The 68,876-nt window shown below is 40.2% G+C and overlaps 2 protein-coding genes and 1 long non-coding RNA gene across 4 annotated transcripts; 1 reads left to right on the forward strand and 2 right to left on the reverse strand.

The window, feature by feature from the left end:
- Positions 1 to 7,210: 7,210 nt before the first annotated feature.
- LOC120512638 lies at positions 7,211 to 13,932 on the forward strand. 2 transcript variants are annotated; one of them, XR_005630087.1, is made up of 4 exons: positions 7,211 to 7,347; positions 7,950 to 8,096; positions 11,440 to 11,491; positions 12,168 to 13,932. It is a non-coding gene; the product is annotated as an uncharacterized LOC120512638 (long non-coding RNA). The 2 variants fall into 2 exon arrangements; XR_005630086.1 differs by having other exon boundaries at positions 12,171 to 13,932.
- A 132-nt stretch (positions 13,933 to 14,064) lies between these two features.
- On the reverse strand, positions 14,065 to 16,867 carry LSM5 (LSM5 homolog, U6 small nuclear RNA and mRNA degradation associated). Its single transcript, XM_039731167.1, has 5 exons — positions 16,754 to 16,867; positions 16,194 to 16,289; positions 15,940 to 15,967; positions 15,258 to 15,330; positions 14,065 to 14,329 (listed from the first exon to the last, which is right to left on the reverse strand). The coding sequence occupies exons 1-5, from the start codon at positions 16,797 to 16,799 to the stop codon at positions 14,297 to 14,299; spliced, it is 276 nt and encodes a 91-aa protein (XP_039587101.1). The 5' UTR covers positions 16,800 to 16,867; the 3' UTR covers positions 14,065 to 14,296.
- A 7,732-nt stretch (positions 16,868 to 24,599) lies between these two features.
- On the reverse strand, positions 24,600 to 32,147 carry TMED7 (transmembrane p24 trafficking protein 7). The gene is made up of 3 exons (XM_039730943.1): positions 31,838 to 32,147; positions 29,301 to 29,546; positions 24,600 to 27,422 (listed from the first exon to the last, which is right to left on the reverse strand). Exons 1-3 carry the CDS (start codon positions 32,003 to 32,005, stop codon positions 27,186 to 27,188), a joined length of 651 nt encoding a protein of 216 aa, XP_039586877.1. The 5' UTR covers positions 32,006 to 32,147; the 3' UTR covers positions 24,600 to 27,185.
- Positions 32,148 to 68,876: the final 36,729 nt, after the last annotated feature.

Genomic DNA, 68,876 nt, shown 5'->3' on the forward strand with positions numbered 1-68,876 from the left:
GGGATACTTTATTTCAGCTGGAGTGACAACAAAACTCTAAACTATCCGGAGTGTTGTAAGACTCCCTTCCTTGCCATGCAGGTCTGTCTCTTTCAGAGGCCAAAAAACCTGCTGATTTTCAGCTGGCCATAAGTGCTGAAAATCCATGGGAATTTTTGTGGCTTCCAAGGAATGTACGCCTGGTGATGTGGTCATATTCAGGACATATTTAAGGGGCCAATGTGCAGTACTTCCTAGGCCTCATATCCTGAAGATGTCCCATTGATCAGCACGAATCACCTTTTTATTCCCACCCTCCTCTCTGGTTGTTACTAGTGGGATGTAATGACATTCTCATAGTGGCATCCTGCCTTTCCTCCTGCTTCTCATTTTCACAACCCCCTTTTCACACCAGCCCTGCCCTGTTGGAACCTAGAACATCTGTCTGGGTGCCCTTGGTGGCTCAGAGATCCTGGCAGCTCCCCAGAGACCGTGGCATGAGGCCAAAGACACTTGGGATTTTGATTTTAACCCATGAAGCAAATTACCAACCTTGTATGAAGAATTACAAGTCACAAAATTTTAAGTAGCATAACAGTAGTTATCACTGGGTGGAAAAGTCAAATTTTGAAGATTTTTTAATATTGAGGTCTCGGAGGCATGATGGAGGGATTTGGACATTGTGCTCCTCCTTCTTTCTAGCCTCCATCTTCTGGGTGATGTTAGCATTTTTGGACTGGTTTAGAGTAGAAGTACACAGTCTAATACAGATAATATTTTCCAATACCTATAGATGATAGGTATTGGAAAATAACTGTAAATAAAGTACACATAGTTTTTAGTATAAAGAGATAGCATCGCCTCAGGGCAGGGCAGTGTGCCTCAGACAGACCTGCTAGACAGTACTCTGAGAGAAAATATTTTAGATAATAGATAATAAACAACTTTGTGAACACAAGCCAAAGAATCCCGACTCTTTCTTTAGCTGGTGGGCTGGGAAAAAAGGACTCCTGGGTCATCCCAAAAACAGAAAACCCAAGACCACCCCAGGGACCAAATGCGCCCCCTCATCTCCCATGGATGTCTGGAGCCAGCAGGGCCTCCTGCAGAGCACTATTTGCACTATGCTGCCTCCTTGGCCTTTTCCCATGTCTGGACCAGGCTGCTGTTGCCATGTGTTGGACATGCATCCAGCATGTCACACCTATTACTGATCAGGTTGATGGAGGAGTGCCTGCTACCCACAGCTCACTGCCCCAACACTTTTCCCGCCCATCCGTGGCTGCATTTCGACTCCATCTGCTGGGATACTACAATGACTGGATGCTCCTGTGGTTCTCACAGGCCCAATTTCCATGCCTCCCTGCTCTTCCTAGCCCTAAGGCTGCCTCAGCTTTCTAACAGAATTTTTCTTAGTCTAATGGCTTCTTGTGCTTTACTTAATGTAAGCAGGAGTACACAATTTGATTGTCTTTATACTAGAATTAATAAAAATAAGTTGGAAGTGCTCCTAGATTTTGCCATTTAAAACTTGAAGCAGCTGCAAAAAGTAGAGAACCTTTCTGTGCAGCTTTTAAGTTAATTTGCATGTCTCCTTCCTCTTCACTCAATTTTAGCATATCTATTGATTTTCCTCAGCTGTCATCTTTTAAGCTTCATCACTTGTCTATAGATCTGTAAAAAAAATCCTGTAAACCCAATGCAAATTCACTGTACTTTGTATTTTTCCTCTTCTGGAAAGGCTGAGGCTCATGTGACCTTCTTCTGTGACTAGACAGAAGACAGACATACTTCCCATCCTAGCTCTGGCTTAGAGCAGAACAAATGTAATTTATTAACTGCTAGTAAGATCTGCTAGCAAAGGTCACAATTAGAGCTAAGCATGATGCTTCTCTCCCTGTCTTGAATACACATCTTTGTACCTAGGCCTGGTGATTTCCAGGAGCACCTGGAAGCATCTGCCAAGGAGAAAAGTCTCACTATTGCTGGCTATAACTTTGATTTTTTTGTAAGATTTTGATCTATATCTACAGTGATCTACAGGAACCAGATCTTTGACACAAAGTGCTTTCAAGCAACATTTCTAAGCATAGTGGGCAATGAAGTCCAGATACTAATGAGCTGTGGTTGTTTTAACTCTATGTAACATATGGTACAATATCACAAAATATGTTATTTTTTAGTATTTCAGACATTTAAAACTTAGGCTTATTCTTGTGAACACTGTTATTTCTTCCCTTCAGAAAGCTGCATGTCCAAGTACTAATTTCTTTCTCAGTTTGTTGAAACTTTACTTGTCAGACAATACTTTTTTCTTGACCCAGAGATGGGGCAATGGAGAGGCATTTTAAAAACTTCTATTCTATTTTTAGTCTCATGAGAAGGGTGAGACAATGCAGATGTTATAGCTCATGCTATCACAATCAGAAGCTGACTATTTCTTAACTACACTACACTATAAGCTTTTCTTGGCCTGTTCAGTAATTGCTATACTATGCTGTAGATGCTTAAAGCAAATCATCTAAAACTACTCCTCCTGGGTCCCAATACAATGCATCTTTCATAGTTCTATTCCTCTAAAGTACCTAGTCTTATATGCAAGACCAACTTTTGAAACTTTTTTCTAGCTCCATTTCTGTCTCAATAATATTTTTCCTATTCCATGGCATTTCTAAGTCGACGTTTCTTGTCTCAAGGTTTGCATACGGACGCATACTGCATAGGCCTTCTGTCAGGCCCCGAGAACACTCTACAAATCCATTTCCCCCATTTACCAATATACAAGTTTTTTTTACTTTAGTCAACTACTGAAATAAAATGGAACACATATTATGAAATTTCAAGTTCTGAAGGGTAGTGTTTGTTGTGGTGGGAAGAGGGGGAAGAAGGGAAATTATTTAAAAATAAATTAAATTTTAAAATGGAGCCCTCATCTAATATTCCAGTATTTGGATATGAAAATAACTCTTGTAATTTCTTTGATCACAGCCAAAAGGAAAAAAAAAGAAAAGATTCTTTCATGTTATGAGCTACACAGAGGAATCCTGGAACTTTTCAGTGAATTTGCCAAGGCTTGCTACTTCCTTGAAGTCCCTTGTCTTCCTGAGAATGTTATACCTTTGGGAGTATAAATCTAGCAGCTGGAAAAATTCTCTTTCTTCTTTGTTTTCCCTCTAGGAATTCTGTGGAGGATGTACACGTTAATCTTTGAGAATGTACCTCTTTGGTTTTGGATTGAACAGGCCCAACCTCAGATCATAAGATGCCTATTGTTAATATCTTGATATTAGGGAATAGGGTTTGCTTTGTATCATTCTGACCTAAAATGGAAGCCTTGAACTGAAAAAGAATGTGAAAGTTTTAGTGCAAAGTCAGTGACTTGAAAGTTAGTGACTCCAAGTGGGTTAGCAACTCCAAATACCCACTTTGCAGACACTCAGGCTCAGAAGTCATTTTTATTACCTGGTCACATTTTGTCTAGTTGTAAGAAATTATCTTATTGTTAAATTTTTAAGGCATATATATGAAGTAAACCTAACACAGATCCACACTGAATTTTCATTTGGGTGGTGTGTTTTACCTGTGACTCTACTGTTCAGTGCTGACTGGAAAAAACACACCTTTTCCTCTTACCTGCCAGTGTAATAAAGCCTTCATCCTCTGTGTCCCAATACATAGAGAATTGAACCTTAGCTGAAACTTAGCAGATTGAAAAGTACACTGTTGGGAACCTCCCATGTGTGGAGACACGAGGCTTGACTTAATTTTCAGAATGCTGGTTTATTATCTTATGATATATATTATATTAAAATACTACATAAAAACAATACTCTTTTTACAGAGAGAAAAGAATGATCAGAAGGCTACAAAGAACAAGAACAGAATAGAATGCATAACAAAATATTGTGACTGCTCACTGCCTCAACTCAAGTGGCTGTGATTGGTCATCAAGTGAAAACAATCCATATGGACCAATGGAAGATGCACCTGTTGCATTCCACAGCAGCAGATAGTTATTGTTTATATTTCTTTCCTGAGGTCCTCAGCTCCTCAGGAGGGAAAATCCTGGCAAAAGGATTTTTCAGAAAATATCATGGCTACGGTACACAAATGACTGCTCTATTCAAATCTGAATTCCATTTTATATGGCTCCTTATTTCCTTTTTTTCCCTACTAATTTCTCTTACAAATGTCTTAATTTGCTGCTAAAAAACATAACCATATACAATTTAGTTTTGTGTTTATGTATAATGAATGATAAAGGCAGACCAAAGGAAAGTACCAAAAATTGGAATAAAAGAAAATAGTTTCACTCCCTTTTTTGCCCTAGTTACTCCCAAATTTGGCTTGATACGTTCTTAAGTACACCCCATTCTGCTTCCTTTTGATTGGCATATAAATACATGACAGGAAAAGTGGCTTCCCAGCCTTTTAGGAATGAAAATTTTTCCCATAAAGATTTTGGGATTTTCACCTTCCCTTCCCTTCCCTTCCCTGCCCTTCCCTTCCCTTCCCTTCCCTTTAATAAAGTTATGCATGACTTAATAGAAAACAAATTAGAAGAATACATTTCAGCGTTGGAAGCCAGCTCGATGGGGTGAAATTTGGGAGCTCCTGCTGATTCTTGAGAGCAAGCAGAACTCCTGTGTATCCATACCATTTTATTTCAGAGCATTTTCTTCAATTTTTTTAAACTGATATTTAGGTATAGGTCAGGTTCCTCAGGCAGTGGGCTACAAGGAAGAATTTCCTTCTGCCACAGGAGTCAGTGCTCCTGCTGGGTCACCTTCTCCCTCTCCTTTCCCTGCAGTGTGGTGGAACCTCTGGAACCCCTGTGCCAAGGAACAGCCCAACTGCCCAACGGCCACAAACTGCCCAACTGCCCAACGGCTGCCGTGCTGTGCCTGTGGCCCCTCTGCTTCTACAGCACGGGCTGTGTTTGCTTTCACATCTCTCTGGGTGTTGACATAGCTCCTGTCTTCAATAGAAAGGTCTCAGCATGGACCGTAGGAAGGTACTTGTAGTCTTTTAAATGAAGAGGAGAGCTTTCCTCTACACATCGAATGTTTAACAAATTGTAAGCACTGCATGATTTTAAGATGGAAGTCTTGTAATTGCTCAAATGGGAAGGGTTTTTCATCTGTTCTTTCACCTAGAATAAAACTGACGGAGAGAAGGAAGAGGAGTATTTAGTGCAAAATAGTTCTCCAACCGTTGAGTCACCTTCCACTGTAGCTGTAGCAGAGTACAGTAACCATCAATCCACTCTCACTGTCTCTGGGAGTCTGCCACCAAACCAAGAAGGGATACAAAGCATCACAAGTGAAACACATAGCATGGCAGAGGCAAAGAATACTGCAGGACAGATGCAAGATCTCCAGTCTCACCGAAATATTTCTTCAAAAGGTTTTGATGCCAGTGTCAGCTCCAGTAGTGGTAATCAATCAGAGCCAGAGCATGCTGAAAATGGTAAAGGAAAGGGTAAAAAGAGCTGTCTTCAACCTAAGCAACTCTCATTTTACCATTGCGCATGTGTCTTCATTCTGTTATAGTTTTGCTGCTGGGAAGTGAATTTTTGAAGGAAATAGTAGCCTACTGTCTACTTCAAATGTGTGGAAATAGTGTAATCATCTAGTGAAAAAATACAACCGCCAGGAAGTTTCTTGGCCTTTTGTTAGGAATTGTGATGGTTTCAATGAGGAAAAAAGTATGTAAGAGTGATATTTTATACTGGACCTAAAAAGAAAGGCCCAGAATAATCTGTAATACATTGTGTAAGGAATATTTATTGTAGCAAGATGAAAGCATTTTGAGTGCCCTGCTTACAAGTAGAAGATACTGCTTCTTGCATAAAACTTGATTCTCTGTAAGCTATTTCATTTGTGGGAGAAAGTACCAGTTATGGCATGTTTAGGCAACCATTGACCCTTGTGAAGTTAATGTTCTGAAAAATGGAAGTCAAACTGATATAAAACATTGACCTTCTTAGCTGGGTTTCACATTCATGCAATTTTGAGATTCATCCAGATGAGACCATCAGAGAGAAGAGGATAATAAACACAGCCAACACTTGTGCACATGATGTCAGTGTACTGCTGCCTGCATTTTAACTGTTGGCAAGGCTGGATCCAAAAGATAGTTTGTGAAAGTGACAGGCTGTTTTGCAGTTCATCAAAAATACAGGTGCTTTCACTGTTCTGTAGTACCTGAAACATTTTTAACACTGAGGAAGAAAATGCTTGTCTGACTATACTCCTTGTTTTTTCATTGCAACAGATTTCAGTTAACAATTAACTGAATTTCCTCAAAACACCCTTAAGGTGTGTTACTATAATTCATCTGGAAATGTTCTAAAAGAACGCAATAAAATGTGTTTCATTCAACAAAGGTGAGAGTTTGGATGAGATTAATAGGCAGCCCTCAATAAAGATATCTCTATTGCTTTGTTAATCACAGATGTACATACTTTAAGAAAAAATGCAGAGAAATTCAGGCTTTTTTAAAATTGTTGTTATTTCCATTTCCTTCTACTTTTTGGGGTCTTTTTCCTCCTTTATAGTGTTTAGAGGCCAAAAAAACCTTCAAAAAGCTCAGGGAAGAGACAGGTCCTCCAAAAAGCAGAAAACAAGCCTCAAAACATCAGTGAACATCAAAAAGAAGAATAAAAGTAGTAAGTACAGCAGCTCAGTGTGAAATAAAATGTGTGAAAGTACCATGTTATTTGTTTGAAATAAATATTAAAAAAGGTGAATAGGAGCTAGGATGTAATAACTAGTCTTGCAAAGTCTTTTAAAGACTACATAGCTCCATAAGTAAAAACATGTGGATAATTTTGGCACCTACATGAACACATTACAGTGCCTCTTTGCCTTATTTTCTGATGCAGGCAATTTATTTATGGCTGTGATTCTAAAGCAATAAGTGCACTGCTGTCGTGATCCAGTTGGAGAGTAGAGTGGACTATGGCTATACGAACCTTGAGCAGCTGGATCGTATTCAAGAATCTCCTTCCAGGAAGTGTGTCCCTACCCTACCTCCTTATGTTCACGCACACACACAATCAGTTAAATACCTGCCAGTTTTTGTGATGGATTGTGGAGCCACAGTCTCCTACTTTTATCAACCTTCTAGGTCTGTAGGACTTTAGTTCCCATAAATCCACAGAACAGATCTGAGTCTACGTGCACAACAACAAACTGGCCGGTGTTTCCAGTGCAAGGTTTCCCTTTCCCAGCATGCCAGAATTAGAGGGGCCCCATTACAGACCTGTTTTGCGGTCCTGCACCTGGGCACCCGTGGTGCAGAGAGCTGTGTGCCAAGCTGCTACACCAGGATGGATTATGTCATGTTAGAGTGAGACAGCTCCTGGTAAGCTTTGGGTTGGGTGGGAAAGTTGCTTTGTTTTGTAACAATCTACCTTCCCACAGGAAAATGTGGGCAAAGTGGAGAGAGAGAGTCTGATCTAAAAGAACATGATAATCATTTGCCCAAAGGTTGCAAATGGAGTTTTCAAGTGTGTAAGTATCTTCTTTGAGACATGCTTCTTGTGGTCTTGCAATATACTATAAGAAGACTTTTGGAATTTTCTGGTTTGAGGAGTTTTTGCCTCTAAAATCACTCCATCCCCAGTTTGCTTAGTTTTGTCATATATCCTGATAGTTTACCTTTCTTGCTGTTTACTCCTTGTTCTCTGCTTCTTGTTCAGCCTCTAAGATTATTATTTTTTAAATCTTCCCCTTCCATTTTGCCATAATGAACCAGGACTTATTTAGTATTTCTCATAAGAAGTTTCAGTGCATTTGTGGCAGTCAAGATAGGATAATAAACAGCAGTTGTTGTTTCTCAGCCGTGCTGCCTGCTACCTCAAAGTACATCACGAAGATTTGAGTACCTCCCCCTTCATCGGAGCCTCAGAAGGCTTCAGTGCACTGCTGCAATGTAATAATTAACAGAAATTGTTTAACTTGCAGCTGACTTGCAAAATTTGAGTAGCACCGAGCGCATAACAGTTCTCCAAGCAAAAATGCAGGAAATCCGGAAACGCTACCGGTTGCTGAAAGCTGAGTTGGCTGCCATTGACCGGAAAAAGCGTTTAAAGAAAAAAAAAGAGCTGGAAAGTAAGTGCTGGGAACTAAAAGCTACTTTTAGAGAGATAACTTGCATGTCACGTTATTAAGGTTCTAACAAGAGTTGGGTAATCTTTAGGGAGATTACTGCTGTTAGAAGTGTGTTTATGCTTACTGTTTTGCTGAAAATACTGAATACAGTTATTTTATGACTTTTAGAAGGCCCAGATCAGATACCCAATGACGATGCAAGGGGAGAAATATTAACAAGGCAGCAAATCTAGATTTCTAGGGAGGTTGTTCAGAGATCTGCTCTGAGGTGGGATAGTAATGAGTGGCATGGAACATAGGAGGACACAAGCAAGTGTTGGACTTCACCAATAGTTTAGCAATTCACCTGTGAACAACTACATCACTTTTAACAACCTGTTAAAGTGATGAAATATGTCAAAGAAAAATGCTGTAGTAGCTCCAGAGAGGCACAAACTTATGCAATGTGTTCTATCCTGGCTACTGTTTACTGGACACTGCTCACCAGTAGACATCATTCCCAGGGGTGGAGAAAGGAAGCAGACCAACAGGCACCATGGCCACTCAAACTGCTGCTGAACCAGAGGAACAACCCCTGCCAGTAGCAGTCAACCCTATACAGAAAAGAAATCAAATTGTAAATCAAAAAAGTAATCAGTTGACTGCGTGAAGGATGAAGAGGAAGCAGAGCCCTCAAAACAGGAGGAAAAGGTAGGGCCAGAGATAATCACCTGATCCTAATCCTCAGGTGAGCTGTGAGATATACAAATAGATTTCAACCACTAGTGAGGAGAGCCGCTGGTGACCTGGCTGCTCTAATTCTTGATTGTTGCGGCCCGTGATATGAAACTGGATGGCAGTGAAGCCAAGCAGCTGGGATCTCTGTCCTGGAATATGGGCATTGACAAGACGATTGGGAAGAGCACAGAAACTCTCAGCCCCTGGAGGCTGTGTCAAGTGTGAGGGAAAGGTATTTTCTCAAGGATGATCTTGCCTGGTCTCTCAGAGGACCCTTTGCTGTGGGACTGCTGAGGGCTGAAGAACAACAGGTACTGATGGCTACCACAACAGTGCAGTGTTGGCAGTATCACACCAACCAGGACTTCATGACCCCCTTCCAGGGGATGATTTGAGAGCTGGAGAGCCAGGGAGTGGTCAGCAAGATTTGCTGACCCCTTAGTAGTCCTATATGGCCAACGTGTAAGTCCAGTGGAGAGTGGAGACTAAAAGACTGTTGCCCTGGGGGTGGAAACGCAGCCCCACTATTTGCCATGGGCTGATCCAGGCTGCACTAGAAAAGGGTGAGGCTCCAGAACACTTGAAGTACATCAATGATATTGTATGGGGCAAGACAGCAAAGGAAGTTCTTTGAGAAAGGGGAGAAGAAAATCCAGATCCTCCTAAAGGCCGTTTTTGCCATAAAGCAAAGCAAACTCAAGGGATCTGTCCAGGAAATTAAACTTTTAGAAGTAAAATGGCAAGAAGGATGTAATCAGATTCCAATGAATGTGGTAAACAAATAGCTATGTCCCACCAACCAGGAGAAAGCAAGCACAGGTTTTCCTAGCCACTGCAGGTTTCTGGAGGATGCATGTTACAGATTACGGTCAGATTGTAAGCCCTATCAATATTATGTGACATGGAATAAGAATAATTTAAAGTGGGGTCCTGAACAATAACAGGCTTTTGAATGATCTAAACAGGAAATTCTTCATGCAGTAACCTTTGTGCCAGTCAGGACAGGAGCACATGTGGGAAATTTGCTCTACACTGCAGAGAGGGAGAATGGTCTTTCCTGGAGTCTCTGGCAAGACGTACCCAGGGAGACTTCAGGATGACCAGTGAGATTTCAGACTCAGAGATAAAAGAGATCTAAGGCGTGTTATACCCTACCTGACAAAGAGATCCTTATGAAGGGTTTTGAGCTGCTTTGGAAGTGACTGGCACCAAAGCACAGCTCCTCCTGGCACCCTGACTGCCAGTGCTGGGCTGGGTGTTCAGAGGGAAAGTCCCTGCCACACATCATGGCACTGACAACACGTGGAGTAAGTGAGTTGTGATGATCACCCAGCAAGCTCAAATAGGAAATGCCAATCACCAGGGATCTTAGAACTCAAGGAAGCCAAGCATTTTGGATTATCATCAGAGGAGGATGATGAAAAGGCGATGTGTTGAGGAGGCAATCACATATAACCAGCTACCAGAAACAGGAAAATGCCTTCATCATGCCCTCATCATTGGAAAATACTGTCATTGGTTCCTGCTATATCTTGGGGATAAAAATAGGAAGCTGCTACATGGACTACTCCATGGCAAATTGCAGAAGCTACTGCAGGACAAGGTGGATCAAGTCAATTTGCAGACCTGAAATCTGCATGTTGTTTAGATATCACTAAACAAGAGAAATGGCCAGCGTCCTACCTCTACACTGACCACTGAACAGTAGCAAATGCTCTGTAGGGGTGGCTGGAACAATGGAAAAACAAATTAGTAGAATAGAGGTTAACCTGTCTGGGCTGCTGAAGATTGACAAGACATCACTGCTTGGAGAGAAAAGCTGGCTGTAAAAGCACATCATGTAGATTCACAAGCACCTGTGAGTTGGGCTACTGAAGAACATCACAACAATGGACACATGGATTGGGTTGCCAAGATTAAAGCGTCTCAGGTGGATCTGAACTGGCAACATAAAGGTGAATTATTTCTGGCTTACTGCGCCCATGGTGCTTCAGGTCATCAGAGAAGAGATGCAACAAAACAGATGGGCTCAACAAAACAGATGACTGAGGGGTGGACTTAACCACGGGCACTACTTCCCAGATTATCCTTAGCTGTGAAACATGCACTGCAATCAAGCAGGCCAAGTAAAGCCTCTGTGGTATGGGGAACAATGCTCAAAATACAAATATGGATAGGCCTGGCTAGTTAGACTGCACTCCCACAAACCTGTGAAGGCAAGCAGTATGTGCTGACAGAGGTGGAATCCACCACGGGATGGCTGGAGATGCACCCTGTGCCCAAACACCATCCTGGGTCTTGAAAAGCAAGGCCTGTGGTGACATGGAACACCAGAAAGAGCTGAGTAAGACAATGGGATTAATTTCAAAAGTAGTCTCATAGACCCCTGGGCTAGAGAGCACAGTATTGAGTAGATATCATGTTCCTTACCATGCATCAGCCTCTGGCATGGTCAAAAACTGCACACAGTTTGGGAGAGCCTCAGAGGGGCACTGAACTGAGGTGTAACATTCCTAAATCGCAGTAATATACCAGTGCTTACTGGTATATTGGATGGAAAATGGAAAAACTTTTTAACTGCTTATTTATAAATCCTTATAATCTGTGTTTTCCTCTTCCTGTGCAGGGGCTGCTGCCACATCAAGTTCTTCACCAAATGGAATGCCAGGGGAATGCAGGTGACAACAGGATTGCCAAACCACTTTGCACTTAATGGCTGCTGAAGGCCACAATTTTAAACAGTACTGAAAACAAAATATGAGGATCCATTAAAAGAATCACACAAAACCAAATACTGACTAATGTTTACAGGTTTGAATTATATTTAAAAAAGTTACTCTGGAATCCATTAATTGGAATAAAACTACAGTACTTTGCCATATTTAAATATATGTTTAAATTTTTATTAAATACATTATATAAAAAAAGAAAACTATTAACCAATTGTATTAAGTACTGATATATGAAGATCATATTCCATCTGCTTGAAGTATTTGTTCATAATGGATTAAACAGGTATATTTTTGTGTTTTCTTGTAACTGTTTTCCTGTGAAAACAACAAATACTTCATTTGTAACGCTTATTTTGAGCTTCTAGAAGGCTTCAAGAGAATGTGAGCTTATAGAAGTTTTTAGAAAAAAGCCATGAAATATATTAGGCTTTGCAGAAAATTGAGTTATGCAATATGTTGTACAAATATAAGCAAGGACCTCTGAAATAAAATGGCATTGTTTTTGAATCCCTGATTTTGTTTCTAACAGTTTAATTAATCAGCCATAGTGTCTTCATGAAAATTACATCAAGCTGCAGAATCTGTTGATAAATTATTAATTCAAATCCATTTTCTCTTTTAGCAGAAAGCAAAAGTGTGGCCCAGCATTAATGCACCAGTCAAAACAAAGCTGAATTTTGATTCCTGTTCATTATGGTAGCTCAAAAATGTCAAAGCAAGCTCCTGAAAATATTTGCTGGCTCCTTTTAACAACTGCCTCAAGGTCAGATTCATAGGAATTGAAACTGGAATAAATATTCTAGTGTTCTCTGCTTACATTGTGTCTGACTCTAGTTCAATTGACCAAAATATTGTAACACCTGCAAAATAACGTTACTGATACGACTGCTAAATTACAATGATAAGTTTTGGAAGCAGTGACTGTGTTAAAAATTACCAGTGACCTAGGACTGACAAGAGTCATTGTAATAATTTCAGTGAGGATATAATACCCAAACCAGAATGAGCAAGTATACTAAAATAGTAGGCAGAAGGGAACTTTCTCCATACTAAGACAGATAGCCAGGTAGTAGAACTAAAGATCACTGCAACCAGTGCTATCTTAAAGAAAAACAGAAAGCAACACAAACATAATTCTGAATAGAATCACCACTGTGCATGTCATAACCCCAAAGTTATTTAACATGACAATTATCTTGCCCTAAACTTAAAGCCTCACTCAGTTTTCTATCTTTTTAAATTCTAAGGCTATTATTTTAAATTACCTACATGTGGTGGCACCCTGAATAGTATTCTGGAGAAGATCAGCATCCACAAGAAGACAGTGTAGTATAGTTAAGCACTTGGATTTCTAGGGGAGGAAGAAGAAAAACCACCACTACTTACTGACTGGACAGGCTTATTAGCTGCACTTCCAAACAACAGGCTACAGGAATAATGAATGCAAAGCAAACCAGAAAACCAGACCCACCTGGAACACATTGTGTTCTCAGCTGCCAGTGAAAAAATGTTTCATCTTACAAAGGACTAACAGTGCACAAACCATCTTTAGAGGGAGCTCTGCAGACATGAGTCAGGTGTTAAAACACCTTCTGGAAAGTCTAAGCACTCCTTCTGGAGTGAATAGAACAAAACACAGCCAATCAAGCAAAAACTGAGGCAGTATAAAGTTTCTTCTGGTGATGGGAAGCACATCCTGTCCACGTGAGCCCATGCTGCACCCACCTTGTCCACAGTGACAGCAGGCACCTGATTCCTCTCCAAAGACACTTACATATAGAAGCCAGCTGAGAGGTGTACTACAGAAGCATAAGCTGCGCTGGGTGCACAGCGTCATAACAAAACAGCAATTACTTCCAGAAATTATCCTAGAAGAGCAGCTCGCAATATCTGTCACACTTTTATTTCACAGAGCAGTTGGAGACGCAAAACTGCTGTTTACTCTAAAATGAGTGTTCCAAGCTTTGCAAGCAGCCACAGACACCTCCCAATTTGAGTATACATAGCATCAAGTGGTGAAAGCAGAGTCACCACTGACACCAGTGAGAAATTTTAACACCATCCTTAGGGATTTTTAGCCCTAGAACATCAAACAGGTCAGGTCTGTCTGTTCTCATTTGCCAAATGCCATTGCACGGTCTCTGCTGTAAGGAAGGATATCCACCAACAAAATATCTGCCACAAGAGTTGCCGCTCAAGGCCAGCAGAACCAAAGGTTGCTGAGCATCAAACAGATGCACCCAGTCTGAAGGGCTTTCAGAACTCTACAGAACTCTGCCACATGGTTTCCAGTGACACAGACTTTGAACAAAACATCCAGCACAGTATCTGCATGTATGCCAAAGCACAGCAATGTCCTGGCTCATGACTTGTGTATTATATAGACTTGGGCCAGAAACAAATGCAACAGATGTAGAAAAAATGAAGACTGATGGCAACCAAAACACAACCATCATTTTTCTACTCCATCAAGTAGTTATAAAATTATCAAACTTGTGCACTCACATAACAGAACACAGTAACCAACAAAGAAGTCTTTTATTCAGAAGAGGTTCAAGTGTCTTTACAAGTCATGATTTCAACTTACAAAATCAACATTACCGCCAGCACTTTTCCTAAAGAATTGTCTTTTGTACAATGTCAAGTATGTACGCAAAGCAAATGAATGATCCATACCCTAACATTTCTACCCCAAAATCCCTATTTAGATTTTGCATATATATATATAAAGCACATATGAATATCATGTCTTCATACTTCAGGTCCTTCTCCTCCAGGAACCAGCTACAAAAAGTAAGACATTTTTGCATTAGTGCCATAGAGTTAAGCTTTACAAACAGGACAGCTCTTACTTTACAACAAACATTTTAGGACTTGGAGACTTCATGCTAGACCACAAGTGGCTTTCAGACTCTCCCAACAGAGGAAATCAGTTATTGCCAGAGATGTACAAACCTGCAGGGAATGTACAAACCCAGCAGGGAATAAATCAGCATAGCACCTCCTTGTGAAGAAAGCAAGGAATTGAAGAATATAAAAAGACATACAAAAGGAAAAACACGAGCGGGAAAAAAAAGGATTAAGCACTACTTTTATGGATATCTTTATCAGCTGAGCACTTCTAAAGAGAAAGAGCTTCACTGGTTTTGGGATCAAAATAAGAGTAAGTCTAAAGCATGGACTTCCTGATATGGGAAGATACATGTCCAAAAGACACATGAGGTCTAATGCAGAAACGTATCTGCCTTGCTGAAAATTCACCAAGTTCTTCTTCAAGGGCAACACACCCCCAGCTTAACTGGATGGTAGGAATTTCACTCCACACAAGGAGTCAGAATGTATGCTGTCCTTTCAACATGCAGAACAATAACCAAAGCAAAAAAAAAGGCTTAGAAATTAACACAGGATGGCACCTGCTCCAACACACAATGCAGAGGAGCAAGAGAGGTAAAACAACACAAGAGAGACAATGTCTCATTCATAGAGAGCCAACTTAGACTCAGATCTTTCCACTTAAGCCTTCCTCTTCCCACAAAATTAGAAATGCCCTTGTATTGAAGTCCAGGCTTCATGGCCAGCTGTGCAGACAAGCGACCTGAAACTTCCTGATATAGCAGAACTGTCCGGAAAGCTTGGCTTAAAGGAGTCGAATATAATCACCGACTGATTTACAGGCATAGAAAGTCAACACATGCAGCCTCCGATGACTCACCATAGTTATGTTATTTCCATTGAGCAGAATCTGGTCCAGCTTTGTGATTCTTCTCCCCTCAGGTGTGATCTCACTGAAGGAGCATTAGAAAGAGTAAGTAAGAACACAGAACCAGGGACAAGGGCTCCAGATTTGATGACAGAACGGACAGAAATCCCTGCATTAAGGTGACCATTACCTGAACTAACACATAAATCAGCTACACGGCAGCATGATCTTGACAAATGGAGCACCTATTCGTGCAGAATGCAAACTGAAAAGGTCTATTTACTCAGTACATGGAGATGTGTGTTCACCCCCTAAAGCTTGACAGTTTCTTGAATATGATATATCAACACATAATGACAAAGTAAAAATATGTAAGTTTGCCACCTTGTTAAATCTTTGCCTAGGTCTTAAAGAAGTGTAAAAACAAATTAAATACTGGAAAGTTTCCCACACAACCCATGCAAAATTAAGACTGCAAATAGAATCCCCATACAAGTATAAACCATGCAATAGCTACTCTATGACATGGCTGTCCTGAACAAATTACTTTCTATAGTTTTAGGTCCAATGTTAAAATACTCAGCTGGTAAGTATTCCATAAATGTAAAAAACATTTTTCTAGCAAACCTTACACAGTACTTTGTCTCAGTGAACCAAACATTAAATAGCAACAAGAGGCAAAAAACATACTTACAATTCCGTAACATCTTCCAGCACCATGTCTGAAAATCCAGTTTCAAGGAAAATAAGGCCCAGATTTTAAAATTAGGCTATTTAATGCTATTTTCATTTTATGCGAAAATGTAATTTAACCTGAAAGTTGAAAATATCAGACTACAACGATCCATATAAAAAGGCTCTATTCAGTGAACCCAAAACTCTCAAGAGCTATAAATTACTTAGGTCAGAGCATAAAGCAGATAGCCTTAAACGTCCATCAAAGGATACTGACAAAGTCATCAAATCCTAGAAGTGTCCCAACAATTTCTTTGTCGCTCTTCATCACGATATGAATACGTGAACCAATGCACTTGTCCACAAGTTCTGTAGGTACACATAAAAGCATACGTTCTACAAAGCAAGTCTTTTGTGCCTTATGGGGTTTTTGGGGTTTGCTTACACAAACAGAAACACATTCCACACAACCTTACACATTCCCCCTCCACTCTCCCACACAAACCAGCCCCGCCGCCCCCCATCCTAACACCCATCCCCACTCCCAGCGGCCTCCCTCAGACACTCCCACAGCCCCAAGCTCACCTCACCCGCCAGACCCCAACACCCCCACACCTATCCCCTACTCCCACCCTCCTTTTCCGCTGGCCCCGGACCCCGCTATCCTCCCGGGCCGCGCACGGGCCCCCGCCTGACGCCATGCGCTCCCGCGCTCCCGCCTCCCGCCAGGCGCCGGCGCAGCTCGGCCTCCGGAGGGGCCCGCAGCCGCCGCGACCCTTGGAGAGGGACCCGGGCCGGGCCCCGACGGCGGCCCCGGGAATGCCCATGGTTACCGAGCGGCAGCAGCTGGGACGGGTTGGACACTGCGCTGGCCGCCATGTCGGAACGGGCCCTGGCCAATGGCCGCCGCCCACAGCGGGGAGGGCCGGGCCGCGCCGCTCCGCCCGCTGCCGCTGCCTCCGCCTGGGGACGGCTCTCGAGGGAGGCCTCCCGTTCCCCCCCTCGCTGCTCGTCCTGCCGGCCCAGCCGAGCAGCGCCGGCGGGGTGCCGCCGGTACCGATGTGGCCCCGCGGGCTGTGTAGTGTGCGCCGTGATTGTCAGCTGCTACAGCGCCACGGCAGAAGGCATGTTGGAAAATATCTCAGATCCCCGATGCTGACCCCACGAATCCCACCATGTCAGCCGAAACTGGATGTGCTACATCCCGTCTTTCCTTAAACAACTCCCGTGATACTGACTTTACCACCCCCTTGGGCAGCTTTTCTGTGAAGAAATTATTTCTAATGTCCAACCAAAACCTCCCCGGCATATAGGGATTATTCTGCTGGCACTGGGGAAGGTAGGAGTGCATTGGCCAGAGCTTTGCAGAGGGGAGGGAGGGCACTGACTCCTTCCTTGCCATGAAACTGTCAGCAAGGTAACACTGAATCCCATTGATCTTCCATACCCCAGCTCTTGAGATGGCCATTGTTCATTGAAGGTAACCATTTCAGCATCCCTAAATCCTTTCTCCAGGCTCTATGCAAGGATGTGCCAGTTTTGCCCTGACACCAACATTTTATTTTGCATGTGAAAATGAACTGGCATTAACAGTCTAACTTGCTGTCCTTACTTATTGCAATTTTTATTTTCATTTTCTTTCTGGTATTTCCCAAGTGGCATTGAACCCTAAATGTATTCACTTTTTAACATCACATCAGTCTACATACACTACATGCTCTTCTGTGCCTGTTTGCTTTCCCCCAGATTCTACTTTAAATATTACTCTGGGAACCTTAGAAATTTTAGGGCCAAAACCCTCACTTCATTAAGATCAGAGTGAAGCCTTTTCCTCTTGTTCAGACTCCTCTTGTCCCAGAAGGCTTCCTAGTGCTCCATGGACCTGAGTCCTTGCTCTCTGTATCTAATTTGGGCACTAAGACTCTTTTTTAGAGTTAGGATTTCTGTGTATTCCTGTCTTCATGCATGCAATAGACAGTGTTGCATAGAGTGCAACATCCTCATCCTCAGCTCCCTGTCTGGCAGCTGAAACTTGGCCCCTTCCATTGACCTGCATCAATGGAACAAAGATGGACCAAAATACTAATTTGTGACGCTGGCGCCTCACATTGTGATCTTGCACAAAGCCTGCTGCCTTTGTGCCCAGCAGTTGGTTCTCATTAAATTTCCTACGCACAGGTACCCAAGTCCAGTAACAGAATTTTCTGACAGCATCAAGTTGCTCCTTGCTGTTCTTTTATGCTCTTTGCTCCTCCAAGGTGCACTGCAATCCTTGCTTTCTTGCTTAGGAAACTCGGACAGCCTGAGGAGAGTATAAGTTTTAGAGGACTGCTACTGTCCTGAAGGTGTCTGCATTTCTCTCAGCTGCTGCCATTTGGAGAGCTCTCCAGCTGAGAAAACAAATATCCTGTCCGCACAAGCAGCAGAATCTTGTCCCATAGCCACTGATAGGAAACTGCCCCTCGGGAAGTAATCCCACCTCCTGCAATGCTGACCTTTGGGGGATCTCTGCCTTCTTGGATGCCTGAGTGTGCCATCTGGGGAAATCGTGTGTTGGCTGAACTTCTGTACTTCTGCCAATACAGCTAATTTGTTGTCCTATCCCTTCAGCTCCACACCTTACCTGGTGCAAATGGCCACAGCACTTTCCCTGTTTGTGGTTCCTAGTGCTGCTCGGTTACAGTCCTTTACTTCTGCCTGGGTCTGGGAAAGATCTGGTCTTGCAGCCTCTACACTGCCTATACTTACCTGTGTTCTCCGTCTGCCCAGCCACTCTACACAAAACTGCCAGACTGACCTCTTCACTCTCCTTCTCCTTTTTCTAGAATGACACTGAAGTCTTTCTCTTTAGGCTACTGACATGGAAACACATCATCTTTCATTTGAGTCCCAAATGCAGTGCAATAATCTCACAGCAGAGGTCTTGCAGCCCAGCTACAGGGCAGGCTAAACTACAGCAAGGGCATTGTAGTTTTGAAGCACCCAAGCCAATTTCAATGCCTGGGTGAACACTTATTCTGAGGGGAAAGGGCAAGGGAGCACATGTGGAACTCAAATTCAGAGCTACATGAAAACTGTGGAATCCTGTCTTTACTCAGAGTGCCTGGTAGAGCACAGGAAGTGTTACTTATTGGTCTCGAAAGTGTCAAGGTATACTCAGAGTACCCAGCTACTCAGCTTCAGAAGTTTGCTGTCACATTGTGTTATCTCACAGACCTTGTTGCATAAGCCATCTAGCAACAGTTTTTGCCCTTAAAAGTTTCTCAGTGTTGACAGAAAAATTAGTAACTCACTCTTTGCATCCACTTGCTGTCCTGCAGTACTAATGTTAGAGACCAAAGATTGGGGTGCTTCTTCCACACCTGAAAGCAGTTTTTGGAAATGAAGATGTGAAGGAAAATCCTGACAGCCAATCAGCCAAATCAGCCAAACTGGAAGAACAACATACTAAAAATAAACCTTCCAAATAAATGGGTTTTTTTGAGGAGTTGGAATTAATGAGCAGCCATCTGCTCTGCCTTAAGGCATCCCTGGGGTGCAGCACCACCCTCAGACAGGTTGTCCAGTGTGTCTTCTGTCCATTAGATTGTGTGTCAACCTCTACAACTACTGCTCAAGGCTAGAACTAGACACTGCAACAGTTTTGAACTGTCATCAATCACCACAGACTCAAAGATACTCCACATTCCCGCAGGCACAGCAAAGTGCTGGGAAGTAAACTGCTGCACTTCCCTTCTCCCTCTCCCTCTTCCCTGGCCGCCATGTGCCTTCACTTCCACTTCCCAGTGATTTAACCCATGACACCAGCCATGCAGGCCTGGCTGGGCTGAAAGCATTAACAAGAGCAGGACTACGGATTATTACGTTTCACAAGGTGGGCAGGAAGGTTTCTGTGCTGTCCTGGAGTCTGGAAGTTGACATGAGTTGCGACAGCCTTGCTCCATAGCCCGACAAAAGTATTGCCTTGGAGTTATTTCCACAAGCTCAATGAGGAACTTGAGACAGAAGGATTTGCCCTCCTCACTGCCTAGTCTGCAGAGTGGGGAAAAAAGAATCTATTGCTCCAAATCCACAATTGAAGGAGCTAGTGTTTATCACGTGGCGAGGAAATACCCATTCAAATGCGCCTGTTTGTTCTGCCCATCTGGTACCACCATCCGGGTGTCCACATCTGGTTGATTCAAAGATTGTGAAGAGCACTGAAGGATAGCCACAAAAATATGAAAGCATGGAGCTGTGAATCTGTGTGCAGAGCTGTGTGGGAGTGCTATTTCCAGCACAGTGTCTAAAACTCATTAAATTGACCTAAGTGAGCAGGTGCAATGGAACTGGGTCTTTCTGAATTTCATTCTTTCAACTTTATTTTCCACCAGTGACCTTCGTTTCAGATCTGCTAAAGGTTTTGCAGTGGACTACTGTCTAGGGAATCTTCATTGAGACTCATGAGCTTATATTTTAATGACATGCCATTTGCTTGCTCTTGAGTGCTGAAGGCTGTAGTATGTTCTTTGAGCCCTTCCTGCATAAATGCTCATTTCATGGCTGATGCATCTGAAAGAGGTATGATTTAGTGATCCAAATCATACCTCCCTGTTTTTGTCTTGCTATATTTCCTAGGAGTTCAGGGGAACTGGATGGTTCTGTGTGCCATGAAATGCACAGATGTCCTGAGGAAGGAGTGGGACCTCAAGAGGAGAAGGCAAATCCAGTTGGCTGAAATGGCAGACTAGCCCCACTCTCCCAGGGCTTTTGCTATGACTTCAGAACTACTTTTGGCCTAAGTGAATTTAGGCTGTATCAGTATGCACCACAGGTATGACAAAGATGAAGGGATTTATAATGATCACTGTTTGAATATGGTAAAAGCCCATCAGAGCTTTTACCCTAGCCAAATATCCAAAGGCAGTAAGAGTGTCAAGTGACTGTATTCACCAAGCAGGGGTCTTCTGACTGAATGCAGTATTTGGTCTGCCAGTAAATGGAAAGGCAGAAGTATAGTTTCTGCAGTGATTTCAGATGTTGAAATTCTCACATTACAGCAAGACACACCAATATTGTAATTTCTGAATACTTTTCTGTGGGGGTCAGGGGGGAGAAAGGTATCTCAGGAATGCAGAACCTGGTTCACATCACTCACAGACACTGGTTTTCTGTATGCATTAGTAGAGAAGATGAGTTACCAATGCACCTGTTAGCACTCTCTGCCCTAAATCAGTCATCCTTCCCCGTATGGAATTTTACCTGTATGACTGCTGGAAGTTCAATATTTCTATTTAATTTTTGTACTTAATTGGATTTTTTTACCATGCACTATTGTCAGGATTTATGGTAAAAAAGTTCAGTCCTACAGAGATGAGCTGAAGGTAGGCAGCAATGTTTTTGTCTTGGCATTCATCAAATGTATTGATTTACACTTGCAGATGTGCCATTCATCCTATTTCTTTATTGCTATGCATTCCATGTACTTCCAAAAAAGTGTTTCAGTAAAATTACTGCTTCCAGTCTAGTGCTCAGAAGCAATCCTGCTTTATAGCAGTCCTGCTTCCACTCAAGGTCATGAGAAAATATTATGGAGAAGAAACAGATATCCCAAGCCCAACCCTACAGAGTGATGCCGATTCCCAGGACCCGAAAGTGTTTTCCTCTGCTGTTGACTGCACTGCATGCAGAACTCTTGGCTGCCAGCACCTCAGCTTTCAACTTTTGGGGTTTTGGAATAAATAAAAAAAAAAGGAAGTTTTTGGTTTTGAGTATTCTTGCAGGAAAGTAATGTAACCTGGAGGAAAGAAATGTTTTAAACATCCTGTCATGTGCTGTGTTCCAAGATATTGTAAACAGTAAGAGTCTATAATTGAAATTAAACTGCAATATTCAGACCAAAAATGCCACATACTTTGCCTAAAAGCATTATTTTCCAATGTTTTTAAGATGTTAATTGCATTTTGAAATATAAGCAATTTCTTTCTAAGGTGAGACTTGCAGGAGGACAAAAATTCCATTTGCTACACAATTCGACTTAATGAAGTATAACTCTCTAGGGGCTTGACCTAAGGATTTGTGCAAGTCATGAAATATGGACTCATTTTCTGCTCTGTGAATTTTTACATTCTGATGGCCTTTGTTCCAGAGAAGGGTAAGTGTGGTGTGGTGGTAAGCGAGGTCTTTAATGTCTTAGGCATCTCTGTGAGTGAAAGGGATGTGCAGAATGGATGGGCAGCTGACTGCTTTGACTCAGTAATTCAGGACAATCACTGGCACAGAAATGCAGTCACTGTGGGTTTGTATCAGTACACCAAAGGCCACCAGCATACCTGGAGAGGGAGCACCTCCTGACCATAGGGAGCAAGCTAGGCACTCTTAAGCCTCACGAACCCAGCACATGGGTCCCATCTGTCCTCTCCCTTTTTAAAAATCCTTTTATTACTCCCTAACTCCTTCTTATTTCCCCTCTCTTACCCCCTCTTTCTGTCCCTGCCGAGTTACTTTCTTGACATCTAGTGGTATTGTGTTCTCCAAACACCAGAGTAAAATCCAGTGCTGTGCCAAAAAACCTCCTGTCTCTTATCAATGTTATGCTTCCCAACCCCTTTTTCCTCCTGTTTGATTTTTTCCAGGAAGAAAATGCTATGCTTCTCTTTGGTCTTTCATAACCTGCGTATCAAATATATCAATGTACTTTCTTTTCTTGGTGATTTATAAAGAATACTCATTTACAGTAAAGTCTGAATAAATCTACTGTCCTGGTGCCAGGAAAATCCCTGTACATTAATTTAGGAAAGAATGTCCAAGATATGCATAGAAACCATCCCTAACAAAAAGCCAGGAATACTGGCTTTTGCTAAAGCCAGGAATACTCCATCAAGCAGAGGCCTCTTAAATATGCAGCTGATAAGGGACTATGCACTATCACACGTCTGCAGGAGGTCACTGCATCCTTCTTGTAGAAACACACCGAAAAATACATTCAGCTATGGAATGTGCACCTGAACAATGCAGGCAGTTGAAGGGATGGCATCCTGCTGTACTGTCTCTCATGTGCTGTATTCCAAACTGGACAGTCTCACAATGAGATTCAGATCACGAAAAGAAGAAAGTTCTGTTCAACGGCCTCTACAACGATCAACAGTGAAATTAAGGAACCTGGTGTTCCTGTCAGGAATTGTTTCTGCACTCTGGTAAAACTACAGTTCAGATGACTCATTTAAGGACCTTCTATCCTGAAACCAGAGGCTGGCAACAAAACTACAGCATAACCCATGCCATTCCCTTTCCTGTTAATTCACCAGCAAAACAGCCTGTAATAAAAAACATAAAACGTGGACACACAAGGCAGTGCATTTGCTTAAAAATGTGTTGCACACAATAAATGCTGACCAGGCCACTCGCACGTGTATGCTGGCTCCTGTCAGTAGGTGGGGAGAAGGCATGACTCAAATCAATCTGCTTAGCAGTGTTGAAAAGTAAAACCACCGTACGTTTACATAACAATTTTTATGCCCTGTGGAGTGCAACAGGGGCTTTTTAATACAAATAATGAACTTTTTGAGAGCTGTTACTGTCAGGAGTTTTTACTAAGCTAAGCTGAGTCACCACTTTCCTTCATGTCTCACAGCACTTAAATTGACAGAAATCAGTAGCACCCTCAGTGTGCACACAGCATAACCTTGCTTTTCTGGAACTTGATTCTGCAAGTCAAGGGAAGAATGTGAAAGACTTTTCATCCATGTCATTTAGGGCCTGTGTTAAACTCTTGGTTTCATCTCACCCGTGAAGGAGGTGGTTGTGGTATCGCTGCTACACTTGGGCCCTCTGGTAGCCTGGTAGTTCAGGAATTGTTTAAATCTGTGGGGGTCCAGAGCACATTTCTCCTCCCTCCTTGATAAAAGCCTTCATCATCATCATGCATGTCATTTGATCCACTGACTCATCTTTTCAATTTGCGTAATTTTTTTTTTTTTGTATGATTATCATCTTTCAGCAAAAAAGCACTTTAAACCACAACTAAAGTTACTTCAAAATCCTCGGTGCCGTGCACCTTAAAAAGCCCCAGACAAGTACTTGGCCATAACAGTAACACATCACTGAAAGAGAACTTACCCATACTTCTAGACAAAAGCTTTTCTTAATCCAACTGTTGTATAAATTGCCTTGACATTTTTTGAATATCTAGCAACTGACTTAGCAAGAAGAGTAATTCTGGAAGGTGTCCACACAAAACAATGATGCCTACCATATCTGTTTTTTAACCTAGGCAATGCAATAGAAAGTACCTCAAATCACACATTAAGTGACTATTTATTTGAAGTTCATATTTTGTAATTGGACAACACTAACTGAAGGCACCTTTCCAGCTATCTCCATAACTTTGTATTTACAGAATTAATGTGAAAACATGCAGTAGGTCCCAAATAATTCCTGGCATCTGCAATTAAATACCTTGAATTCTACTCCAACATGAAGAGATTTATGACTGTGACTGCCTGCATTACAGATGTCCTGAGCAAAGAGCCAGTAACCACCCTGCCTTGCTAAGCACGGCTGAAGTAATGATCAAGTGTCAGGGGTAGATTAACAGGTAGTATATTAAAACACAAGCTGACTATTCAAATTATGATTCAAAGATTTTTTTGAAGAATAATGTTCCCCAATCCCATATGCAAACAAAACAATCAGACCACATTCATATATTAATTTTTTATTTTCCCATACAATATTCACAGGATCTACTTTTTGTCTTATTCAAACTAAATTTTTCCCCCCCATGCCCTCAAACTAAAGAACCGACATTTCAGGACACAAAAAGAAGTCTTGTAAACATAAAACATCCAACGCATAGCTAAAACCCAGAGCATTTAGCAATTAAAAACACAGTTATATCCCCTTTAACGCAGGGTGTTTTCTTGCGTATCACACCATTAACCAAACTGCCCATTTATTAAAAAGGTGCAGTTTTAACCAAAGGTCACAATGCACTTCTTCACCTGCTGCGTGTTAGCATGTGTGTTTTATTATATCCTATTCAGTCAGTTAAAAACTATATACAGCTACGTTTAAACGTGTGTTTGTGCCATGTTTTTAACAACACAAAAATAAAGGCATTTTTAAGCTGTTGCTGCGTATCATGCAGCAGGATGCCAGAGCACTGGTTCAGACACCTAACTTTAATGGAAAAGTCAAGTCCACAAAACCTCTGCTGTGGGAGTAACATTGAATGGAACAGTCCACACATTCAAACAATCATGAAATAAAGAGACATGTATGCAATAGCTGATCATCAGTTTTATAGCACTATTTACCACTTTTGCCAGCACACAGAAAAACTCAGTAGAAAAAAACCCCAACACAATTCAAGCCTTCAACCAAATGCCTTTGTTGTGATTAAAGCCACATAACTAATATTCAAACTCCAGAAATAATGAACACTAGCAAAAGTAAATAATGTTTTCATTTGACACTTGCACCTGAAGTGTACCACTTGCTTTACTACTGTGTGCAATGCAGCACAAAAAGACATCAGTTGCTGAAGCACAAGAAGAAAGCATAGAGGTACAATCAAGAATGTTCTGTGCAGGCACAGATTTGTATTGCAAGACAAAAGCAGAATTTTGTTTTCTTGTATTAGTGGGTCTGTTTCTGGAGAACCTGCATCCCAAAATGTGAATGCAGAATTCAAAATTCAGTACAGGACAACAGAACTTTACATCCTGAATTTTACTTAAGGAAATTTAATACCTCCATGACCTTCTAAATAGTCTTTGAGCTGTCTGATGTTTTCATTCACTTTCCAAAAGAGCAGTCAATCAGTTCACAACAGAGTAGGGACACTTTTATTTTTTTTCAATCATGATTTTAAAATCAAGAAATCTTAGATCAATTTCTCAGACTGTTCAAGTGTCATGAACAAGTAATTTCAAATTTTTGCTAGAAATACTATAGGCAATTAATAAGGGTGTAGTACTCTTTCTCTGCTTGTCGAGAACTTGAGTAAGAAGCATCTTTTGATTCAGCTAGTAATACATGACAAATTTTTCACTTTAGTTTATTTTATATGCATTAAAGAATTGGTCAGCCTATTTTTTTTTCTTTTCCAGAGCCATTTGAAGTTTAGCCTTACTATGACCAGCTCAATTCGACCTATGGGCATGTACATACATTTACTACCTTCCACAACCAAATAAAAGAGAATTTTACAGTACATAAGCTACTGGAGACATAAGCAGTGAAAACAATGTAACTCTAATAACTCTACCAAAAAGATAACCTGAAATATTTAAAACATTTCCTCACCACTAACAAAATAAGAGTGGCAATTAAGATGCACAAGGCTGTCATGTCTCAGTGCACCACACAGAGGAATATTTACAGCACTTGTGCAATGCAGTATCAATATCAAATTGCCCTCTTACTAGGAAAACAATTTAGTAAAAAGCTTTGTACGTGCCTAACACATAATATAACCTCATCCAGTGCTGGTACTGTGCTGCACAGGTTCAATGACAAAGTTAGAAGACTCCCTATTCTACTGCATGTTTTTTACATAAACTTGGAAATTTGGAATTTTTTTTTTGTATGCAGAAGTGGATTTCCTGAGTAGTCTCAGCTTACAATTTCTTCAGTAAAACAAACATTGCAAAAGAGAAAATGTATTCATTTTAATACAGAAGAATGTATGTTTAAGCAATCATAATGAAGTATAAAACTCAGCAAATTGTGAAAACTTTCCAGGCTGATAAAGAATGTGTACCACAATGTAGTGCCAAGCTTTCAACGACTTTACAAAAAACCAAGGGGTATGATTCCATTTTCTTAAAATAGCAAATCAAAACAGTGCACTACACTTAATCATGTTTTCTTTTTTATAATGCAAGATATTCAGCCTGAAAATTAAAATGAGATTTTCATATATATAATCTCTTGTATCAGACACTAGACTTTGTGTTACTTTAAGGTGTTACACTGCAGATGACTAATTGTACTAGTAGAAATCAAACTTGGTTTGGATTAGTATCAATCAGTAGAAATAAAGAGAGACTAGACACTGCCAGATATTTTAATATGGGAATTAAAACACTTAAGTTCCAAAGGATCCTTAAAAATACTTCAGATTATGTGTCACTTTCGTAACTTTTTGGGTCTGTTTTGTGATTTTTAAGAGATGAGGAATACACACATTTGAATGTTGCATATAGTCAGACCTCTGTACCTACAATTAAATTGGAGAACTGCTAATCTTAACGAGTAACACACCTGAAGCACTGCCACTGGTTACGATCCAACACGTGTTGTCGTGGTTCTTTTATCAGAGAAGAAGCTTTTAAGGAGAAATACCTGCCCAATACTAACAACAAGAAGGATGATTGCTTCCCCTATTGACCAGTAGGCCACCCTTGTGTTTAAATCCTCTGCTCTGCTGCGGCCCTGCGCTTCCCTCAGGCGGAAATGAGTCTGGTAGTCGATGACAGACTTCAAAGCTTCGTGAATTGAAACGCACGCAGACTCCATCTGGAGAAACAAACACACAATATGGAATAAAGAACCCTTCTAGTGATTTTGTGCTTTGATATTTAAAATGAGGAGTCATGTAATTTTGAAAGCTAAGAATTAACTCAGATCAATGTCAGACAGAAATAGTGTAAATACACTATTATATTATACTGATGAAACACAAAAATGTGATGCTGTTAAATACAAAAGCAGATAAAACCACAGAACTAATAAAAAGCAATGAGCTCTGAGAATTAATTAACAAATTCCAAAATCATACTTGGATTCAAAATGACCCTCATAAATATTTTTGAAATGTCACTGATCCTGCAGCTGTTAATTCCACAGGAAATAAACAAGCAGCTGTTTATAATATTAAGATACACACAGCATATATTACATGTTTCAGTTTTCACAAATATGACATTCTTCATTGATTAATTCTCACTCAAGTTGTACAATGTCTATTCTGCTGTCAAGGGACCATTCTCTTAGTCATGTATACAAAAACTGGTTAGAGAAGGGACAATTGTTATCCTTCATTGCTCCTGAACACTCAATACCTTACTCATACAAAAATACGTACCAACTTGGCCAATTTAATGATTTTTGATTTTAAAAAAATCAAAAAGAATTATTGGTTTTTCAAGTCCTAAATAATTTTTTATAAAAACTTATTGCAGTTTCAGTTTATCTGCTGTGAATAATGTGTTTTGATCACTAAGAGATAGTCATTAGATCTTCAAAAGATTTATTTTCTACGTACAATTTAGGTTTATCTTTAATGGCTTAAAATTAATATTTTCTGAAGATCAAACAGCACAAATTATTATAAAGGAATTGTTTAATGCCCTTGTAGGACTGCTCTCAGTCCCTTATATCTGTGTCTAACCACATTTTGATGACTTTCAAGACATGTGTCTGAACAAGTCTAAGATAATCTTCTTAACAAAATTCAGAATGAGTTTTCCAAACCAAGTTTTGCTGTTGGTAAATTGTAGAAACGTCCTGATCTGCACAAGGGATTCAAACACAAGGTCACTCTGGTTTTATGGATTTACCTTTAACTGTTCCCATGAAAGGCTGCCCATATTTGGTCATGCCACAAGCCTGACCAGAACTGCAAAAAGAACCTCCTTCCACAGAAGCAAAAAAAAGAAACTAGGAAATACAGTATCAAGAATTTGAACACAAAATAAAAAGCACTGCAGCAATTAATGAAATGTTCCAAAGGAAGTTTTGAGGTATTTAGATTGTGTACAGGTAGCACAAAACTATAAAATCCTGAAAATACAATAACAATAATGCTCTGACACTTTGTAGACTTATAAAGCCCAAATATCTAGAAGCCAGATAAATACAGCTGACTTTACTGATTTATTTCGCTAGAATTTCCTTCCCCAGTTTAAAAATAGTAGTTACATGAGTCTTCCTCCTAAAAAAGACTCTACTGTTTTAAATATAGAAATAAGTCTGAGAGTTTCTCCAGAACTTGGAAATTTTTTAAACCCTATTCCACCAATATCTATTTAGTGAAAGCTACATGTCAAGAGACACAATACTGTGTCATTAGAAACTTTAGAGAGATCCCACTAACCAAATGGAAAACAATAAAAAAAACCCCAGAATCCACCAGAACAACAAAACCCCAAACAACTTAAGTGGCCTTAAGTTTCTGTCCTAATTTCCTCTTAAACATTTGGTGATTCCTTCGCAGCTCTCTTTTGTGTTCTACAAATCTTATCTTTACAAAGAAAGCCCATTTATTGCAATTCAGAGTATTTTAAAAGCTTCCATTCACTCATTTTTGAAAGTGATGTAGATAACTAAAGCAGCTGAACTTGAAGAAAAATTGCCTTCACCTAACAACTTTTGTCAAACACAACAGCGTTTTACCTGGGTAAGTGCAGTTACTCTGTTCTCACTAGGAAACAGTGGTGGATCTTCTCCAACCTGGAAATCGAAGTACACAGTTTTGTGTGTGAAAGTAGAGAACTCATTACTGAAGCAGAACTTGTATGTTCCATTCCTGGATGCAGTAAATGTAAAGCTATCATATTGTTTCTTCATCTCTTTGTACAGTACAATGCCATCGGGATCTTCCAACCGACAATCAACGTCATAATGACCTCCAGTGATCACCTGGAAACAAAAAACAATAAATTGGTTTTTTTTTGAATGGACACTTAAATATTTCTTCTGAGAAGTATGGTCTGGCAGGTGGAACTGCAAAGCTTTTTGCCTTGACAGGAATGTTAAAATATAATGCATTCATGTGAGAATCTTTCAAAGCAAGTCTGCAAAATTATTTTCCTATGAATGACACACAGAAAATAATTTAAAATGCTTTCTGTTCAGCATTTGCAAAGTCAACTGTATTTTCAAACCCTTAGGAGAACAATTTTAGTTACTTTTTTGTTACTAACTGTACAACAGCAAAGGCTACAGTAGATGACACAGCATGGGACAGCAAAGACATGACAGTAATGAGACTGACATTTGCTGCACACTCAAGTCCTCCGTGGAATTGATTCATCCAGCTGAGACTGCTAACATGCAGCAAGACACTTCCTTCCTGTGTGGCCAGGAAAGTGTAACTGCCCTGCTATATATCAGATGCATTAGGCTGCAGGAATGGTGTTTGACCAGTAGAACAGGAATTTCAATCTGTCTGGCTTCAATCTGTCCATTTTCCTGTCTGGCTGCTGTCAACAGAGCAAGCTCTGGGGAACCTGCCGCCTCAGGAGCTCTACCAAAAACCAGCACATCCCGATAATGCTTGCAACTGACCCAAAACTTCACAACTGTTCCAAGGTGGTTTTAAGGCTTTGATTACTGTTGGTCTACAGTGTATTACTACCTGGATTCTCTAGAAAGACTGATCAGGAGTTTAGGTATTCAAACTTGGTAATCTGATCACTCTTACCACAGCAGTTTTAAATTTTAACCTGGCTGCAAACTTTTTACTTTTAAGTTAAAGCATGCTGAAGGAGGAAGAGACTAGTTTTATATGTGTGCAGAAATCACTGAAATATTTTAGTATCTCTGTATCTGTACTTCAGTCCACATGGCACTGTTTACATGCTCATCAGTTTACAGAAGTACCAGGTTATTAAAATGATTACATTAGTGGTACAACTGAAATAACAACAGACTGGAGCAGCAGCTCCTCCACAAAGGCAAAGTTTTAAAAGTATCCAGATGGCAAGCAATAACACAGCTCTTAATTTTTGAAATACAATCTACAATTTGACAGGGGTGTGCTTTTTACCAATTACATGGAAGTCACTTGCATTGAGTTGCGTAGGCACCCTGAAAATGCCGGTTTACATAGAGGTAGTAAAGATTGGCTAGAACTTTAAAAAGTTCCCGCAGGATTCCTTGCCATGGAACTTGCTTGTGCCTTGCTTGTGTCAACCCTTGAGACATACTGCCAAAGGACGTTCACACAGCACTTCAAGCTGCCAGTGGCTGGTCAAATCCAGACTGTTCTTTTAGCAGTGCTAATCCTGTCCTGGCCACCAATAAAAGTGGCAACTGTATGCTTATCTGTCCAGCGACACCCACATCAAAACCGCAGGGTAAAGTACTGCACAGAAAAGACTGTATGGAAGAAACAGTCAGGGACAAGAAATATTTGGATAGAGAAAAAGATATCCAGGACCTAGACCACACAGGACAGAGTAACAAGGACTGATATGTGGCAGCAACATTCCCCAAATATACTTGAGATGGGACAGCAACTGAGAAACTAGAAAGCACAGAACTTCAGCAAAAAAAGCCAGCTCATAAAAATTACACAATCCTTTCAAAAGGCCCCAAAGATTAACTGTGATTTTTGTCACTGGGCATGAGTTTTCTCTCATCCTGCTGCTGTACTATCAGTGGGTTCGTCTACTGAAGTAACAGACTGAAAAGTTCCAGCCCTGCTGATACACTCAGAGGCACCAAAACAGTGATGCTGTACCACATCCTTCTCCTATCACCCTTTCACTGTTTAGTATGTAAGCCAAACCTCAACTGTACTCTGAAATACGAAATATTAGCTCTTAAGACGTACTGTGCCCATCCTGTGCTTCACAAAGCACAGTGAAATTACGTCTGCGGCACACGGACCTGCTGGTCAGTGTACTTTAGGTATTCTCTGCGCCGTTCCGGGGGGCACTACACAGCAGCTACCAGCTCACGGACACTGCCAGTTCCCAGGGCCCGCTCGGTGTCCCACTCAGCCCTGCACTACACGGAAACCTCCCAGCCGCTCCCGCAGTTTTCCTCAGTCAAGCTGGAAACCTCTCACTGGATCCAGCCGCTGCTCCCAAATACTCCCTACAGGAAGGAAGCCGATGGACAGCCCCCGGCAGGGCCTGGCCTTAGGGCTCGGGGCCGCGGCCCAGCGCGGCTCCACGGCCGGGGCGACTCCTCCCGCCGGGTACCTGGAACTCGAGGGTGCACTTGGTGCCCTGGGCAATCTCCTCGTAGAAGCACTGCTTGGCGTTGTCGGGCAGCTCGAACGTGATCTCGGAGGCCCGCGCCGCGCAGGCCGCCAGCGCCCACACCAGCAGCAAGGGCGGCAGCGGCCCCCGGGAGCCCCGCGGCGGCATCGCCCGGAGCGGAGAGAGGTGAGGAGGGGCGGAGGAGCTCGGGGCGGCCGCGGCGGCGGGGCTGCGGGGCGGCGGGCGGGACGCGGCGTGGCCGAGGGGACGAGCGGCGGCACCCGGAAACGCCCGCGCCTTCCCGGAGCGCTTCCGGGCCGAGTGCCGGCGGGAAGAGGCGGGGAGCGCCGGCCCTGCCCTTTCCCCGCTCCCCTTTCCCCGCGGCTGCCCCGGCCGGCGGCGCGGTGTGCGCTCGGCGGCGTTGCCCGCAGGTTAAGCTTTTGAGAGGTCGCCTAAGCCCTACAGGTGGAAATGGCGGGCTCCTGTGGCCCAGCGCTCGGAAGGAGCGACCTCGATGGCCTCCGAGGAGATTGGAGAGTTCTGCTCTGCAGATCCTTGAACGTACATTGCAGAGAGTGAATAAGAGGTGAATGAATAAACAGAGGTATAAAACGTCGATTAAAGTGCTCACGCTGGTTGCAAGAGTGTCGACTTTCGAGTTCCACTCCAGTCACTCATGGAGTCGTAGAATGTCAAAAGCTGGAAATCTCAGTGAGTCCTAACCCACCTGCCGCAGGCAGGGACACTTCCCACTAGATCAGGTTGTTCAGAGTCCCACCCGACCTTGAACACTGCCAGGTTTGGAGTATTCCCAACCTCCTCGGTAGTGTTTCAGTGCCTCACTACCCTCACTGTAAAGAATTTTTTCCTTATGTCTGAGCTAGGTTTCCCTTCTTTCAGTTAGTACCCATTATTTCTTGTCCTGACAGTACAGATCCTGATGAAGAGTTCCTCTCCAGCTTCCCTGTAAGCCCCCTTCGTATACTGCTGTGTTGCTATGAGGTCTGCACACAACTTTCCCTTCTCTAGCCCCAACACTCTTAGCCTTACTCAGTTATTTTTACAAATCAACGCAAAAGAAATCAAATACATATTCCATTCTTATTATATTAAGTTCTGTGGCAAATGAGGCAGAGTAGGAAAAGGAAAACTCAGGTCAAACTTCCCAGGCAGGAGCATGAGCCTGTAATGCAGTGGGTCTGGTCACCCATTTTGCTCCTCTGGAAGAGGGGCTGAACCTGCATGAAAAACCTGTTGCCAAGAGAGGCGCCACATTGGGGTGCTGCTGTATAATCTTCTAGTCTTGGAGAGAAGTCTTGTGCTAGCTTGTGAAAGGTATGATTTTCATCCTCACCACTACGTAAGAAACGGGCATCAGTTTGAGGACTGTGGATTTCATAGGGTAGAGGTACCCAAAATTCGTGTAGAAGGCTCTGATGGATATGCAGGTGTGGATTACAGTGACAGGCAAATGCTTTACCAAGTACCCACCTTACAGCTAAGGCAGACATTATCCATTTCTAATTAATCCTCAGATGTTTGCTGTTTTCATTTAAACACACTTTTATTTTAGGTGGCACTTATGTGTTGGCTGATAGCTGAGGTGGCTCAAAAGCAGGTTATATATCTGGGCCATATGATGCAGCTCCAGTCATTTACTTAAATCAGTGACCAAAGACTTGCAGGAGCTAAAGAAACTAATCACCTTCTCCTTCATGTGACAAGAAATACATTTCAGGAAGACTTCCTCTGTGATTTTTCACAGCAACTGAAGTGATCATGTCCAGGTTACAGTTTCCTAGTTCATTCTTTTCAGCCATTTTCTGAATGGGCAAAATGAAGCTTACCTAAGAAATGATGATTGGAAGCCTAACACCAAATAATCAACCACACAGAAGGGGAGAGATACAGAGCAGCAAAGAAAGGAGTCTGGTGACACCTGCAGAATCAGCAAAAAACCAGAAGATGTTCCAATCCACGCAATAAATCAGCAAGAGCAGATGAGATTACATGAACTTCTTTTTGGGTTGGGGTCAGAGATTATAAAACATCAGCAGAGCGAAGAAAGCAAACTGCATCCAAGAAGCTCTCCAGCCTGGTCCCCTTAATCCTGGTTACTCCCCTTAACTCCTCATTACGCCACCACCAGGCAGAGCTGTCATAGCATCAGCTTCACTGTGGGGTGTGCTTGCAGTTCATCTGGTGTAGATTTGTAAAGGACTAATTGTTTTATATGTGTAGCAATCATGATAGTAATTGAGAACTAGTTACTAGCATTATGAACTGCTTATGAATTTCAGTAATTCTTTTGCAGCTTGAAACTAAGTTCAATAAATATAAGTTCAAAAAGTGTATTTTAGAGGGAGTAATATGAAGAGTTTTCCTTTCCTACTGGACAATCGTTTAAGCAGGGTGAGAATCAGTTTCAGGTGCTCTCAGCATAGTTCATCCCTGAGAAAAACCTTTATAGTTTTTTTTCCTCTATTATGACAGAATGTTTTCAAGAAGAAGTCTGTATTACAATTTCCCCCATACATGCATGCATAGATATATTACTTTATTAATAGTCCTTTTTGCCTTACGTGCAAAGTCAAAGACTAGGAAAAAACCCCAAGGATTCATTTCATTTTTACATCCATTTGATTTGTAAGTGTATGTTTCTGCTTTCTGTATGTGGAAAAGGAACATTGACAAATGGCATGTGTTTCTTGTGCAGACAGTTAAAACATGCCCTCCTGAAGACTGCTAATGAACCATAGTTGTACAAGCAGTTCTCATTCCTTCAAAAACACGTGGAAACCACTGCAGGAAGACCAGAGAAATCTTCAAAATACTGGATATTCAGGTCTTAATGTTTCTTCTTGGCTTAGTACCTGAATCAAGCTACTCTCCTGTGGTTAGAGATCTTTTACTTGTGTTAGAGGTTGTAGATATGGATGAAATCACAGACTTATAAAATAAGATCTTATGACTGAAATAACAGTTCCTGTTATTTAAATAGTGAGACAAAAAAAAAAAAAAACCTGTTCTTCACCTTTACAGTCCTTTAATATCTTTCCAGAAATCTGTGTGTAACAGTTTAAAAAACTCCATTGTTTTAATTTCTCATTTAAAGCATATTCCACAGTACGCTTTATCTTGCTACTCAAACTACCTAAAATGGTAAACTTCCCCCATTTTAAGTATCGCTACTTAAAAAGCCTTTGCGTTGGGCTTGCTTTGGCAGATTTTATATAAATAATAGACCTTGATGTCAAGATATTTAATTCCTCTTTACTTCCCAGTATAGTTCTTAATTTTGGATAGGCTGAAATTACTAAAATAAACCAGACAGGCTAAATACAAATTAATCTTTCTTTTCTCTGGCCTTTGTACTTTAAAAAGTGGCATTGAATAACTCTGGCATTTGCAAAAAACATTTGAAGTGCAGTCAAGTATACTAGCACATTTTCATCACACCGTCTCAGTGTGGTTTGTGCAAAGTCATGCTGTGGAGGAAAAAGTCACCGGACCTTAAAACTTCTTGAATTTATCCTTTTTTTCAAGGTTCAGTGCATTTTCCAACCTCTGTTCTCATGTTTCCAAAACTGCAGTGAACAAGAAATTAACTTCTTTGAGTCTAAAAAGTCAGTGCACTACTGGCTGTGCTTGTGTTAGTTGATTACATAAAAGCCCAAACACCTTCATACAGAATACACCAAGGAAATAACAAATTAAAATAAACGTTTTAGATGAAAACCAAATTTAGGTGCACCCAAAGTTAAGCATTTACTATCTTTCTATGTGTACAGCTTCACAGAGAAACAAGCTGAGAGCTGCTGCTGTGCACGGAGTTGGAAGAAGGGAGAATATTTGTAAAGCTGTGACCCCTCTTATGATCTGAAATACTTCACATGCACTCTTGCAGAGTCCTGAGTTATTGACAACAGCAATTTGTGAACCTGTATTCGTATAAACACACAGTGCTTTGATTTTCAATGTCTTTAAAAATATGTTTGTATGTAATAAGTATAATGGATTAGAATTTGTTTTAAAATGTCCATTTTATGGTAGCTTATTATTTGCTTGTTTCTTTATTTATTTTCAGGTAAGGTAGGGAACTCAACATGATTGCAAATGTCTGAGGAAAAAGTTTTTACTTATGGGTCCAAGGCAGCCCTGTGGAGACACGGACCTGCTGCTCTTTCTGTGACACACAAGAGGGAGCTCTTGGTCACCACAATTTACATGGAACCATCGCGTCATGGAATGGTTGGGTTTGGAAAGCACATTTAAAGGTCTTCTGGTCCCTGCCCCTGCGATGATCAGGGACATCTTCAATTAAATCAGGTTGCTCAGAGCACTCTCCGACCTGACTTTGAGTGTTTCCCGGGGTGAGGCATTTACCACCTCTCTTGGCAAGCTGTGTCAGTGTTTGACCACCCTCATGCTAAAAATATTGTTCCTTAAATAGTCTAAACACTCTTTCAGTTTAAAATCATTACCCCTTTAGTTCCCTCTTCTCAGTTTTTGTTCAAATTATATTCAGTACCTAAGGTTTTCTTCCTTTCAAACTAACTCTTTCAATTCAGTGATAAATGGATATAAGAAAGCTAAAAATATTTAAGTAAATAGTGGCAATCATGACCAAACATAGGTATAGCTCAACATCCAAAGCCTACACCTTGTTTAGGCTCACAGTTCAGCAGTGAAAGCCACACATCTATTTATGTACCAGCAGTCCATGTGTATAACCTACAGACATCTCCAGGAATGAGGCTTACAAGCACCCCTCTTCTGAGCAGGTACGGAGCTGCAAAAGTTGCTCCATGGAAAATGAAGAAATGTTACCCCCGTGGGAACTGTCTGTCATTTCTCTGTTCTGGCATCAGTGGCAGATGTGACCTGCTCTTAGCAATCTCTGGCTGACATTAACAGTTCCCATTCTTCTCCAGGGACAGGTGCCCTTCCTCAGTGCTGTTACACATCATGTACTGCTAGGGTATGACAGTAGGACCATCCCCAATTATTTTAGTTTCATTAGTACATGGAGTGCTTAGGATGATGTGAAAGATCAATTCCTGTTAGTCCAAACCTGGACTTCAATGTGAAGGGGAGGGATCTGGGGAAGGGCTGAAAAACCCAGGAAGAGAGAGGCAATGAAAGGCTGGCTGCAGTGAATTAGATAGGAATCCCAAAGGATGCCCTGACTAGATTTTAAATTAAGCATTTCCCAAAGCACTCCTCTCAGTGCCTCACCTTTTGTTTTGGTTTGTTTTTTTTCTCTCAGTCATGGCTGAATTTTTGTAATCCTGTTGCACTTTACCTAATGAAAGAAAGACTTGTGTTTCCATATGTGCACTTGTATTCACTCAGATTTATATTCACTTAGATTTGTAACACGTTATGAAACATTCATGCTGATTTTATCTGGGATGGAGTAAATTTTCTTCACAGTAGTTAGTATGGAGCTGGATTTTGTATATGTCCTGAAAACTGTGTTGATAACTCATTGTGTTCTCCTTGCTGAGCAGTGTTTATGCAGAACCAAGGCCTTTTCTGCTCCTCACCCCCCCCCAGCAGCAAGTGGGTTGGGATTCACAAGGAGCTGAGAAGGGGATGCAGCTGGGACAGCTTACCCCCACTGACCAAAGGCACATTCTGTACCTTATAACATCATGCTCAGCATATAAAGTTGAGAGAGGACAAAGAAAGGGGAAAAGAGGAAGGTTCAGAGAGATGGCATTTGTATTCTCCAGTCACTTTTATGCATGATAACCGGGACATCAAGGGCAGCAAGAAGAGCTTCCATAGGTACACTGGTGATAAAGGAAGACTAGGAAAAATGTGAGCTCTTTCTGGATGGGGTATAGGAGACTTGGTTGCTGGGGACTGTAACCCTGGGATAAAAGGCTGACATACTCAATTACTTTTTCGCCTCTTTCTTCACTAGTACGTTCTCCAGTGACACCATCCAAATTGCAGAAGGTGAAGGCACTGATTGAGAGAATGAAGAGGCACCTGCTGTAGGTCAAGTTCAAGAATATCTGAGAAACCTGAAGGTGCACAAATCAATGGGACCCAACAAGATTCTTGTGTGGGTCCTGAGTGAACTGGTGAAGAAAGTAGCTAAGTCACTATCCATCATACTTTAGAAGTCATGGCAGTCTAGTGAAGTTCCCGCTGGCTGGAAAAGGGGGAACATAATCCGTACTTTTAAAAAGAGAAAAAGGAAGAAAGATCCAGGGAACTACAAAACCGTCAGTCACCTCAGAGCTTGGCAAAACCATGGAGCCAAACCTTCTGGTAACTAACCAAGGAATGTGGAAAATACAAAGGTGATTGGTCACAAACTTCACTAAAGGAAAATCATGCCTGACAAATTTGGTGGCCTTCTATGACAGGTGGCCTTCTACTACAGAGGTAATGGATAAGGGAAGAGTGACTGGCCTCATCTGCCTGGATTTCTGGGAGGTATTTGACACTGCCCCATACAACATCCTTGTCTCTAAACTGGAGAGACATAGATTTGGTGTCTAGACCACTTGAAGGATAAGGAGATGACTGGATGGTTACACTCAGACAGTTCCAGTCAACAGTTCAATGTCCAGGTGAGACCATTGACAAATTATGTTCATCAGGGAACCCTTGGACCAGCACTATTTAGTATTTTTGTTGGTGACAAGGGACAGTGGGATTGAGAGCACCCTCAGCAAGTTTGCTGACTATGCTAGGCTGAGTAGAGCAGCTGACACAGTGGAGGAAAGGATTGCCATGCAGGGGGACCTAGATAGGCTGGAGAAGTTGGAAACATCATGAAGTTCAGCAAGGCCAAATGTGGTATCCTGTATCTGTGTTAGGGCAATCCCAAGCGCAAATACTGTCTGGTAGGGAACAAATTGAAAGCAGCTCTGGGGTGAAGGTCTTGGGGGGCTGTTGGTGGACAAGAAGCTGGACATGACCCAGCAAGGTGCACTTGCAGCCCAGAAAACCAACCCTAACCCTCAGCCTGGAGAAGAGAAGGCTCCAAAACAATTTCTAATGGCCTTCCAGTGTCTGAGGAGGTCTGCAAGAGAGCTGAAGAGGGAGTTTTATAAAGGGTATATAGTGATGGGACAAGAAGAAATGCCTTTAAACTAAAATCAATGTGCTGAGATTGGATATTGGGAAGAAATTCTTTACTGTGAGGGTGGTGAGACACTGAAACAGATTTCCTAGGGAAACTGTGGATTCCTGATCTCTTGAAGCCCTTGAGGCCAGTTTGGACGGGGCTTGAGGAAAGTTTTGAGATGGTGCTTAGCAGAAGGATCTTCTTCCCATGGCAGGGAGGCTAGTACAAGATGATCTTTAATAGCCCTTCCAGCTGAAACCATTCTATAATTCAGTTTTTCTTTTCTGTAATATAGCTGAATGGTTCTTCCCCATTCATAGTGATTCCAGCAAAATAATCAGGTCCACTGTGAATCAGCTGGAGTTTTGTTTTGTGGCTTTTTTCACTTATTCCCTGTGTTTTGCTGCTTTTAAGGTATTTGAGATACTGGTACATTCATGTATTCTTACAAAAAATACAAGTATTTGGAGAAGCAATATATTGTCATAATGTTTAAAAAGTTCAAGCCTGGATGTGGCAATTTGTAACATATTAAATCCAAGGAAAGGCCATCCATTAAATGATTTCAGGATGAAAACCCCATGTAGCAGTATGGAGAGGAAGAGGAAGAACCAGAGAAGAGGGATTTCTTGAGGTGGAATGAGAATGGGGAAAATAGGATTAAGGGGGAAAAGCAAGCCTCTTGGGTGGGATTAAAAATAACAAAAACAAAGCTGTTACCCAGGAACTTGTAGCTGTTCTAAATTTGTCTTGTGCAGAAAAAGATAGAGAGAGGTGAATGTGAATTCTGGGACTTGGAGTTAGATGAAGAAACATGGGAACTACTTATAGTTTTCAATCCTCTCTTTTTAGCTGGAAAATAAGTAAGTAAAGGATCTGTAAAGTGTGTATTGCAGCAAAAGGCACATACAGTTTTTGTATGATTCACCAAAGCATTCAACAAAAATAGCTGTCAGGTAAATCCTGGCTAGAAATGCTTTGAGCTTGGGTGAGAGGTGATGACATCTTCTAACAGACAGACAAGTGTGGTTGTCTACCATTGTCACTAATAAAATGAAAGAGGGATATTCCTTCAACAACTAAACAAAATGCTCTATGAGCATAGTGCTGATATAAGTGCACCCAAAAATTATATTCCTAAAGAGTGTCTCAGTTTGTAGACTTGTGCAAAGACATTGCAGATACTGAATTCTGGAAGTCATACCAAGAGAAGTGGAAAAGGTTAGTAAAACCCATAAAACTATTTGGCCTCTTGCATGTCCACGAAAAGATGAGGAACATGCTGACTATTTTAGAACACAGAGCAACCTTGGATTTCACATGATGAAATTATGGCTGTGACACAAAATGAGCTGTTGAATCATTTGTTCATTTTTCAGAAAGAAAAATTTAATGTATAGACACCATTTTTTTCACCCATTTGTACAGGGGAAAAAGGAATTAATTAATTAATAGACAAGAAGTAAAATAATGCAGTATGCCTCCCCAGTTTGTTCCGCAATTCACTCACATAAAGAAATAGAGGTATAGAAACCTAAGAATAATTTCAATTGCATGTAAATTTAAAGCCTAATTTCATGTAAATTTCAAACAATATGCTAGCACAAGGCTGATAATAAAGATCCTCTGCACAGAACACAGTCTTTCAGAAAATGGTTCTCTGAACCACAGATTGAATCTGTCTGGAAGCCTCTAGAAAAGAACAACAACAACAACAACAAAAACTAACCAACCAACCAAAAAACTCAAATGAACATTAAACCGTAAAAAAAACCCAACACAAATCTTGTACACAGACAGAGAGAGCTTTCTCAGCACAGATTGCTTAAGAGTTTGAGCTGGAAGCCTGAGTCAAAACCGAACAAAAGCCAGTCTGCTTAAGAAGAATTCACTTCCAGCAGCCTCTGTTCCACAATTACAAAGCTCTGCCAGCCACATGGGGCACAGCAGGAAGGAGAAGAGAAGCCAGGAGGAAACTTGGCTTCATACCTATTTTAGCTTTAATCATCCTTTTTGAACTGGCTTCAGCTGTCAGTGGTGTGGAAGACAAACACCTGTGAAGAAGGACAAAACCAGCTCATATTAGAGGTGATATTACAATCAGCATCTGCTGCTCATCTGCCACTCTGTTAGGAGAAAACAGTAACCCAAGTCCTGTCATAAAATCTGATGAATAGGATGAATGAGGACATCCACCAGGCAACGGGATTTCCTATTTTTTGAGGGAGGCATATTTTTCAAAAGAAAGAACAAGCCTGATGCCAGGCTTTTATGGATTGATTGTTATTGCCACTGTTCTTTACTGGATCCTGGGCACAGGAAAACAGTAACATTGTGGGCAATTAAACCTGCTCCCTCTATCTCTCTTCAGGTTGTTATTCCAATCTCATATTTTCTGTTTCCACTTCCTGTAATTTCTTAGATTATCTTTTCATCTGGCTATTCTAAAGATATTTTCAAATTATTTGCATAAGTAATCCGTCCAAATTTGTAATGTTTATTATTTGTCTCTGTAAGGGATACCATCTAGTCCACAGGACCTATCACATTCATGTAAGACAGGTAGCTATCGCTAGGTTAATAGATAACCAGGTTTTATATCACTATGGACTATGAAACCAGAGATACTTCTATGCTGTGTTTTGATTTACATATTGAAATCTTCAATGATGGCTGGTAGTTCATCACAGACGTAGAAAGATGGTGTCCTTATGCCAGTCTGTAAAATTACACATATATCCACAGCTGCCTTCAAAAGATGCTTTTAGTGACTTGATAATTTTGCAATATGCTTTTTGTCCCAGATGCTCACAGGCTCTTTCAGTGAAAAAGGTTAATTTGTTTTGTTAGCAAAAGTGGTAAACATAATCTGACAAATCTAGTCTTGTGTGGTAGAGGCATTTTAAAGCAGAGAAGGGAGTGTTCTAAAGTGATTGTGGTAGGGAAGCAAGACCAAGAATACAAGGGTTCACTTAACAGTTAAATTTGCTTATAGGTGGAACAAGAAAGGTTAGAATACTATTGAAGATGAGTGAGAGGCAGTAAAAAGTCAGTTTCCTAGGACATGTATTTATTCTAAAATTATAAGTGTTTGCAGATCATCTTGGTGCCAGGAACTCGCAGTTGTTTATTTTTCAGCATCTTTGCACTATTGGGATACTGTGGCACATTTTCAATACAAAAGTAAGATAGACTGAAAGCTCTCTATGTTGCAACAAGTATGTAATAATTAAAGTTGTATACAGAAATAAAAATGAAGATCTGGTTTAACCATAGTCATAGTATGGTTTTAATTACTTAATAACTTACCATGGTACAGGCAGTGTTTTGACAACAGTTTTTTTTACATTAGATGAAACGGAAAGCTGACATCAGGAAACACTGCAGAGAAAATAAAGTACTTCAAGAAATTCAGGGCCTTCATTTAGAATACTACTTCCATTTTTGAAAGTTATGTGTGGCAGCAATTTAATTCCAGAGGAGTTTAAAAATTACACCTATAGTTACATTGCAAAATAATGGTATGATAATAATGATGATATTAAAGAACTTTGTAGAAAAAGCTGTAAGGAGGTTGCAATGAAGCTATGCACTTTTTTCCCCTGGAATTTAGATGCTTATAGTATATAATCTGCTAATTTTTCTGGGTTAGAATTTATGTCTCTAGGTTGATATTATTACAAATTGGTGAGGAGTTTAAATTGTAGGGCTGTACCTGCAAAAATTATAGTAATCATCATTACTGCAGTTTGCAGGTCTGGACACAAATATGTGTGGTTCTTATGATAAACAGAACTGCTGGAATCTTTCATTCATGGACATCCTTTGAATTTGTACATTTTTAATATACTAGATGCTGAAAAAAGTGAGAGAACATGAAAACAAAAAAACCTATGTTTCCTTCTTGGAATAAGCATGTTAAATATGCATATATTACATTCTTGAAGCCACTTTGGGCTTGGACAAGCAATGAAATAGCTCCTGAAACTGTGAGTAATACTTTTTATAATATTAAGTTTAAAAATTAGAGAGGGAACTTTATAAAATTACTCCCCACCACATATATATATATATTTTTCCCCCTTTTCAAAAATGTTGATATCTCTCTGTAGATTGTCACTAGTTGTTGATAATTTTTAACTTTCTGTGTATGTCAAAGGACACGCATGCCTTTCCTCCTTGTACTGACATTCAGACTATTAGCCATAACTTGAGGGGAAGAGTTATCCAGGATGGCAGTCCTCAACAAGGCTTTTGTGTTTTATTAGTGTTACATAGAGAATGGAGAAAAATCTGTTGTCTTGAGATCATCTTTCCAAGAAAATAAAGAAAAACAAGCAGGAAAAACAACCCTTTTTCTTTCTCTAGAAATAGCTAATTCTTTCACTGTGAGGTCAGATCTTTTAGACTGCCAGACTAAAAGGATCTTGTGTGGAGATAGCTAAATTTTACCATGGATCAATACATGATACCTTTAATGCAGCAAACTGATCATCTCTGCACCTGCAGAGGTCACCCAAATGAAGGCATCACATTCTGTCCTCTCTTGCTTCCTCAAAAGGGCACAAAAGTTACAACTCAGCACATTTCTTAGAGCATAAACACATGAACTAGGTAGGGTATTACTACAGACAAGAACTATAGAACTGAACATGATATATTCAGCTGGAGAGTAGCAGCATCTCAAAAGTGAAGGTTTCTTTATCATGCTTTTATATCAGTAGGTTTTTTAATTGCACAGTTATTCAATTGCAAAGTTGTCTCACTGATTAAAATAGAAAGCAAACATAGTTGTATAATGGGACATTTGTGCTTGCAATTGCTAAGTCATTTTCATCTGTGCCAAACTGAGCAGGTTTATGCTTGCTTTGCAAAATGGAAATATTATTGAAAGATGGAGAAATGAAAGTTAGCAGAAATTGTGAGTTTGGGCAAAGAAGGATCCTGCACTGCTCATTTCTAATAAAACTAAGTGACCCATTTCAGGATTTTCTCTGGTTGAGATGATCCTGAGGTGTGTTAAAAGTCTCTTTTCCCCAACCCAGCTGTCAAAGAAGAGATAAGGAGTCTTCAGCTCGCATTCTCAATGTTGTTTATTATCTTTTATCTAAAACATTTTCTGTCTGGCCTGCCGTGGTCTGTTCTGCAGGTCAGTCTGAGGCACACTGCCCGCCCACGGGGCTGGTGTTGTCTTTTGTACTAAAAACTACATATTTGATATTTACAGTTATATTCCAATACCTATCACCTATGTTAGACAGTGACTTTCTAATTTACACCAATCCCAAAGTGCCACCATCACCAAATAGATGGAGGCTAGGAAGAAGAACAGGACAATGCCCAGATTCCTCCATCTTGTCTTCTAGAGCCCCATAGTAAAATTCTTCAAAATTCCACTTTTCACCCAGTGACAACTACTGTTATGCTACTTAAACTTTTGTGACTTGTAATTCTTCATATAAAGTTAGTAATTTGCTCCATGGGTTAAGATCAAATTCCCAAGTGTCTTTGGCTTCCTGCCAGGGTCTTTGAGTCCCTGCCAGGATTTTGAGCCAGCCAGGGCATCCAGAGGGATGTCCTGGGTTCCAACAACCCGGAGCCGTGATTTATGTACTGGCATGGTTCAAGATCTGTCTCTTAAGTTGTGTTATGATATACCAACACACGTACTTCTAATCTGAAGAAAATATCCCCCCTGCTTTGCCAACAAAAAGAAAGAAAGAACCACTGTCCCACTGGACAAAAGAAATCTTTCGTAGAGCTAGAAAAAAGGATGATATTCCCGCTTTAATGGGAAAACACCAAAGGTCATTTATTCCAAGGCTCACTCACACAAATCAGTTTTTCCTAAAAGAGTCACATTTCCAAGGAAGGCAGATAGATTTGAATATGTTAGGTTAATATTTATGTTCCTGAACATAAATAATAATAATAATAATAATAATAATAATAATAATAATAATAATCAGATACTCTCCCAACATATCAAGAGCAAGGTCTCCAGGGGTTAGTTGCTCATTTTCCTGGTATGATGCTTTTCTGTCCTGCTGATATGGCTTTAGCAACTGTTGTTGCATACCTAGAAACAGCAGGTTTCTTTCTTGTTCTGCTTTCCTCTTTTTTTGGGGGGGCTTTTTTTAGGTCCATTTAGGCAGATTAACAAGAAATGTTTCTTCTCAAAAAGCAGCAATATTGAAAACAGAAAATGAAGGTTTTCTCATATCACACAGTTTGAAAATCTCAGGTATAAACCATCAGTTATCAATGGAGTCTTCAGAAATATTAATGTCATTTATAGCATCTAATCGCATCTTGCCCCCTGTTTAAAAAAATCAAACCAACCAAACCAAACACTGATTCAACAAGCTGCAAGTGAACTCCAGGCTGCCAAGAAAGTAGCAAATTTCCCATTGATGCCTTTAGACCAGATTTTATGCCTAAATACCCAGTGGGTGCAATATCTGTAGGTATATACTGCAGTAATGAAGCAGTAGTTACAGCACTGATGGGATGGACTGGAGCACAACACTGAGATTCAGGTTAGTTAAGAATCTTAACTCAAACTGCCAGCCAATTAAAGTCAAAGAAAACAATTTTGATGCTTTAGATTATATTGTTTGCCATCTATTTAAGGAAATACACAAGTAATACATAAGTAAAATTAAAGAGAGATTTCTCTTTCTTCTTCTTGCTTCTCAATCCTGAAAGTGAAGAGCACTAGATCTTTGCGTCCTAGAGCAGCTGGCTTGAGGGAAGCTGCAAGTTTGTTTCTAAATTAGCCTTAAGTCTGTGTTATTTCACTTCAGAAATTAAGAATCTCTTTACTTTTTGAGTCCTGAGCATGAAGAACAAAGGAAATAGTGACTCCAAAATAGAGAAGAGCAAAAATTTATTTTGGAAGAGAAAAATAACCTTTGCTAGGTTATTTAAAATGTTGGGAGTGGAGGGTTTTTTTGTTTGTGTAACTGTTAATTGTCTTCAATAACAAATTGTGAAGAAAAAAATTGGAGGGGACACAAACACTTGTATGAGTATGTAGATACATTTTGTCTCTACGCAGGAAGCCACAGTGATATACCCTTTTACTTCTGAATAATTGCAGCTCCCCTGTTTGTACATTACACTTTTCAGGGTGATATAACAAGTTTCCTTCCATTCCCCCTTAAAACTTCTCTAACAATTAATTTTATGACCCTTTCTGCGACCATAGGGCTCCAATGTCATCCAGCAGCCATTGCGTTATAGGCCTCTATGTATACCTAATTTGTCCACACAGAAACAACCTTACAAATCACTGATGATCTGGACAACAGCCATTTTCCCCAGCTGAAATGCTGCAGTCTGTTTCCTGTGAAATTCCGGGCTCTTGTGCACAAGGCATGCATTTATGCTGATTAAGCAACTTTTTAAAATCAGCAGAGTGTGCACTGTCAAGTGTATTTGGCTCAAATATAGAAGCATATATTGGTTTACTCAGTTAAAAGCTTTGATCTGGCAGTAACAGATAATAGGTGGAGCTGCAGGAATCCACAGTGCTTATGGATCCCAATTTACTTTTGGCCTCTAAAGCAAAATGCTAAAAGTGGGTAGGAATTTCTTCACTTGCACTTAACAGAGCACTGAGTACTTGAAAGTGAGATGCACTGTTTCTCCTAAAAACATTGCTTCTTTCATTTGATTTCCCTTGCTAGCCTGACACAAATAGACTTCTAAATTATCATTATGCCATATGTTACTGCAAAATAGAAATCATACATTCCTGCCGTAAGACAAAAGTCGAGCTACAAGCTGTAGGAATTTCAGTGAGATGTGCTCAGAAAAGGAGCCCTGCTCTTGTTCAAGAACATAAAATTTAGTTCCAGACTTTGTTCATTTTAGTGTGTGGATAAAGCCAAAAGAGGTAGTGATTAAAAAGAGTATGTATATATTTTGCATATTCTTTTATGACATGCCTGCCATCCTAAGGGTTGGAAATAGTCAAAATACTGTGTTCTGTCCAATGAACTGCTGCAAAGATAACAGATTTTTTAATGACCATTAACTTGGAACCAGATCAATGATGTAGTTATAATCCTCAAAATTACTGATCAACCCTTTTCACCTAGTCAGCTGTTTGCTGTAACATGAAATGAGGAAACAGTTTCTTGGATGAGATAAACAAACAATTTGTTATCATTGCAAAATTAAAGTGTGCCACACAAGCAAAATAGCTTTTTACATTTTGTTTTTAGCAGTTATTGCTTGCCTTATTGTTTGACACCATCTGACTGTTCCTGTATTCCTGCTTTGTTTTACCTTAAAGAATTAAACCAGTTATCCTTCCAGCCCGACTTTTTTTAAACATTTGCCTTATTCACAGCTGTTACAAGAAATTTAAGTGTAGAGATTGGTTTACTTAGGTGTTTTGGCTAACAAAGGTCAAGAGTTATAAATGTGTGAATCATTAATTGTAGTGTGTGCTCCTTTTGCTGTGTTGCTGAGAATTGCACAGGAGAACAGAGATTAAACACCTCCCCACAGGCTGCAGTGTTTTTCCCCCCACTGCCAGAGTTAACTCCGCCCTGGTACAAGGAGACATCTGCTCAGTTGTATAGGCTGCTTCTGGTGGGCACTTGGACATGGACATCCACCAAGAAATGATGTTACATCGAGTTTTCTGTGATTGAGCCCTTGCTTTTCCCAGAGAGTGGAGCCTCATATTAAAGTGCCATTATATCACATATTGACTGGGTGTCAATCTGCCATTTTTTCAGGTGCTTTGATACATGTATATGTTTATAAAAGAAAAAGGCTTTAGACAGATAAGGGAGCTCATGGCATCACTCAGGTGACAGGTCCCAAAGTATTTAACACTGTTCAGTGGGAACATTTCTGACTTTAAAGTGAAGTTTGTGAATTATTAGTTGCTAACTGGTGTCCCAAAAGTATGCTTGTGAGTTATGGGTCAAACATCTTCCTGTTCCAGTATGGTATCTTCTCAGGGTAGAAATTACCTGTGACAAGGGATCAGAGACAGATCCCAGCTCGTGTGGCCTGTGGCTTTTTTAATTGCGGTGTCAGTCACTGAGTGTATTCATACAGTGTTACTGAGGGCCAGTGCTGTGCCCTGACAGAACAGTGTTGCCCTTAATGTGCTCCATTTCTGAGTGGAAGTCTGGGTGTGTTTGGGAGCTGTAAGAAAGAGCAGTCTGTCTCCATCACACACATCTGTGGAGCTTAGACTGAGGCAGCTTCTCAGTGGGGCTTTGGGGGTTGGCTCAGTGTGGCTGAATTGTGAATGTGGACCAAAGAGCAGGCTTGAATAGCACTGAGCCAGTACTGCTGAGATATACAGGGTGTGCAACACTTGAAGTATGTGCCTCCCATTACAGAGGAGGGACATACATCAACAACTGCTGCTGAAAAGGAATATTTTAGTATGCAAGATGCTTTCCTACCAGCAGCAAGATTAACACTCAAGGAAAACTTGGAAAAGCAAGCAGTGAAAGCTTGAAGAAGAGGCAAAGATTGCAAAGTATCTAGCTTTGTAAAAGGACATGTAAAAGCCAGTACTGAGAGCAGTGCTCTGTTTTGGCATTCAATTGCAACTAGCAACCTTTGACTATGCCAGTTCAGCAATGGGTGTGAAACTTTTGGCAGTTTGCCTTGACTTCACAGCATTTTGAGGTCTGGAGACAGGGAGTGCAAAGAGAGAGGGAGTGCAGAGACCTGAGTATTGAGATGATTTCATAAGTCTTGTTTGTTTCTCTTTTCTATTTACAAGAAATTGTTGATGCCTTTAGGGACTATGGAGGATCTAGCTCACAAAGCTTAGGTTGACAAAACAAACTATATCCCCCATTTCTTTAGCAATGGTACCTAGAAGTGTTAAACTGTATTTTGTCCTCCCTTTAAACGAACAAACAAAATATTTCTGGCCAAGGAAAGCTTTTATCTGATGTGATTTTCAGTATGTGAAAATCACATCAGCTTAAAATGCCACATTTCCTTGTCAAGAGCCAATATGCTTTTTAACAACTCCCCCTTTCCCAGAATTATCAGAAATGCATAGAGTATCTGGAAACAAATGGCCACAGCTTCTGAAACAAAAATTTAAATGATAAGAATGTTTCTGGTATAGTTTGTGCTTGCTCAACAAATACACTACATTTAACCTGAGTCTTTAAATAAACTGATTGTAGATAAAAGGGGTGCTTTTCTGATACAGTGAAATTATTTTCTTTTTGCTTTTTGGTGTGAATTTCCCCAAGTCAGAATAAATTTTATGTTTGTATTTTTACAATGAAAGGTATAAATTCAGAAGTCCTCTCACTAATCTTTCTAAGAGTTTCAATTAACAGGTGCATAAGGATCATTGAGATTCTGATAACTAAGGATTTTTTCTCAGAGTTCTTTTCTCATCTGCTGTTTAAAGCAGCACTCCTCCTCTGTGTGGGAGGGGAGGGAAGGTGGGTTGTACTTCCCAGCATTGCTGCCACAGACCTTGGCAGCAGAAAGCCCTGTCAGGCAAAGGGAGTGATCTAGAAGCAGCAGGGTTAGCAGATGCAAAGCCTGCCAACCTTTCACCACAGGAAAGGGTTCCACCAGCCCTTTACTTCTTTGCTGGTATTACCATACAGTTGTGTACATTGTGACTTCTGTGCCTATAGTACGCTTTATTGCCATCACCTTCCCCCATGGACAGCACAACTCACAGATTTGTTATTTTGGTTATTCCAGCATCCCTTTGGGAACTCTGATGCCAAGCATATTATGATAGTTCAAAGCAGAGATCCGGGAGGAAGATATTGTGTAAGCTCTTACAGGCATTGCTGGGAGCAGCAGTGTGTCCCACTTGCCTGTTTATTCCCATGCTGGCTTGCAGAAGAAGGCAGAGCAGCAGATTTCTCTACATTCGCAAATCCTATATAGCCTCTTTTGTACCAGTCACACTTTTTTGTTCCCCTGCATGTCTTGAATAGGATTAACAAATGGACTTTTTCTTTAAGCTCTGGTGAACTTCACTAAGATACTCAGAAACTGCGTCAGAAGTTTTAAACAATCTTTTTTACTAGTGGTTCACTTGGCACCATAATTTCTCATCTTAACAGAGGCATGGACACTTTGTGGTTGACAGTTCTTTCTCTGTATCACCATCAGAGTGTGTGATATATTAACTTTAAAGCAACGAAGAGCTTTTATTTGCTGAAAACAGGTCTCTTTAAATATTGACCTCTTTTAAACATTAAACATTATGGACAAACATCCCAGAACTGATGATGCAGGGATTGCAAAATAAATTACTGTTTAAACCATGGAATGTGCAGCATGACAGTTCAGTGCAGCTGTCAGGGCCACCTCCAGCTACCCTCTGGAAAGTGCTGTCACCAGCTGTGATATCAGAGCTAACAATGGTTTCAGACTTATTCCAGGAAGCATTATTGTCAAATAAGCATACTGATTAATTGTATTAATATATTCAAATCAATCTCTTATTGTCTACCTTCTTCTGATTTGAGAAGTTATTGCTTTAGGAAAAAGCAATAGAGAAGAAGCTTTTGAGAAGTTATTGCTTTTCTGAAAAATAAATTGATGGTGGTCATTTGGGCACATCAAAAATGAAAGTATGCAACACAAGACATATAGAACTTCATAGCTTAGTAATTTTCTCTCCAGGTAAAATGTATTGGCCAATTCTTTGGAAATTCCAGTCACTGACATTTATATTGCCTCAGTGAGCTTGCCCAGCTCTAGTTTCAAGTTCTTAGAATCAAACACCTTGCCTGAAGAAGTGGCACAAATTCTAAGCCATTACCACCCCCTCTGAGTTTTTCTGACAGATTTATCTTCTTTTCACTACTCTTCAAAAGTAAGAAACAGCTGTTCTCTGGAAAGTCTCAGAAGAGTGTAAACAATGCTATACACCAGATATGTTTTACTTCAGCTCAGAAACAATCCTTTTCAAGCAAGCTTACTTATAATCCAGTAGGAAGTCTTTTAACAAAGGAAGAACTTGCAAGACCATACACAGACTGCACTTACCACAATATGAAAAACTGATGGCTTATCTTCAGGACAGAGTGATAAACCATCATTCTATGCTGCATTGTAGGTGAGACCAGAAGCACAAGTTTGAAGGAAATCTCACAATTTTTCCCACCTACCATGCTGAAGCGAGGCCTCAAAGCATATTATCTGGATTACCTGCAGGTAACTCCAACCCAGAAGATGTGCCCTTGGACTGTTTCAGCCACTAATGACCAACAGAATCGGAGCAAGGTCACTCTAAAGAAAAACCTACTGAAATTAATGTATTGTGGAATACCCACAAATTGTTTCACTTTATAGTTCCACTTCTACTGTGTTATCCTACTTGTCAATGCATGCACAGCCCAAATGATCTTCTGATATATAATTTATTACAATTTCAGCTGCAGTAGCACCTTTGGTAGGTGTTGACTAATTAACAAATACACTAATAAATGGAGAAAAAAACCCCAGAAACCAAAGTCAAACAAAATAAATGGTCTCTGGTTCAAAACTGAAATAGAATTTCTGTCTAATGTGTTTTCCTCTGCTACTGCAAAGCTTTGAAAGGAAACACTGGGCTTCCAGCCACAGGCAGGATTACAGCTCAGATGACTTAGGTCACTGTTACTTCACTGACTTCAGTGGACAACATAACTACACATCCTAGATAAAGATCCAGAAAAAAATGTATTTTGCCATAAGCACTGACTGAAAATTAAAAATTTAAGTGTAGGTTTTTAATTACCACGATAAGAATATTACACCAGGATAAATAACAAGATTCACTCAGCTATTTTCTGCTCATCGTTCCAAGCCACCAGTTCCACTACATTAGAAAGGGCAGGCTGGAAGTATCCCTGGTGCCATGAGAAACAACAGATTCATGCAACACACCTTTACAGAATGTGATCTAAAGCCCTACAATTTAGGCTGCCCTTTGGATGCTAAATGTTTCTGTATGTATCTCTCCATCTATCTACATACATATATTCCCAGGCAGCATTTGGAAGTTACTTCTACCTCAAAGTTTACTTTTGTCTCTTCCTGTTTAAGTGAACCTGCATTGATCTGCTTTAAATTAAGACCATGTGTTATACCTCATAATTTTGAGGAGGTTTATGCCAGCCTGCATTCTAGCTATCAGCATTCTCCTTAGCAGAAGCTGCAGCTAGTTCTGCACCTAAATATTCATGTGTGGCATAGGTTTTCAGAAGATTGTTATTGTTATGCTCCAAGAGAATCTTCTTGGAAGAATCTGGAAGAATCTCTTTTTGGAAAAGAGATCCCTCTGTGGCAGCTGCAGTCACCTAGATGCATTCAGCATTCCCCATTTTTCAACTCCCTAGAGTTTCTATCCATCTTTTCCAGTGCTGCTGGCTTGGCCTGTCAGGGAATTTCTTTCTTTTCCTAGTAATAAGTGAATTGAGGAACTTCCTAGCAATTGCACCTAGAGGTAGGCAAGTGGGCTGCTCTAATAAAAACAATATTGAGTATAAATAAACTGAAATTTTACCAAGACAAATTAATTTTAAAATCTAAGTGGAAGGTACAGTCGGCTGAGCTGATCTTGACTGACCTACAGATAAAAGACACAGGTTAAAACAGCTGTAAATCTGAGCAATGACTATCCAGAGGAAGCTGTTGATGTAATTATAGGTAACTGCTGAAAACATAACAGTTCTATAATAGACATGCTCTTGCAAAGGGTATTAGCTTCTAGACAAAAGACGCCGGATGATTGAAAAAGAACCTCCAAATTGTTGTATGTGAGCACTAAGTAGTTTATCCTGTAAAAAACCCCTAAAACAAAAACAATTATCTGACAGAAGGACACAAAGTATTGGGTTTAGTTTTGTTGAGAGAATTTGGACTCCTGGTAGCTTCTGAGCAGACTGAGAAGTGGTGATGCTTTTGAGTCTGCTAGATATGACATAGTTTTTAATTATTTTCTGACACCACTGGTGAAAGTTAAAATCCAAGACAACTGAGAATAAAAGCAGTAGATAAATTGTCAGCTTTGGCCTATGCGCCCCTTTATCTGAACAAGTCTGAATATTCAGTTTTGCAAGTGTGATTGTGCAACGCAAAGATAACTGTTCCACTTCTGTCCCAGTGCTCTTTAGTTAGTCACTGCCTGCAATATTTTCTGCAATATCTGTCCTTGACACTATCCAATACAGATTATTTTAAACTTATGTATATTAAAAGTATATGTGAAATCTTGTTTTCCTGCTGCCTCTTAAAAAACTGCCTCTCTTTCTTTGTCTCCATCTCTGCTTTCTGCACTTCACACTCAGAAAGGCTTTGCTAACAGCTCCAGTGCAGCTACTCATGGAGAACAAGCAAAACAGCTCAGAAGCTGAGCAGCATTTCACTTGAATAGTTCAAATCATCCCTGTATTTAAAGTTGGATATACGCTTGTGTAACTTAATTGAATTAGGATATTACAAAAAAATACTTTATCTAAGTCTGACTTTCTGCTGGTGCTACCAAAGAGTCATCCTGAGTCTGTGACACCCAGGACATTCAGAATTTAAAAAGTAAACAACACAAACTCAAATCCTTATTCTTCTGGGTAAGGAAATCACCCAGCTGGGGATTTATGTGGCAGAACTTAGAATGTATCAAATCTGACTGAAGATCTGGAAACTCCACGTCTTGCTAATGCTTTTAAAAGGGAAGCTCCCTCAAGATGAATAGAATGATGACAGCAAGTACTTTGTGATTATGAATAAAAACACAACCAAAAGACTCACATATCTAAGAAGTACTTTCCTAAGACACACAGCTGCACTGCTATACATATCTGATGATCAAATCTCAGAATACAAGCTTTCCTCCAGCTTGTATTCAAACAAAGACCATTCAATTTTTAAGACTTTATATGGGCAGTTTTCTAGCTGCCAAAGGTTGTAGAAGATTTTCAGTTTTGTTTTTCACACATTGTCAAAAGATTTTTTGTTTTGGCTTATGTGCTTTCAAAGGCAGAACAGAAATATTGACAAAGGTACTATTCATGTCAGTATTTAACTGCTGATTGACAACTATTTTTCTGCATGCTGGTGGAAGCTGCTGAATTATAGCTTTGGCTGGAAGGAGCCAACAGTGAAATTGAACACCTCTTCCTCCGTCCCAAATAACTGCAAATCTAAAGAGTCTTTTGTTGAAAGATAATGGAGTTTCAGAAAGGCAAGAAAGAAATATTTTTTTTCCCAGTCAAACTCTGACCCCTGAACTCAGGGTAGATATTTCTACCATCCTCATCAGCATGCTAACAAAGAAGTTGTTGGTTTTCATTAGGTGTTTTGTTTCCTCCCACATAATTTCAATGACATAAGAGCAAAGTTAAAAGTGCTGGATGTTACTATGTTTAAAAATTCTGTGGCATAAAAAAGAGAAGTTGAAGAGATCGACCTTGTTAAGTAATGACGCCTTATTTTCTGTACAAGGAATAAAAAAAATCAGGAAAAAACCCAGAGAAAATAGGCAGGTATTTTAGGTTTTACATCTTCTAACAAAAAGCTATTTCACATTTTTAAGCAGTATTTACACATAATTGTCTAGTAAAATAAATGGTGCAAAGTTTCCATAAAACAGCTGCTACTTCTACCTTTTTTTATATTTTGAGCTTTCATTTTTCAATTTGTCCTTTTGAAAGGGGAGCATTGAGAGGGCTCAGGGGGACCTCACTGCTTCTTGCAGCTCCCTGTAAGGAGGCTGAGGTGAGCCGGGGCCGTATCCACTACAGTGCCTGCAGTGAGAGGACAAGAGGAAATGGCCTCAGACAAGGGAGAGTCACATTAGTCACTCGAAAATAATTGTCACTGTTAGGGTGGTCAGGCACTGGAATTGGTTTCCTAGGGAGGTGGTGGAGTCACCATCCCTGGAGGTGTTCAAGAGGCATCTGGATCTGGCATTGAGTGATGTGGTTTAGAGGTTTAGGGCAGTGCTGGGTTGACAGTTGGACTTGATGAATTTGAAGGTCTCTCCCAGCCTTGATTATTCTATGAAAACACCTGGATATTGCAGGGTAAGCACGCTGGACTTTGTCTTTCAAATACATGGAAACAACTTGGCATTTACATGGGCCAAAATACTTAGAAGCGTTTCCATTTCAGAGGAGGACTTTTTGAATGCATATATAGCAAGTGAGGCAGAGTCAGCACCAATATTCACCATATAATAATATACCAGGAATAAAGGGTCTATGGCTACATTAGCATTTGAATTGTCTCTCTAGTATGAGACCATTTTTCTAATTCCATGTTTCCAAATATTCTGACATGTCAAGTAAAGGTGAAATAATTGAATCTATAGAAATATCAATATTATTATTTTTCCAAAGGGAGAAAGACAATAAAAAGATGATGGAAGTAACAAAAAGAGAGTAGTAAGCTACTCATAAATGTACATGTCCAATCCAGCATTTTTATAACAACTTGTGTGACATTTTGTTCTCTGGGTGCCCAGTCGTTTTTCCACATTCCTCAGTGTGCAAATTCTGAAAGAGGCCCATCTTTTTCTCCAGAATTTTCACCTATTCAGGGGCTCCTCCATTACTTGGCTCAGAACAGATCTTCTTGCACTTCATGTTCTTTTAAACTTTTAAACCATGAGAGAGAATATGACTCTGACAATCTGGCAGAAAAGACTTACATCATTCTGTTCCCAGAATCTGTCCTAATCAAGGAGGTGTTTCCTCACATTTCTTTAGTAAAGCTCTGCTGGTGTCATTCACCTCTCAACAGAGATACCAATGGATCTCTTCACAGCCTAACCATCAGTAGTAACTACTATTTTGTTGTGTTCCACAGACTTTTATCAGGACCTTAGAGCCCACATTTCTCCAATAATTGTTTCAGTTCTTAAAAAAAAAAAAAACAAAAACACAACCAAAAACATCCAAAACCAGTTACTATTTTCAGACTTCTTATGCAAAAGATTTTGGGAGCACTGTGGGAGAATAAAAGAACTTTGAGTAGAAGACTTAGACAGCAATTTTTTCTTCCAATTTTAAACTCTTTCTTACAAAAACTTAAACCAACTAATCTTATAAAGGAGAACTGTTTTAAATGCTTTCAGAGGAAAATCAGGGAAATGATCCTACCAAACGACAATGAGAACTCTACCTGAAGTTACACAGCCGTCACTTTGTCAGGGCCTGCACAAGCAGCACACCAAGACTAAAAAAAGAAATCAATCCCACAAAACTGAAAAATTCAGAAAGAAAATTTCCCCTCATATAGAAAATGAAGCTTCTTTGGGCCCTACCTCCTTAAATGATGGTGCCTTACAATCCTTGCTTTCTGCTTTACATGCACCTAAGTGTTGTACATACATATGTAAACACTTACATGTAAGCACCAGCATTCTTTCAAATTCCATTTTCTCCATGGTTTTTTTGAATTCTGGTTATTCCAAAACTTGAGTTCAAGGTTGCTACAGGAAAGGACTATTCTAACATCAGAAGCACATTGCTAAATTCAGTTAAAGAGCCTTAAAAATTAATAATAAATTGCACAAAATTTCTCCAGAAATGCATACCTTTTTATCAGTACTATGTGGACTGTGTCATAAGTACTTAGAGTATTTTACATAGCCCTATTTTGTGGTGCTTTCAGCCCAGCAGTAACTTTTGTCAGGTGAGTAACTGTAGGAATGTGTTTCTTGTTGATGGAGTGACAAAGTTATCTTTTGTTTCTTCAAAAAGCAAAAAAGCTCAGAAGTTTCTTCAATTAGGTGAAAAGACACTTCATAGGACTTGGGGGACTTCAAACTTAAGAACAGCTAACTGAACAGAAGCTAAAAAGTCTTGCTTAAGCAATTTACTATAAAAAGAAGAAAACAAAGAAACTAATCACTTTTGTGAGGTGTTTTTCTAGTAGCAATAACTTCTTGCATTTATTCCACATTTTTTCTCTAAAGAGTTTTGTTATTTTGTCCTTTATTAGAACTTTTCTGTTTCCAACTCTACCACAAAAGCCATCCTGCTGATTTTATGCCTTCTAGAGTAGCTGAGCTAGCTTGAGTGTGATATAAATCTTCAAGAGCTTATGAGACCAGGCTCGAGAAGGCCCATATATCAAGTAAGGATGTCCCAAAACTTCATTCAAACCCTCTTTTTGCTAGTAAATGTGATTCCCTCCTTCCTCATGTCTGTCCCAGTTCTGCATCTATAACTACTTAAAAAGTTGTTCTGTGTTGCCATTCTGGACAGCTATTTTCACCTGCATTATGGGAGATATAAATACACAATGGGTAGGCATAAACCACAGCTAATCTGAACTACTTTAATTTACTTTTCTGTGTATTTATGCTCTGCCATGCACGCTATTAAATGTTACTTCAAGGAGCAAAACTTGAGTGGAAGAATACTCTGGTGCTTTGTCTAGGAGCAGTGAGTGGAGGTCCTCAGAAAACCACAACCTCTGGTAACTCTAAGCAAATAATTCTTCCTTCTTTGCCTGGGGTTTTTATCTCAGCAATTGTGTAGTAATTCTTCTTTTGCCCTACAACTTTTTCTGGTTTTATCTTCAGACAATGTAAGCTCTCAGTACAGGAAATTTCTTGCTGTGCCTTTGACTGGAGCCAGAATGGGAAAAATCTGTCTCACCTTCAACTTTCTGTGCACTTTGTTGGAATGACAGTAAAATAAATGCTAAAAAAATCTGGCCGGCTCTGTGTAGACCATTCAAACTAACATTACTTTAAGCTGTTTTCACCTTTTTGGTTCCATTGTGCAAAGTGGCAGTTTTAAATATGTTGTTGTTGAATTTGTTTAACAGTTCCTGTACAAAGAGGACTAAGTACCATCTAAACAGTTAAACTACTGTTTTTCACTAGGTGCCTAACTGGGGGGAATTTCCAATAAGAGTTGACGTAATACTTCTGTTTGTGAAACAGACAGACAGTGTCATCCCTGGGCTGCATTGCAGAGGCATATCTTTGTGTCAACAAGGTGATGTGACCTGTCCTCATCATTGATGCAAAAGTACTGGCAATCTGGAAGAGCTACATTTGGCAAAGTTAGAAGTTAGCTCTGTGACTTTGAGGTGGGGTCAGATGATGGGAACAAACTCACTTTAGAGAAGCAAAAGTAAACAAGTCTCAAATAGGCAGGGTTTTTGACATAACCTGTATTCCCAGAGAAAAGCAAAACCTAATACACATTCTGACCAAAGGCCAAATGCTGAGCCTTAGCTGCATATGCCTAATTTTCATTGTAATCAGCAGGAACTCTGTGTATGTCAAAGGACAAAACTGAACCCCAACTTCAGCTCAGATCAATATAATCGTTTTGCCAGCTCCACCTAAGTGTAATAAAATAGAATTCAAGCTATCACATCACTGACTAATACATTTCATGTTTAAGCAAAGATACAGGACTTTAAATTAATGGCAGTCCAAGAAAATGAAAGTAAGTGCAAACCAAATAAATACCTTGAAATACAAAGTATAAAACCCCAGACATTTATCAAAGCATAGATTAAATGTTCTGTGCACAAGAGAGTACATCTAAAGGAATAAGAGATGTGCTTAGAAACCAGACATTAAAGCTGCAGAAGGAGAAGAAACTCTTTGATGGACTTAAATCAAACATGCCACCTCAACTACAGTATATAAGGTTAAAGAACAGCAAGTAGTCTGATAAATGCCACTGAGAAGTGGACATTTGTAGTTGAATCCAAGTAAAAAGTAAAGCCCTTTTCCCACTGAGAGGAGGAGTGTTTTCCCTTTTGAGGTGACTACTGGATTGAATTAGTTTGGCACAATCTACTTCCTCTGTGTCCACCATGACATGAGACTACAATGAGTCTTCTCCTTCCAGTGCATCACAGTTTTCATTCCATGCTCTGTCTTGGCTGTCCTTTAGGAATATGTCTGTATGAGGTGCAGAGTCTGACATACAGCATGAGTTAAACCCCAGGCACTCTGCTCTTAGCAGTGCAGATTATGAGGTCCAGGGTACATCTACCTCTGTTCCAGCAGAAGCAACACAGGACACCTGCTCAGGCTCTGGTCACAGTTGTATGCATCCTTTGAAGAGAGACAGGCATGAATTAAATTCAATTTTTTATAGTAATTCCCATCTCACACATACAATCTGTACACACAGATTTGGATACAATTCTTGGGAGTTTCTTGGTTTATATACACATTGATACAGTTGGTTGCATATAACCACCTGTCCTTAACTGGCTCATCTCTCACTGTAGTTATTTTTATAGTAAAAAAAAAAACCCTCTTTTGACAAAGATATCTTGCTCATCCTTCTGGGATGCACTGTATGTTGTATATGCTTAGAACAGGAAAACATACTCCTCACAGCCCTCCCAATTTGTTTTTCTGTGCATATTCTGTTTAGCTAAGTTTATATATTTAGAAAGTAGATGATATTTAGAAAGTAGAAAATTAGTAGAGCCAGGGAAAATGTTAAATAAAGTGTATAAATAAATCTGATGCATGTACATGTTTTTAAATTTCTGCCTTCTCAAGTGGGAGTGGAGATCATTTACTGTAGTGTGACTATGTACCTATTGTCTATTTTAAACTGTATTATGATTTAAAATATTTTACTACTGAAGTAGAGTACCACTGAAATCTTAAACAAACTGGTCTTAGAGTAGGAGCCAGTTCTAACTGTAATGTGATGTTTCCTGCTGCTACTGTGCAGTATTCTAGCAGAGCTTTTCCTGTTGGCTGCTAGGATTTATGTTGCACTTCACCTTGAGGTGTTCTGGCAATGCAGGGCCTGGTTCCACTTCTCTACTCCATTATGCTCACAGCAGTGTAATGATGCATCATCAACATGGGCCAGCATGTCTGTCAGGGCTCCCCAGAAGGTGCTGGGCATGTTGTTTGCACAGACAGCACAGACATCCCTTGGCAACATAAGACCTTTGAGATTTTAGTCATAAGAACTAAAAGGACACCTTGCATGTTGTGGTGACTTTTCACTCTGAAATGGCAATTTCTTTATTGCCTCAATATCCTGCTCCTTCAGTGCCCTAACTGTAACCTCAATATTCTATCTATTTGACTTAAAGGAAGGAATTTGACTTAGTACTAGCAAGTATGTGGTCACTAGGGAAACAGAATCCTCTATTGTGCCTCATTTTAACCTTGCTATAAGCGCCACTGACTAGGAGAAAGAGGCAAGACAGGGTACCCTGTCAATTTGATACATTTATTTGGCAAGTTTAATTGCTGTAAAAAGATATAATTTGAAGGAATTACTGAAGAAATACTGTTGGGAAACTGTATGATAGAAGAGTGGATGATAAATCTATATCTTTTCCATGCTGAATATGCTGCTTCGCCAATCCATTTAAACATCCCACTCTTGCTTTGCTAGACCTTCGCCACAAAATCAAATTCCCTCTCCTGGCTACAGCCCATGATGCTCAGAAAATATCATTAAGGTGAGAGGGGTGGGGGGCAGGCACAGTGTTGGGGAAGGTGAGATGGGAAAGAAAATAACATAGAAAGTCAGGAAGAAGAAAGAGTAAAAACAAGATGACAAGAGGGTGTGGTGGGAAATGAGGGAATAAAACCAGATTTTAAGCTGACAGCATACTGCCACAGACCCAGGGTAATGAAAAATAAGTTACAAACCACATCAAGAGTGCACTTCAAAATGCCTGGCTTATTTTCCCTGCTTTTACTCCACTGAGTTATTACTGGTCAGCATCCAGCAAGGAAGATGAAGACACCCTCTTAACTGGAGAGGACCTTCAAACATAACAAAAAATATAGCTGTAGGCCAACTGGTGTTCTTTAGCCAGGAGTAATTGCACTTACGGGAGAAAAGAAAAAGTGGAAAAAATAGTATCTAATCAGAACTGTAGGGGGAAAGAATGTGTCTATGTGGAAAAAGGTAATCTCCAAGTTGAAAACTAACCAGGAAACAGGCTTGAAATAGTGAAAAACAGTAAACAAATTCCTGTGAGATGAACTAATATTGTGCCCTGCAATGAAAAGTAATTGGAAAGTAAAGAAAACAAGTGGTTTGGAACAAAAACATAACAAAAACCATCACAGAGTCTCAGATCCCAGATAGCCCACACATTTCTGGTGCTAGGCACCTCTTGGAAGAACAGTCTGTCTCCTGTTTGACTCAGGAGAGTTCACAGGAATTTTTAAATCGCAGCTGTCTCTCCTGAAGGGGATCTAAGAGATATGAACATTGCTGAATTGGTGCTGCCCTTTCCAAATGCGCAACCTCAAAAACTCGCCATTACATCACTAGGATAGAGAGACATCAACACCATTGCATCCAGTTCTACTTCTGTGGGGACCAATAGTTAAACTCAAAGTTCAGTATAAAAGCACTCCTATGAAATGCTTTTCTGAACTTTGACATTATCTTACGTTGCAAATTGCCTGTCAATCCCATTTTATTTTCTTTTCTTCAGGGTGATATTGCCTTTCTATTAAAGAATCCTACCTCCATCATGAAATGTCCTGTAAACCAGTGGATTGCCATCTCAGACATAAATTTCTGCTGAGATTTAAACCTATGTGCTCATTATCTCCATGCAGGAAGATGTATCTGCCTGAAACTTGTCCTTCTTTCTTAGTTCTGCTATCTGATCTAATGACTCTCGTGGTACAAATTAATGTTTTATTTTTATGGGTCTCTGGAGCATTATTCTTATTAATTTATGAATTATAAAAATGAGTTACAGGATCCACCCTGTCACAAGGACACCACTCCCCTATTGGGCAGCTTCCAGCTGGGCTATGCCCGGTAAGGTGCCTTGGCCAGGATAGCTCAGTGGTGCTCAGCACAGCATCCAAGTTCCCAAGCAGCTCCCAGCCACAGGCAACCTTACCAAGCTCAAGTGATATCAGCTTTTAGTGATTATCAGCCCTTTGTGATTTCAGCTCTTTAGCTTGCTGGTGCCACAGCAGCAGACACAGGGAGAGAGAGGAGAAGGCCGTGTGAGGTTCCAAAGAATTCTTTATTGGTGTCCCCCACGAAGGTTCTCAGTGACAGCTCTTCTGCCAAACCAGGCAGAAGTAGGGGTTTATATACATTACAGGGGTTTTGGAAATTGTCCAATAGTAAGGGTCAGGGGAAAGTGACCTATAGGCTTACAGAGAGATAAGGAGGGTCCGAAAGGCAGAAGAGAGGGGCTTCTAAGGCCCAGTCATCATCACCTGGCATTTCCTAGCTCAGGCTTCTGCCATCCAAGGAGCCATTGTAGACCCTGGGCCTGCTACACTCCCCCATTATGATTGTATGTAAGTCAGTTACCTTCCTTACACCTCATCTGAGTGTGATACCAGAGGATGAGTCCATGGAAAGTACTGGCATATCTGGAAGAGCTAGTGGTAACACAAGTTACCTGAGAAGTCAGTTTGCTCGTGAGATCCTGTGGCAGCACACAGGTAGGTAGTACCAACTCTGTTCTCTAGGAGAAATGCCAACAACAGACATGCAGCAACCCAAAAGCGTTTAAGAGCCCAGTGTGTACCCCAGAACCATGCTACAGTGCGTGTGATGCAGCAGATCTCTATCAATCACCGAAAGAGAATTAGTTGAGATATACCCATTATTCATTCAAATGAGATGGAAATACTGGGTCCTGTAAACCATTATGTCCCCACCCTAGCAGACAAGGCCATGTACTTTGACTCCTAATAGGAACTTCATGTACTTGTTAAATAAAAATAATTCTCTTCTCAGCACTCTTAGTGTTTGGTATAAGGTATTTGCATCACAATAACATGAGTAGTTATAACACCAAGAAATCAGTTTAGCTTTTTTAATGACTGTTAAGTCATTGCCCTTTCACCAATCAATAATTCCAGATCACTTCTAAGGGTCCAGTCTCAGCAGAGTTCTCAAGAGGATCTTGCATGTGGAGATCTTCTGTGCTTCTAGGAAGCAAAGACTGTGAGTTGATTGAAGACTTCTATAAAATATTCTTATGAGATCTGATTTGTGTAGGCAAATCTGGTCTTAGGACCTTATAATTACTGCCAGTAGACTGCTTCATCCAAGGTCAGCATCTTTGCTTCTTTTCTGCATGGTCCATCATCCAGGACCATTCAAATTCTCTTTATTTATTTATATGTAATTTCCATGAACCCAGAGTGTGGCATAGTATGTAGAACTACCTGTGTGCTAACTCAATGTGCTGTCACTTTTCTTATGTCATGAAGCTGCTTTCAAGCCACTGTGTCTATTTAACAACAAGATTGGGACATCTGTGTAAAGGGTTAAAGTAACGACTGGTAGTTCCAAATTCTTATGTTGATGAACACCAAAATATTTCTTTTCCCATCCTAAATAGGAAGGAGGAGATTTACAGTTTAATGGGTTGCTGCTTCACTGCTTTTCACTGAGCATGGACTTACTGGCACATTTTCCACCTTGCACCAAGTGCAGCTGAAAGTGTGCATAGCTCTTAATGAACTCCAGTGATTTATTGCTCTGCATGTGTTAAATCTGGTGTTAATTTCAGTGGACCTAAAAATGCAAAGCTGCAGACTGTGGTGTCTCACAAGAATCTTCAACCTGAGAATAGGCTCCAGCCTTTGAAACATATATGTTCAGATGGATAGATGAAGGTAGCAACTGTTTGACCTGTCTGTTTCAAACCACTGGTGAATCTTGATCCTGATTGCTCCTCACTGAACTGTACAAATCTCTTCACACAGCTAATCCTGGTGAAGCTGCAGTCCATGGCAAAGCCTGAGCTTCGAAATCTCTTCCAGCTTGTGGTATAGCTGGCTTTCAACAGGGGTTGTAAATACAAGCAAGTGGCAGGGTGAAAATGCAACTTGCAGTTGCTTCATTATTTTCAAATGACAGTGAGCTATCCCTCACAGATAGAAAGCAACACTTGTTTCAGAGAAATGCCTTATAATTAAGGTAAGCATTTAATGTTACAGTGACTCCATGACTCATCTCCTTGGGACCCTCTTACCTAGTTGCTCTGCTGTTCAAAATAAGGGAATTCCAAAGGCAAGTCAATATTTGGTCTTGTTTTATTTAGAGCTAGCTGGTTTCCAAAACCCCACCTTTATTTTAGGGTGAGTCTATGAAAACAATTTTCCATTTGGTTTGTATAATTTTCAGCTCTGTGGAAAAGACCTGCACAAGTGTTTGGGAACTTTTGATTAGAAAAGTTGCTTTTAATGAATGTTAAGGTTGTGACTTCAGAGTCAAAAATTACTACAAAATACCTAACATTATTTATTTGTAAAGTAAGCTTTCTCTGCATTTGATGTTTCTAGGTCTTATTTTCAAATGTAGTTTCATTAGAAAGGCAGGCAAGTGAATGATACATCACAGAATCATAGAATGGCTTCAGTTGGAAGGGACCTTAAAGACAATTTTGTTCTAACCCCCTGCCATGGGCAGGGACACCTCCACTAAACCAGGTTTCTCAAATCCCTGTCCAGCCAGGCCTTGAACACTGCCAGAGTTTGGGCATCCACAGCCTCTCTGGGCAACCTGTGCCAGAGCCTCACCACCATCACAGTAAAGAACTTCTTCCTAATATCTAATCTAACGTTATTCACTTTGAGTTTGGAGCCATTGCCCTGTCACCACAGTTCCTGATGAAGAGTCTCTCTTCAGCTTCCCTGTAGGCCCCCTTCAGACACTGGAAGGTTGCTCTGAGGTCTGCACACAACCTTCCCTAGGCTGAAAAGACTCTACTCTACTTCCTTAGCCTGTCTTCATAAAGGGCATAGTTGCTCTATAAGAGCACATCCTTACATTTTAGCTGTCTATGGAAGATGATATTTTTTAAGCAGCAACAGGAATAAAGATTAGCTGAATTAATTGAAAACTAGCAGAGGATTTGCAACATTTTTGTAGAGCTGTCTGTCCTGTTCGACAGAAGGCCACCAACTTCTCTGTGCTCAATTCCCTTCTAATTAAAGAACTTCATATTACTCACCTGCTACAGATTTGATACTGTAGGAATAAAAACTTACAGGAGCTCAGATGCTGAAGCAGTTGAGGCTATACAGGCTACTTACACAAAAATTTTACTCATTTTGTGTACAACAGTCTAATTCTCTCTAATTCACACTCTAATGCCTATTTCATGCTTCTATGAGCCAGGAATGGAGCAAGAGATATCACATTGCATATAAAAGGGCAACAATAATTTACTTTTTGTACTTCATGCAATTCAATTTCATTGAGAACCTTGAGACTATTTTATCTGGTTTAATAAATTTTACAAGTGGAACTAGGCAGTGCTTTGCAAAATGCCCTAAACACTGTGTTAGCAAAAATTCCAAGTTTGGGAGTCTTAAAATTACTTAAGCTGTTTTTTCAAGTGTTTTGTGCCAACAGAGCAGAGCCAGAATTCAGATTATAAACCTTAACACAAGGTTTTCATTTTTGCAAGATATCAGAACCCCAAAATAGGTAGAACAAATTAAACCACATTCTTAACCTCTGTCCACATTGCAATGCCTCAACAAAGTGAAGTCCAAAAGCAGAAATGTATGCTATTTGTTTTCACTGATGCAATGACGTAGAGAGAAGCTTTTCCTCTCATACTTGCCTGTTGTGTGAAGCCTCTAGCTCTGAATACTTCTGGTGGACATGAAACTGGCTGTTAGAGCTTTTCTCAAGCAGCACCTCTTGACTCATGTTCAGGGAGGGACATAGTTTGAAATCTCAGGTAATACAAGTAACCAGAATGAAATACTCAATCCTAGTAATGGCTGTTTCAGTCAATGTAAAACATTTTAATGCAGTTGAGAACAGCTATTCCAACATTGGCTGGATAAAGATCTAGCCCAAGAAAATGATAAGGTTTCCTCCAGTGTCTGAGTTTAAACAGAACTATTTTGCACATTTCCTATGAAGAAAACTTTTTCAAGTTCTTGTTTTCTTTCTATGAATGTGCTTGGTAAATATTCTCCTACAAGTAATCTCGGGCTCATTCTGGGCCCTAGATATGCCAGAGGAATAGCTAGGGCCCAGATGTGCCACAAGTCTGGGTGCCTCCAGTAGGTTTTTTTTAAATATTCCAGTGAAATGTTCAAACCATGAGCTCTACAAGCATATGTAACCACCAGACCGCAAATGAACTTGATCATTGCAGTAGCAGCAGACCATCAGCATTTACAGAGTAGTTCTTTAATGTCCAGAACTATTTCTGCCCCTCAGAAATGCCTGTCTTTATGCTTAGGACGTGCACCTTCAGGGCCATCCACTGAGAGAGTGATCAACAGGTCTCTGCGTCTGGTTCCAAGCGCTCACACAGCAATTCAGTAATTTTCTTAATGGAAAAGCTGTATACTTGTCTGCAGATTGAAACAAGGGAAGAAACATTTTTCAGCAACCTTATTTGATCAGAGTGCTCATGGTAAACAGGGCATGTTTTGCTGGGGCATCTTTTCAACTAGGGAGAGAAGGATTCTTTCTCTAACTGTGACTTGAAGAGCTTCACAAGACAGTGACTTGCAATGAAAATTAAATTGCTTTGCACTGACAATATGGTCTTATAAAGCAAACAAAACAGAAACAGAAACAAAAACAAACAAACAAGAAAACCAAAAGATCCCAAGGATCAGATTCTGAATACTGAGTGGGAGCTGTCCCTTGCACCAGAAATTTTGCTTTCTGGTCCGGCAATATATTTTGCTCATGGTAGCTTTGTGATTCATGTGATTCATGGCTCTCGGGGAAACTGGCCAGATCAGGGTAGCATGTGCCACACAATCCTCTTATGCTGTTCCTCTAATCATTATGAATTAAAGAAGTAGGTTAATGATGTTTCATCTCCTAATAAATATCATTAATTCACATGTATTCCTCAGGTTTTAAAATGTTCATCACTGCATGTCAACCGAACAGCTAAACTAAGCCTGGGAGGAAGCACAGGGGGCTGAAAGAATAGAATAGACATGAGAAATAAACCAAAGCACAAGTCAGTGAACAGCATATACATTTTATCTTTGTGGTTTAGGAAATAACTTTTTCCTGCTGGGAAGTGAAGTGCAAATAGAATTGATTTTAACATTATGTGTTCCTTTCAACCTGCAATGAGAGAGGAAGGAGGTACACCTTAAATGTCAAGAAGTTAAGTTTCAAGAGAAAATAATGTACTTATCTGTCTGTACCAAAGGTTGCTAGTGAATTAGAGAGTAAAAGCAAGGGGAGACAGATCTGGAAAAGGCATAAGTTGTTTTCATTACTTTTTGAAAAACCTCTCAAATGTTTTTTGTGTGGCATGCACAAAAGACCAAATAGGTCAGAAAAGTTTGTCTATGCCTGTTTTGGGGGTCATTCATCCCTGAAGAAATTTTCTGTAGTCTTAAGCACCACAGGGTTCAAAGATTTGAGATTAAATTATTGACTAAAGCTTCATAAGAGCTACAAGTGTCAGAGCTAGTCTTGAAGACCTGCACAGTTGATCCATGGTGGTTTTGTTTCCTTTACTAGACACAGTGAATGGAATTCACAGAACATAAGACTGACATTCAAGGACAGTGAAATCTTTCATGAGCTAAACTGGCAAGAGCAGAATATGTGGTATGGTTGACAAGCACTGAGCTTCTGCTTGATTTGTTCTGTTTGTCTCTGCAAACAGTTACTGTAGGCAGGTCACCTCTTTTACGCTTGGGAAGGCTATATTCTTGCAACACAGCTTTCTCTCAGTGATGAGAGGAGTGTGAAAAAAATAACTACAACGGACTAGCTAGTGAATAGCACATCTTGTATCTTTGTGGTTTAAGGAAAAAAAATTGTAATGGAAGGTTTATATATAGGGTGGATTTTGGTTCTGTGTGTCTCTATACATCAACAATGGACAATGATGAACAATGTTCAAACATCAAGAGACTCAGGGCTTAAATAAAAAATTGAACTGATTTGTGTATGCCAAGATTTTGTAGTAAGTTAGACACAAAGTAACTCCAGGCTCAATTATCCGCAAGAATATTAAGAAACTCTTTATGCAGCAAGGGACCCTCTTTAGAAACAATTTCTGCCAGAGGCTTTAGAGGTCCCAGACCTCAGCATATGAAGGAAAAGAACTGCTCGCTTGCTGTATATACATAGCTGAACCTCTCCTCAAACAGTGATATATGTCTATAGCTTCATTGTATCTAGATCTTGTCAGGCACAGCCAAATTAACTGAGAGGACCTTTGCTTTCCTGAAGAGCCCCCATTGTTGTCTTTTCCCTTGCATATGGAACATGCCTTCCCAGTGACTCTTGGCTATAGAGCCTTCCCATCTCAAACATGTCTTTGATAAACAGTTTCTCTTCTTGCTAAATTTTTAGTAATACCAACACCCCAAATCAAAAACACCACACCCTTGGAATTTGCTGAATTTATGTAAATATTGCATTTCACTCCACTGCTGGCATTATTTTGCCTCCCTTTGTCTTTCTGTTGCAGCTCCTTCACTGAAGTCTTGGTTAATGCATCAAATAATATTTAGGCTGAGTTCCTCCTGTTGTTACCACCCTGGATGATTTGAGGCAGTATCTCTCACCATGTAAAGATCTTAGCAGTAATTCAGGCTAATGTTAAACTTTCTTCAATTTACAGCAACACTGGTCAATAGCACCTTTCAGGTAACAGCATATGAAATGCTAAACACCTGTTCATTGCCCAATGAAATCTAATTGTTAGCCTACAGCATATTGCTACCTCATCAGATGGCCAGTTAACACTATTCCAAAGCTAAGGTTCATTCATATGCTAGAAGATTTAATACCTTGGCTGTTCAGCCATAATAGTGTGCAAATACTATTTTGCCATTACTGGTTCCTGTGTTCTAAACCAGCACAAGTTATATGAGCATATTTGTATGAGTGAAAAGGTGATTATGCTTCTCATTATATTACTTGATATTTGTTGACTGAATATTGCTTTTAGTAGGTAGTAGCTTTATGCTTGTGCTGTTCAGAGCACCTGATGTCTAGCTAATGCTTAGGAAGTAGCAAA

Source organism: Passer montanus, unplaced genomic scaffold (genome assembly GCF_014805655.1).
Source record: "Passer montanus isolate IOZ18808 unplaced genomic scaffold, ASM1480565v1 scaffold110, whole genome shotgun sequence".
Classification (NCBI taxonomy): domain Eukaryota; kingdom Metazoa; phylum Chordata; class Aves; order Passeriformes; family Passeridae; genus Passer; species Passer montanus.

Bases quoted from the DNA above. Each gene is read 5' to 3' on its own strand.
- LSM5 (XM_039731167.1), bottom strand. From the start codon at position 16,799: ATGGCGGCCAGCGCAGTGTCCAACCCGTCCCAGCTGCTGCCGCTCG. The intron at 15,968-16,193 runs GTATCCTTTGAT...CTGGATTTTCAG, and splicing joins AGGATTTGATGACTTTGTCA to ACATGGTGCTGGAAGATGTT. The intron at 14,330-15,257 runs GTGAGTCATCGG...TACTTTTTGTAG, and splicing joins ATGGAAATAACATAACTATG to CTGGTTCCTGGAGGAGAAGG.
- TMED7 (XM_039730943.1), bottom strand. From the start codon at position 32,005: ATGCCGCCGCGGGGCTCCCGGGGGCCGCTGCCGCCCTTGCTGCTGGTG. The intron at 29,547-31,837 runs GTACCCGGCGGG...TTTTGTTTCCAG, and splicing joins AGTGCACCCTCGAGTTCCAG to GTGATCACTGGAGGTCATTA. The intron at 27,423-29,300 runs GTAAAACGCTGT...TTGTTTCTCCAG, and splicing joins GAGTAACTGCACTTACCCAG to ATGGAGTCTGCGTGCGTTTC.